Here is a 72089-nt window from a genome sequence, read left to right as displayed (position 1 = left end):
GTGGGGATGTCCGATACAAAGAGTTTGTATAAGACCTGGACCACGAGATGACTAGACTTTATATATAACGTCGTTGATACTAGAAACTCGCATCTCACCTAAATGACCATAGGTGACACGACCTCAATCCTCAGTGTTTTGTGAACTCCTGCCTTTGAGGGTGTTCCTTTGATTAGTATGGGTGAGAGTGGCCAGATTGCCAACTCAACATGCCTACCTTTTTGGGGACTTGTCTGACCTTGGAGCTGGAAACTAAATCCATAATATGGAATTAACTCTTTTCCCGAAGCACGGATAAGTAAAGAGATTGTTCCCTTAAAGAGCTGATTCCAGGGCTTGAACATAGTAGCCACAACTTCTCTTTGGAAGAGAAGACTCAATCATAGTAGAACTATGACTTATGTTCATTAGAGGGATCAGTGGTACTTAAGGAGACAGATGTAACTACAGGGGCATAACGGTTATTGGCCTAGCTATACTTACGAGCGATCTGTGAAGGGTTGTCGCATTGCTCATTGGTTAAGATGGACACATAATATATCTGTAGTGAGGAGAGTTTAGCTGTTGGTCTTTAGTGGAGTGCCTGGTAGTTAATGGATGGTGGATCCCATGACTAAAGAGTTTAGTCAGTTATTCACGTACTGTTGGAGCTTCGGATCTACAGGTTCATGAGGTCCCCTTGGTAGCTTGGATTCATGTTGAAGGATCAAGTTCTTGGTGTTGATTTGAAATGTTCAAATTGACAAGAGATATTTGATTATATGTGATATAATTGGTATGATGTATAAGATACATCTAATGGAAGATTGATGTAAATGAGATTTACATAAAGTACCATGGAATAGAAAAAGAACTATGGTTTATATGTTTCATGAGATGAAATAATCATTTATGTTTATAATAATATTAATTATTAGATAATTAAGACTTTCTTTTAAAATAACCAAAGTAGTGGGTGGTTATTGGATCATGGTAATCGTGAGTTTAAAAGGAAATCGGTTTCCTATTTTAAAAAAAAAAGGTTTTCACAAAAGTTTGAAAAGATTTTGAGTTTTCTCTCCGGCAAAAAGAAACTCACGAAAGTCGTCAAGTAAATACAGATTTACTAAATGATGGTTGGACGAGCTAAATGATCGTGCAGGTGCTAGCTAAATGATCGTGCAGTGTTTATTACACGATCGCATAGCTTTGGTAGACGATCACTAGCCCAAGGTAAACGATCGTATAGAATCGACCGAGCTAAACGACAGAGCTAAACGATTGCATAGCTTTTGCTAGACGATCGCATAGCTTTATCTAAACGATTAGGCATCAACCTATACGATAGGTCTTTGACTTCTCCCACTTGCCCAGTCGTGTATGCAATCGTTGTTTCCTCCGTTCGTCTGCCTCACACTAAGTCCGAACAGAGCCCACCCTTTGGATTCTCAGACCAAGAATACCAAGGTCACTTTGTTGGTGGTGTCAGACTCAACTCGACACCGTCGAGGTTTACCGAAGGCCGTTTGTGGTGTTGTGGAGGTTGTTCGCTGTTGTAAAGGAGTTCGTGACAGAGGAGATCGTTGAGGACGAGCGCGAAGTGTTCATGCGGTGTTGCGGTCGTGTAGATCGAGTGCTCGTGATTGCTGTTGTTTGCTCAAAGTGCACGTCGGAGCGTGGAAACGCTTCTGCCGTTGTTAGTACAGTTTTTCCCTCTGTATATTTGTTGTTTCATGCTGTAATTTCTCTGTAAATTGTATAACCACTTGTATTGAAGTCGACTGTAAATGCTTTGTTGATTCATTATTGTAATTTGGAATAGTCTTGCTTCCGCTGCTCATGGAAATCATCGTTTCCGATTCCCTTTAGCTTCGCAACCTTGTTGTCGTCCAAGCGATTGTTTAGCTTTTTCGCACTATCGTCTAGTGTGCGCTAAGCGATTGTTTACTAAACGATGGAGCTTCGCCTGGTGGTTCAAGACCCGATTCGCCTGTGAACCGCTTTGCTCGATGAAAAATGTAATAGATAGAATTATTCCATTTCAATTTTATGAAGGTTGATCCCAGTCCATTAATCTTTGGGTTATTACTTGAGATGTATGGTTATTTATATGTCATATGGTATGCATATATAGTAAATCCCACCTTAGGTTATGCATTGGTTATGCATCATCTCTTTATTGTAAATGTTATAATTTAGAGAAACATGATTTAATTACATAAGAGCATGCTCATGCATCATATAATATAAAAGTTATATTTATGCATGCATAAAAAGCATTGACATGCATCATCTTTATATTATAATTGTTATAGTATAAGGGTGTATGGAAAGCATGTTTGCTTGGTTATTACATTTATATAAACGTTATGTATAGTAATGATCGAACATTGCATGAAACATGACACATAGGTTTCTTTATAAGCATTATAAACACCTAGTTATGTGTAATGTGTTTTAGTTGTTTCTTTTTAAAGGTTAAATAGAAATTAGACCTAAAAGCAATAAGAAAGACATACGTGCTCACTTAAGTTTAATTCATGGTTTTAAATTGTTTAAAACTTGGATGACATAGACCTAAGATCACGGTTCTAATATGACTAGCAACCCTTAGGCTTTAATCTTTTAATCAGTTTAATAGGATTAAATTAACTAATAAAAGGTTAAAGTGTAGCAAATCTATCTATAAGGGACCTTTTTTCTAAGGCGGGTTCTGGCTAGGCTGAGGTATTTAAGTTGATAAAAACGTAACACCCCTACCTGGGACCTACCTAGAAAGGTGAATTAGATAGATTTAATGCACGTGTACAAGTTAAGGACAGTCCATTAAAATGTTTAAATGTGACTACTTGAACTTGATTATTTCATAGAAAAAAGTTGTTAATGAGTGGACTTAAAAAAAGGGACTTCGACTAAAATCAGTAGCCGGATTGTCCAGGTTAATGAACCCCTAGGAAGAACATTAAGTGGGAGGTACTTGGGGTATATGATGCTTCATTTAAACCTTTCACATTTCTCTTATATAGTCCACACCGTGAGATCTATCCTCTGCCTCGTGGCACCCTGGGAGTGTCCCCCTAAAGGATGGTGTTTGGGTAGGTCAATATCAAGGTGTATGGAGAAGGTGTTCATAGTAAGTAGGAGTGAGAAGTGCGACAGCATTTCCCTCGGTCTCCCTTGTTGGATTGAATAAAGTTTATGCACATTGCCTCAAGGCACCCTGGAAGTGTCCCCCTATAGGTTGGCAGTTTTGCGCGTTTCTTTATTTGATCTATTGAAAGAGGATAAGGTTACTTAGTCTCTTGTCCTAATCTGCTTCTTCCCTATGGTGGTTTAGCAAAATCTTATAAAAGTTTATTTGTTTTTCAGCAACAAGTTTTAAAATGGCCATAACCACTTTAGCATTGCTTAGCACTGAGAAACTAACTGGCGATAATTTTTCAACATGGAGACACATGATCACGACAATTTTAATCATCGAGGATCTCATGTTTGCTCTTACGGAGGCCTGTCCTCCTATTCCAGCTCCAAATGCCGCTCAAAATATTTGGAAGGCATACGAGCGATGGACACGAGCAAATGAGAAGGCCCGAGCCTATATCTTGGCAAGTCTTAATGACGTCTTGCCTATATCAAATACATTATAGTAATTATATCATACATAATTAGAATTAAATTAATTATATCACATATAATTAATTCCCTCAATTAATTTGAACAAATTAAATTAATCCAAAAACTTATTCTCATTTATTCCATTGAGCTACCGAGGGGACCTCATGGACCTATAGCTTGAAGCTCCAATTGTACATGAATAATTAATTAATTATTTACTATCTGTCAACTGTCGGGTACTCCACTAAAGATTGATAGTTGCACTCTTCACACTACAGGTATATTTCGGAGTCTATTAGATATAACTAGTCAACAGTACGATAACTCTTCACAAATTTCTCGTAAGTATAGTTGGACCAAAATTACCATTTTGCCTCTATAGTTACATCTAACTCCTTAAGTACCATTAATCCCTCTAATGAACAATAAATCAGAGTCTAAATATGACCAAACCCCTTTTGGACCAGGAGAGGGTGTGGCGTCACATTGTTTAAGTCCTGAAATTAGCCTTTAAGGGAGTAATTTATCTACTTACCCCGACATTGGGGAATGAGTAAATTTCTTCTTGTGTAGCTATGTTCCCAGGTCCCCAATCAGACGAATCCCCAAAATAGTAGGCTTATTGAGTCAACGTTCTGGCCACTCTCACCCATACAAATCAAAGGACCGCCTTCTCATGATGCGACAAACATCGGTACCCACATTAGGAGACTAGAGGTAGCATTTATCAGATGAACGAGTACCTGTTATAATGGTCTTGTCATATGGAGATACAACAAGACATCGAACTTTAGAGAAATTTACGAAAATACCCTGATCACAAAGTTGACTTATACTTATTAAGTTTGCAGTCAATCCTTCAATAAAGAACACATTTTCTAAGGAGGGAATCCCTAGGTAGGAAAGCTAGCCTTTTTCTAGGACTTTACCAATTGCTCCATCCTCAAAAGTAACATGATCAGACCCCAAGGTTGAATATTCTTAATAAATGATCTTTCACCTGTCATATGTCTTGAGCATCTACTATTAAAGTACCAATTTTCTTTAGACGAGGCTCGAAGAGAAGTAAAAACAACATGACATTTTGCATTAGAAGGATCCAAACTTCGTTTAACTCTCCACACCAATTTAGCTTTTTTATGCTGCCTCCCTAAAGAAAGGATCCAATAACGATTCCACCAAGGTGAGTAATTCTGACGTCTCAATAATTTGTAACAAAAAGGTCAGATATGACCTTCCTTCCCACAATGGTGACAAATCCACCACTTTTTAACAGGCTGATCATGAGCACACGGAGATCTCTTAGTTGATTCGTCTAGAGGACCATACATCATAGTCTCCTTAGCTGGAACAAATATTTTAAAGAGAGGATTCTCCTTTAAGAGCCTACTTTTTAGTCTTGCTAAAACCAATGCCTTGTTTGTTAGTAATATTTTTTCTAGAGGAAATAATTTTATTCATATTATTTATGCCATAATTGAGCATTCGAACTGACTTGAACATATTGTCAAGGTCTCCTTTGGTGACTTGTAGCTCTTCCTTAAGATCAGAAATAGTGCTGCAGGCGATGGTTATCATCAATAAGTTTCTCAATTCTTTCCTTTTAGATAGTTAAGACCTTAGAGTCTTCAATTCACATTTGATAGACTTCTTCATAAGGTAGCTTGTCTTGAGTGGAGGAAGATGAAACAAGGCCTTGAATTAGAATCATCAGAATTAATAATGACACAATCTTCAGGACAATCAATGGAGAGATTCCCTACAAGAGCACGAACTTCTTCGGCTGACTCATTGCTTGAGTCAGTTTCCTCATCAGATAAGGTAGTTGAGAATCTTTTTTTTTTTTTTTTTGTCTTTGGAGAAAATTAGGGCATTTTTCCTGAAAGTGATCAAACCCTTCATACTCCCGACATCTAAAGCTTCTTTCACGAGAACTTTGACCGCTACTACATCCTTTATCATTTTTGTTTCGTTTGTTCATCTGATTACCAGGCCTTGGAACATTATTAGTGATGGCGTTACTCATGTCTTTGACATGTGGGGGAGCATAAGGGCCTCGAGAGAAGGTACACTTGTCCCAAAGTCTAAGAGCCTTACCAAACTACTTTGCCAGAAGAGATATAGATTCCGCAAGATTATCATCAGAATCTTTGGGTTTACATGCTGAGCTATCATCATAGTAGAGGATTTTAGTGCAATTTCCTTGACCTTATTTTTTGTTTTGTCATTTAAGGTCATTTCAAATTTTTGTAGAGACCCAAGCAACTCATCAATTTTCATTGTACTGATATCTTGTGCTTCTTCGATAGCCGTAATCTTCATATCAAATCCTTTGGGGAGAAAGCAAAGAACTTTATGAACCAGTTTCTCTTTAGACAATTTTTCACCAAGAGAAAAGGATTCATTTGCAATATCAAGAAGACAAATATTAAACTAAAAAATGCTCTCATCATCACACATTTTTAGAGATTTAAATTTTGTTGTCAACAACTACAACCTTGACATCTTTACTTTCAACGTTCCCTTATGAGTCACAATAAGAATCTCCCATGCTTCTTTGGCAGTAACACATATGTTGACTAGCTTGAAAATATTTTGATAAACACTGTTGAAAAAGCATTTAGTGCTCATGAGTTTCCTAATGAGGCTAGATCTTCTTCTTCAGTCCAGTCCTTCTCAAGTTTTAGAGTAACAACACCATCTTTATATATCACAGTTGGGTGTGTCCACCCATTGAGAACAACCTTCCATGATTTGTTGTCTATAAATTGAAGAAAAGCAATCATATGAGCCTTCCAATAAGAGTAATTTGTCCCATCAAGGACTGGCCGTCGAGATGTAGATCCACCTTATTTGATCGACTCCATTAAGAACTCAATAAAGGCAGTCAACACACTCTGATACCAATTGAAATAAAAAAAGGATGAATCACAACGTTGTCATAAATTAGGAAAGATGTCACAAACAGAAACAACGACAATTGAGAGAGATAAGAGAAAGATAGAAAACACAAAAAATTGTTAACCCAGTTTGGTGCAATCACACCTACGTATGGGAGGTTCTGTGCCTAGGTGGAAAGAAATTCACTAGTATATAATTTAGTTCTACATCATGCACCTCAACTAAAATTACATAAAGCTAGCTTACACATAACTAAATTACTAGTGAGCTAGTTAGGCTCCCCCTAACCTCAATACGCTCTTTGATGAGTCTGTAGTATTAGGCTCCCCCTAAAACTATTGTCGCAGCAATGATCTCACCTTCTCTTCACTTTCAGATGAATAACCACTCACCTGATATCTTTAACAACTCTACCAATGTCTCAGAACCTGCTTATGAGATCGTCTGATTAATTTCACAAAGATAATTAACATACAACCTCATAGTTTCTTCACCAAACTTTTTAAACAAGAATGCTCTCAATTAAGAGAATTATACGACTGACCTAAAAACCCCAAAAAGCCAAATAAACATCACCCATTCGAAAGGCAGACAAACCATAACCAACTGCAACAAAGAAGGAAAAATCTTCCAATAAATCATCACCGATTAGGAAAAAATCTTACTAAAGATAGAGACAAAGAATCCAACATAAAAGAAAATATTATTTGTCAACCACAACCATAACAAAAAGTATTTCAACTCTTAAAATCCTAAGAGACTATTGAAAAATACAGTTTTAGTTAAAAAAATTGGCTTTAAAAAGCAACCATGGTAACTAAGTAAATAAATTTGGTTGATTAGTGAACGAAATGAAAATAACTAAATGAAAAACGAAGGATTCAAGTTAGTTTAAACACTAAGCAAAGTAAGGCATATAATTTATTCTCATCCCTAAAAGTTAGTTTCAACAACTAATAATGCACATAATTTATGAAAGGATTGGAATTTCCCGCAGCGAAAGCAATTGGATGCATTAATATCTAAATCTCGCTTTACAGAACACAAAAAATTCAGAGTGACGGAAACCATGGAAAAACATAAACCTAAACATGATTTCTACAATGAAAATTAGAGAGGAAGGGATTAAGAAATCATTCACCTTTGAAGACCAATTATTCACGTTCCTCTCTAATTCAAGTCATCTTCTCCCGATCTCACGAACTCAACGAACAGGAATGGACATCACCAAGGGGTCTTCCCCGTTATTCTCAGGGACGAGAATCGTGCAGAAGTATGGGCTTGCATTCAATCTTTGCGTGAGGGAAGGAGAAGAGAATTGAAAGAAAAAAATTCTCTCTGTAAACAACACATAGAGAAGGAGAAAAACCAGAGTGAGAGGGAGAGAACTTTCTCTCTCCTCATTTGTTATGTGAGAGAATGAGAGATTAAAGGGTAAGGGAGTTGTAACTCCACCCCTCCCCCCAATTAAATTTGAAATAATTAAATTCAAATTCTAAATTTAAAATTTAATATATATTTAAACTATATGTTATATCACATATAACATATAACCTATAGTTATTATTATATCACATATAATATAAACTGTAATTTATTGTTCTCTCAAATAACCTAAAGCATTAATATGAATCAAATTCATTTGAATTTTAACCTATAGGTTTTATATGAACCACATTCATATAAATAATAATTGAGTCATATTCAAATTATAACACATCTCAATAAAATAAATAAATTTAATATGAATCGTATTCATATTAATTTTAACATATAGTTCCTATATGAATCATATTCATATAATTAATATTTGAATCATATTCAAACATTTATTTCTCCTATATAAATTTAATATGAATCATATTCAAATATTTATTTCTCTCATAAAATTATATTTAAATTTAATATGAATCATATTCACATTAAATTTTAACATATAGTTTTTATATGAATCATATTCATATAAATAATATTTGAATCATATTCAAATATTTATTTCTCTCACAAAAATGTTCAACACACATTATATTATATAATGTACCAATATACACTATTTAATTGTATCTTATACAATCATTTCTCTTTAATTAATTTTATCAATTCAAATCATACCAAAATTAATTTGATTCCCATCAGTCCTCATTGAGCTAATGAGGGAATCTTATGGACCTATAGATTGAAGCTCCAATGATACGGGATTAATTGATTAAACTCTTTTAATCAAATTAATCAACATTCATTAATTGTCAGTCACTCCACTAAAAATCGACAACTAAACTCTTTGCATTATAGATATATTTCTGTGTCCATTGGATATAACCAATCAATAGTGCGTTGACCCTTCACAAATCGCTTATAAGTGCACCTAGGTCAAATTACTATTTTACCCCTGTAGTTACATCTAACTTCTTAAGTACCATTGATCCCTTTAATAAACAATTAATCATAGTCCAACTATGACCAAACTGATAGATAAAACTAACATGAAGCAGAAGAAATCAAAATCAATAAGTACTACAATTACACTTAATTTGAGTTTATAAAGCATGCTAAAGCAGGTTTTGCATAAAAGAGGGTTTCAAGTTTGAATACCTTTTATGACAGTTGAAAACTTCTTCTCCTCAACGAATTGAGCCTTCAAATTGATAGTAGACCATCACAATGATCTTCTCTACTAATTTTCAACTTGAACTAAGAGGTGGAATCTCATATTGAGCTCAATTTTGGAATAGGAAGCAAGAATGTTTATGGAGAACAAAACTGATAATTTTCCAGCTACATAAACTACCTCCATATCTAAAAATTTGAAGTTTTAAACAACAAATTCATACAAGCACTTAGTTCATCAGCTTGATGACAGTTCAACAACCACTAACAAAGTGGACTTAGGTGTTAATTAGAGGATTAATCCACCTCAAACTTGGAAAAGTTGGAAATTTCCACTAAATGAAATTTTCCAAATTTTCATTTTCTTTTCCAATTTTGTCTTTATTTAATTTTCACTAAAATTAAATTAAAATAAAAAATTCAGAATTGATTTTGAATTTTCAAAATTGAAATTGTTCTATTTATTTATTTAATTAATTAAATAATAATTTAATACCAAATATTAAATTAATTAAACACCAAATTTGTACATGAATCCTATTCATGTAAATAAATATTTAAATATTTTAAATTCTCCAATTTTGTTTAATTTTAACAAAAAAGTAAGTATTTTATTTATATCGAATATAATTAATCAAACCTTAAATTGAATTTGAAACCCTAATTTTGAATTTGAACAATTCAAATCTACTCAATTCATTATTTCAAGATATATTTTACGAGCTAGTAGAGGGACCTTATGGACCTACAAATCACGAGCTTCAATAATCTGAGATTAATTGGCTAAACTCTTTAGACTGAATTTAATCAATATTCCTTAACTACCAAGACACACCACTATAGCTTGATAGTTGCACTTTCCTCACTGTAGATATATTTCTGTCTATTTTAACTATAATCAGTAAGTCAATATTTCACAGGTCGTTCGTATTTACAACTTGGTCAAAATTACCGTTTTACCCCTATAAATACATATTGCTCCTTAAGTTGTCACTGATCCTCTATTAATCAATTTGGTTTATAGTCCAACTTATAAACCATATCTATTTTGATCATGAGAAGGCGGGGCCCCATTGTTCAATCAGTGCTTAAGAGAACAACCTATCTGCTAACCATAAGTCGGGTAGGAGTGAATTCCATCTTGCAGAACTATGTCCCCAGCTATCTATCTAGTCTTATCCCCAAAATGGGAGACTTATTGAGCATTGTTGATGGACTACTCTCACCTATGCAGATCAAAGGATAATCCCAAACAGACAGGAGTTCATAGTTAGCTCAGGATTAAGATCGAGTTACTCTAGGTCATTGAATTTGAAATAGTAAGTTTTAATAGTAAACGGTCGCTATAAAGAAAAGTGACTATTTCGAGGTCCGATTTTATGAAAACCCATTACATAGGATGCCCTACTCACATGTCTTCACATGAATGATTTTGGGATCATATCATTTGTATCAATATACAAAATAGGCCACATCTAATAGTGGCACCAGGATGAGATACCCAATCTCATCCATATACTTATAGACTATTTTGGCTATATACTAAAACCTAATCCTCTTTTATATTTCCGCATAAAGTTAAAGTATTCATATTATAATTATTGATTCGTTTATTGGATTTTTTTTATAATAGAATGCAATATCAATAACAATTTATTGAAAAAAAAAATACTCAATAATACTTTTATTGATAAATAGAATATGTAACAATATTTACGAACTGCGAGTTTAGAACATTCCCAACACAAACCCTTATTGGGCCAGGAGAGGGTGAGACGCCTCATTATTCAAGTCCCGGAATCAGCCCTTAAGGGAGCAATTTATCTTCTTACCCTAACTATAGGGAATGAATGAATTCCTTCTTGTGTAGCTATGTTCCCAGCTCCCTAATCAGACGAATCCCCAAAAATGGTAGGCTTTATTGAGTCAGTGAATCTGGTCACTCTCATCCATAAAAATTAAAGGATCATTCTTATAGGATTAAGATCAAGTCACCTATGGTTATCCTGGTGAAATGTAAGTCTTTTCTAGCAACGGCGTTATAAAGAGAGACTTAACATTTCGTGGTTTGGTCTTTATACAAACTCTTTTGTATAAGATACCCTTGCTCACATGTCTCCACAAGAATGATCAAGATTAGATCATTTGTGGTACTTTACAACAATTATAACAACTACAAAGCGGGTCATATCAATTGTTTTACCATGATAAGACACCCAATCTTATCCATATACTATAGATCATTTAGGTTATCATTTAAACATGATCCACCTATATGCCTCCACATACATGTTTAAGTTACATCAGATAACCTTGGATCTTAGGTTAATGAATTATTGCACAAGTAATATAAAATTAATAAACCATTGATTCAGCTAACATAAAAGCACGAGACTTTAGGACATACACCACAATAATCTCCCACTTGCACTAAAGTCGGGGAAATATGAACCAGTGAGACATGTATTCTAGGGCATACACTAACCCTACATGCTTTCTCACTTGCCCTAGCACACTAGAGACATGTCTCATAGTCCTAGACAGTCTAGGAGATCCTCTCACACTTTAGCTTAGAGAATCCTTTTATATAATACAAACAGTTATGCCAATAAGAACCATCTGTTCACCAACGAGATGTACTCACATTCCATATTATTTCTTCCACTAAGTATTTTCATATGGTCTCCAACCTAATCCTTGAATCACAATATCACATAAAGTGAATAGATTAGATTATATCTAAAACAATTTTCAAATATGTCAAGATACCTTGAACATAGGAAAATTATTTCTTCCCAAGAAAAACACTACCTCTCAGTCCAATGAAACCATCCAAGATAAAACATGGATTTCTCTAAATCCAATATGAAACAGTGTAACTCGTAAAAATCAAATCTTAAACTATATATACTAAAGTTTCATTATTCATAAGTTTTAATTTTTAACACTCAATGGTCATACCATCGAATTCCCCGATTAAACCAAGAAACTGTGTATTAAATGTTAATGAAGTCTCATATAAAATTGATATCCTTTCAACATTTGAGGTGTCTTAGGAAATATTTTCCTTAGACATATCAACGTTATTATAGATTGGTACATTGCCATTCCATCTTTAGCAATCACATCGAACATTAAACAACTACTTGTAAATGTAAGATGCATGAGACAAATTAAACACCATGTCCTAAACATCTGTATGTAGACTTTTAATTCACAAAATTACTTCAAATTAACTATTTGAAATTGGTTGAACAGTCAAAACTTGTATATTGATTTTTAATTCATTCATAATGAGCAAATATTAATATAGAACAAATAAATATCCACGTTTCATTTTCTTGTTGCCAGTAGGTTTTTGGTGTCGTTTAATTCTCGAAAAGGACCACTAATCAAAAGAAATATTTGTATATATCGAATTACTCCTATCACTACAAAGACGTAGTAACAGCGGTAAGTTCGAGTCGATCCACAGGGAAGCGCAATTTGTTTTGTTAAGCCAATTTTCTAACTAGAGTGGTAGATGAGATTTTGGTTTAGAAAAGATAAATGCGTCGAATTAAAATAAAAGGGTAAATGTAATCTAGCATAAGGATTTGTCTAATTTCTAGAGCAAGAGAGAGTTTTTTATACAATTTCTATCATGGAAATAAATAATTAAACAAACATTCCATTCTATGCATGCAAGACTACTAAATCGATTCGACTTAAGTAATCTCTACAAAGCCCGACAATCAATTAAATCAAAATCAATCAAGCGTCCTAATTATTGATTAAGGTCGGAAAGACCATACCCTAATTAAACTATATACTCTTAATTTTAACGGGTTCTTAGCGATCATATTGAATTAAAAATCATATGCATTAAGAATGAGGATTCAATCACGTCAATTAAATGTCAAGAAAAGCCATATTCAATTAACCAAATTATTCTTCGAATCTAGATTGAACATGCATTACCAAGATTCAAGGTCAACCTATAAATCTAAGCATTCACATCTAATCTTTTGTTATCGGGGTAAATTCAAGCATAAACGAATACAAGGAAATGCACGAGCTCGAATTTAACTAGCAGAGACATGCAATTATGATAGGATCGTCAGTCTAACACACAAATACAAATCTAATTACACCAAGATTCAAAGAAAATATAGAAATGAAGAACATCACATTTAATCATAGAAATCTCTAGGAATTAAACATAGGGCTCTTGTTCAAAGAAATTAGACAGAAATTACCGCTTAATTCATAGACAAATCCAAGATAAACATCTGAACCATTGATTACAACCCAAAATAATAAGAAAAACTAACCTAAAGGTACTAGACATTGAAGGGAAAAGAAGAAGAATGAAGATCAACCTCGACCTCCATCAATTCGGCCTAAAAATTCAGCATATTTTGACCTAAAGACGAAGAGAGGTATTTATAAAAATCGACGCACGCTAGGAACAACGTTGCAACGCTCGACAAATCAGACCACGAGTGTTAAGGAAGCATTGTAACGATGGCATTGTGTAAACTTCATAGAGTCTCAATGATAGGGGTAGCGTTGCAACGCTACCCTACACACCAACATTTTGTCTTTTGGCATCAGGCGAGAGTTGGACTTAGACATAGGATGAGCGTTGTGACGCTGAAGTAGGGGCATTTTGGTCTTTTTTATTTCTTTGAAGCCCGAATGCTCAAATCACCTTCAAATTGCTTCAAATTAACCTCATTCTTCACTAAATCGCCAATTATATCTCATGGTTACTCAGAAACTACAAAATAAGACAATAAACACATAAAATCCAACAAAGAGCTCAAATTAAGCAAGGAAATATAACTCTTTTTTAGAGTTATCACTTGTCTGTACAAGAATATCGTCATCGCTTAAAGTCATTGATTATGATACTATATTAAAAAATTTTCTTGAAATTGTATACGCGTTTTGAACTCATTTTCATAAAAGAAGGTATTCATTTTTACACATCTCATATGTAATAACGAATGCACTAAAACTCTGTTGTAAAACTAGGTAGAAAATTGACTCATAGTCTATTTTCACCCAACAATTCTAAGAGTCTTATTTTAAAGATCTATATCTCCAAATACTACACTTTCAAGCTTTCTTTTCCTAGACCTACATATCCTATGATGTAACCCCATCAATGAAAGTCTACAAAAAGCTTATTGAGATTAAGTATAGTACTTCATCCCATAACTATGACTTTAAGAACTTTTGTCAACTTCTTTCAATACTGTCATCTAGTATGACGACTTTGATTTCCAGTAAGTCATAACGTAGGTTGAGTCACCGCATGACTCTCCCACTACAGAAATTGACGTTCAAATGAAACAAATAGTCAACAACACTTGTTAACTATTACGTGGTGTTACTTGAAATAAATTCATCAACACAGTCTGCACCCTTCAACTTTCCAAATAAATCAATATTTGTTACACAAACACATCATTTTACTTTGGAAAGTCCAAAGGAATATTTAGTTACTTTCAGTAAGGATTTTTTTTACACAAGTGTCTCAACTTACCCAAAACTTGAAATTTCATAAACAAGTTTTATAACATTTCCATGATACAACAATGACTCACAAACATGTTGACAGAAATTGTCTATGGTAATATAGATACCCTAGTTTATTGTATTTTTTCCATTATGTTTCTCAACATTATATTGTATATATTTGTTCTCACTGGAATTTTAGTCTAAGTGGGAGATTGTTAGGAATGTCCTAGAACTCGCAGTTCGTGTTAAACATTCTATTTATCAATAATAATGACTTGTTGATTTTGCATCTTATTATGAAAATCCAATAAACATATCATTGGCTATAGTCTGAATACTGTAACTTTATGTAGTGACATAAATAGTATATAGCCTAAATGGTCTAATAAGTATATGGATGAAATTAAGTATCTCATCCTGGTAACACTACTAGATGCGACCCACTCTATAGTTGTTACAAGAAGTTGTAAAGTGCTACAAATGATGTGATCCACAAATCGTTCATGCTGAGACATGTGAGTGGGGGCATCCTATGCAATGAGTTTGCATATAAACTGGACCACGAAAATAGTCACTTTTCTTTGTAATGACTATTTACTGTTAAAACTGACTATTTCATTTATCAAATAACCTAGGTTAACTCGATCTTAATCCTGAGCTAGCTATGAACTCTTGTTTGTTCAGGAATATCCTTTGATCTACAAACAGTGAGAGTAGTCCAAAAGCACTGTTCAATAAGCCTCCCATTTTGGGGATAAGACCGGATGAATAGCTGGGGACATAGCCTTGCAAGATGGAATTTAATCCTACATGATTTAGGGTTAGCAAATAGGTTATTCTCTTAAGTACTGGTTCTAGGTCTTGAACAATCGGGACCTCGCCTTCTCATGATAGAGAAAAGATTTGATTCGTAGGGTAAATCAAAATTGTTCATTAGAAGGTTAGTAGGAACTTAAGGAACAAGATGTATTCACAGGGCTAAAACTGTTATTTTGACCTAGTGTGATAACGAACAACCTGTGAAGGAACAACTTACTGATTATGGTTATAAAGCGGACATAATATATCTACAGTGAGAGGAGTTTAACTATGGGCTATAGTGGAGTATCCCATTAGGTTAGATCAGTTTAATGAGTTTAGCCGATTAATCTCGAATCGTTGGAGCCCATGATCTATAGGTTCGTGAGGTCCCCCTACTAGCTCGTAAATGGTTAAGCTTTAGAGTAGCTTAAGAAATTAATTTGAAACGTTCAAATTAAAATTAAATGGAATACGAGAATATATATTTAAATATGATTTAAATATATGAAGATGGTTTTATGAAAAAATCAATTTAATATTTGATATTAAATTAATTTTAGAAAAATTTGATTTTTCAAATTTTTAAATCAAAATTGAATTTTGAAATTGGTTTTGGTTTTAAATAAAATTGGAAAATAGGATTAAATGCACAAATGGAAATAAGAGATTTTCCATTATCATCTTCTTCATGCTCACACAGAGCCCATTTTCTCTACTTCATTAACTCTAAGCATGAGCTGCAAGCCATACACATTCCTTCTATACATGTTCATCTACAATAAATAAAGAAGAATGGAGTGATTTGAAGGCATGCATTCTACATAAATTTTAGAGAAAATTTCGGCTGGAAGAAAGAGTTCTTCGGTAGTGTGTTGCTCTGAGCTTTTCTCTGTAATTCCATTGCTTCAAGCTGTTCTTGAGTCCCACAATTCGATCTAAAGCTCCAAAAGAATAGTGGGAAAGATCTTGAGGTGATTCACGGTGATCTTTAGAGAAGATTGTTGCTATTTGATCAAGATCTTGAAGAGTTCTACAAAGGTATGATCTAAAACCCATTTATTTAGATGAATATGCTTTAGTTTCTGCCAAAATTAGTGAATTTGAATGCTTATGGATTCTTGATACTTTCGCTGCATGTTATTACACTCTAACAGAAATAACGTTCAAAACAATGCAATCTATATTGCATTACCTTAATGAAGTCAGACATCAGAGTAATTTAAGAACATTATGACTCAGTTCAACAGAGAACTTAAAATGTACTAAATTGAATAAGGCCATATTTCTCCCGCAGCAAAATGTCACACAAATTATACTGAATGCTTCAAGTGAGATCTCATCTCATATTTGTCAATTAGACTTAGTACATCAAATATCCGGTACTAATTATGATCAGATCATAATGTCACAATACATTTGACTAAGTGATTTAAACTTTAGTCTAATTTCTTTTGAACATTTCAAATAAAATAAGACATAAGTTAAATTGGAACATGATACATTTATTCATAAATACCCATCAATTGTATTAATGAATTATCTATGAAATTAGACTTATGCTTTCTAACATAGGTGTAAAACCCGAACCCTAATTACTTTAAGTAAGAGTAAGTAATGTGATGTCTTCTAATAAGCTAAATGAAGCTATGTCTTAGGAAGGATAGAAGATGGAAGCAAGAAGAAATAAGCTTTTGGGTAGCTAAGTGTAAAAGTAGGACAAAACTCGGCTAGACTAAGGAAGGTCATGTTTGATGATGGAATGCATAATAAGCATATGGATGAAACCATGCCATATAATGTGGTGTAGTGCTGAAGTAATATTGTGAGTGAAGTTAGCAAAAGAAAATTTGCTAAATCCTAGCCCTTCATCACCAATAGTGGGCAAGGAGGGTTCATGCTAGATTTTGAGCAGTGATATAAGCAATAAGGTCGAATTCATTGGGTCGGTTTGGACAAACTACTTAGGCTATTTGTGTAATTCCAGCGGCATTCGAAAGCTCTGTGTGTCTATTTTCTGTGGCGGTGCTGCTGAAGAAAAAACTCACTAGAATAAGGCCGGAAGGGCAAAATAAAGACGAAGGGTTTGTTTCTCAGGTGAATCTAGGCCATCAGTGAAGAATTGAAGCTCCAGGACGAATTACGAAGCTTTTTGAGCTAAAACTTTGAGGTAATATTTAACTTAGTTATAAACAACTTTGTAGAATGAAACTTTTTAAGATAAGGCTTGGAAATTGAGTTATATATTTTTGAAATTTGAGCTGGAAATTGTTGAACAAGTAGACAACTGCTTGAATTAAGGCCAATGATGAAAGTTTAAATCTCCAGATCAAACGGCGAAGAATTTTGAGCTGAAATCTTAAGATAATGTTGCTAACTTAATTATAAACAAGTTTGTAGAAGGAAATTTCTTGAAAAGAGTTTTGTATTTCGAGTTATGAATTGTTGAAGTTGAAATAGAGAATCTATGCATAAGCAGACAGCTACTTGGGAAGAACAAGCAAACAGCTCACCGTAGAGAGCGAGAGCGAGATAGAAGCATGAGGATCTCGCTCGAGATGATAATCTCGCTAATTTTTGTGCTAAATCTCGCTCAAGAAGGAAATCTTGTTGGAAACTTGGGCTGAATCTCGTTGTGAGGAAGCAAAGCTTGCTAGAAGAGGTAAGTCTCGCTAGGTTGAAGTTTTGTTAGGGAAAAGCTTGATCTCGTTCATGAGGATCTAGCTCATGAAAATCTCGCTCATGAGGATGAATTCACTCATGATGATTATCTCGCTAGTAATGTTGTTTTATTGATGAAAGTTCCATTTGTAAGCAAGCTATCTGAGGTATTATGCTAAGAATTCTAAGGAAGTTAACCATAAATTATGTCCTTTCAGGCCAAGAAGAGCTAGGAAAGGCATATAAACCGTTAAAAGCCCTGACAAACTAAATCGTTAAGAGCCCCGACGAACTATGAGTGACTATGTGATGATTTAATGTTTTAATGATTTAGAAACCATGATTTCTTTGAAGTTATTTCTCATGCTAAGTGTTTATATGGAGTGCCAAGCAACATATGTTTGAAGTTATTTCTCATGCTAAGTAAAGCATGTTTTCCATGGAAATTGACATGATTTAAGTATGTTATCTTATCCAAATACTTTCAGCATGTTTTAGTAACTCCATTTTCATGATGAACTGGTATGATGATTTGAGCACTAAGCCTTAGTTTTCAACTAAATGTTTATGACTAGTTATACGACGAGTATTGAAGGACAATGAGAAGATATCCTAAGGATACTGAAGAACAATGAGAAGGTGTCCTAGTTAAGTACCTAAGGTATAACGGTACTCAGTTATAAGCACGTGTACGTAAGTAATACGACGTCGAGGGATTGAGCAAAGTTATTCTCATGCTAAATTTTTATGTGATTCCAAGCAACTTATTTCTATGATTGAAAGCATGACCAACGCATGATGTTTACTAATGTATGAGTTTTCCAAGTATGTTTTCCATGTCTAACGCATGCTAATGGTTTTTACAAGCTAGTTCAACATGATTTAAGCCAACTTATTTTACAAAGTATGAAGCATGCATTAGGATTAAAGCTAAGGTTGAATAAAGCTTGATGTACTATGTTTTAAATACCTAAGGTTGTCAAAGTACATGCGTTGGTATTCTTAAACATAATGAAAAGAGATACTGAAGGTAGGGAAGGTATCCTAAAGAGTTTTCTATGCTATATTTGAGAATTTTTCTTTTAATACTCTTCGAGAACTTGATAGCTTAAGTGAGCCGGATACTGAAGGTAAGGAAGGTACCTGAATAAATGTACCTAAGGTGTTGACGGTACATAGAAAACTCCACGTGCACGTAGGCAGGTCTGAATGAGAGGCCGAAGTATGGGTCTCTTGGCTGATAACAGACGTTGGGAGCTAGAGCGATGTATGCTCGTTCTCAACTAGGGAATAATGACGTTTAATGGTGTTTAAGAGTAGTTATCATGTTTATGTTTAGAGGAAGTTGCTTGAGATACCCATCGGTATATTTAAAGAGATCGACATAAGGGTCTCTCCTAGTCGTAGTTCAGTATAAAAAGATCAAAGTAGGGGTCTCATCTGGCCATTGCTTGGCATTGGGAATTAGAGTGATGAATGTTTATTCTCAACTAAGATTCAGGTTTCAGATACAATGGTTTTAAAGGTTTTATGTACACGTTTGCTTGCCATATTTTAGTTCCAGTAATATGTTTTCAAGCTTTCAGTTTAAGCATGAGATTTATGTTTTTATTAAGTCACTCACTGGGCTTCTAGCTCATGTTTTCAAATGTTTTCCTTTCAGGTAGCGGTCAGTTCCTAAAATACTTTTCTGCTGCTGCTCTGCCACTCAAAGAAACAGGTTAAAGGAAGCGTAATTGAAGACCTGTATTAGTTAATACACATGTGTCAGTCTAGTGACTAGTATCCTAGATGGGGCTCACTAAGTTGTAATATTCATGTATGAACAATGCTGCTAAACCCTGTAATATAAATGTGTTAAGTTCTGAGTTAATATGTTAGTATATTGATGATATGTATGTATTCAGGGTTTGAGAAAAATTTAACAGGTTAGATAGGTAGTAAGTGCCAGCAAAAGAGTTGGTAACTGAAGCAGTCACCATTCCATCCAGGTTAAGAGGTAATCTGGAGCGGGGTGTGACAATAGGACCACTTGGGTCAAAGAAAGAAAATCGAATATTGGCTAGATAACCTTATCTAATAAGGTTTAATGACACACCTGCATGAGAAGCAAGGTTTTTGACAAGTAATAATAATTTAACTCTAACTCTTAGAGAATTATCCGTAATTGTCATTTCTAAAAACCAAAGTCATGTATCCTTCCGGAGAATAAAATTTGTCTTTATTTTCAGATTCATTAATCTTTACATTCTCATGGTTGAGTAGTAAATGTGTTAACCTTTAATACACAAAAATGTGTATATTTAATGTTGAACATATTTTCAAAACAACTTTTGAAAACATGTTTAATTATCAAAACTATTCAAATGTTATGAAATATTTTAGTAATTTTCCTTGGAGAAATTGAATGTCACTTATGATGATAAAAGTACCATATTCAACATAAATAAATATCATTACATTTTAATGCACAAAAATGCATTTAATTAAAGTTGAACATGTTTTCAGAAACGACTTTTGAAAAAACATGTCTTATCATTAACTATTCATACACTATGAAATATTTAGTAATAAAGCTTGGAGAAGTGAAATTTCTCTTATGGTGATAAAAGCACCATATTCAACAAAATTAACATTTAATGCCTCCAACAACTTTAAATGAGATGAGCATCATGTTGTCAATTAGTAGAACTATTTCACTTATATAAGTATTCGCTAAGATTTACAATCTGATTGTAATGAAGAAAAATTCTGATAGTGAATCATTATTCAGCTATCAAGGCGTGAATTTGTATACCATAAATTTAGTAAATTGGATTTACTTGTTCTCATTTTTCTTCTTTTCGAGACATTTCCAAAAACCCTCAACAACTGACATCCCAAACTAATTAGGAAATTTTTTCCTCATTAGCTCTAGTCATTATAATTTTCTTGGAACCCTGATGATACTTAACTTTATAGATCATTTAGCTTCCCATGACTCCAACATACAATATGTTTTATCATATTTTTATCTAGACACATCATATGTTATGTAGATAATTACAATAAGCTACTGCTGCAAAGTTTATTCATGAACACTTCATGAAATGACAACAATTCTTTTGAAAATATTTCCCAAATTAAAAGAAAAAGTACACTGCTCTTATGTGTTGAGAAAAATTTCAATGTAATATATTCATCAAAATCTTTGACTTATACCGCTAATTAAAACTTATAGAAATAGACATAACTTTGAATTATATAAAACATGTTAATCGATTATATGCAATCTATTATCCATTCTAATTCAACAAATAAATTTAAAGATGAACCCATGAATTTAAATATGAATCTCATTCATATAAATGCAAAATTTCTATTGTTATGATAATCCAGTGAGTCAGAATAAAAGCCATCGTAGGGCAATCAGTCATTCTTTCACTAGATTGAGACATTCTTAACCAAATGTTATGCCAAAATAACTCTTTATTCCTATAACATCTAGTTACCAAATTTTGATCAAGAAACCATTAACTTACTTAACAGTTTCTTGTAAGTGTAACCCTTCATATTAGATTCTAGAGTTATGTCTCAATTAGTCAATCATAGAGAAAAATCGATTGGGGAAAAAAACTAGAGCAATCCTATCCATTTCTAGAGTTTGGGTAAAATTTCATGCAAACACCATCCGTAGGGAGACACAAGCAAAGGTGTCTCAAGGCCGAGCATGAATGTTTACTGCAAACTAATGAAGGAGACCGTGGGATGTGTTGACACGCATCCCTCTCCCACTTACTATAAACACTCTCTCCATTCACCTGACCAATACAAACACCATCCTTAGGGGGACATAAGTAAAGATGTCTCAAGGCCGAACATAGATCTCACGGTGTGAACTATTTGGGGAGAAACGTGAAAAGAAAATAGAAGTAAATACATCGTTTTTCTCCCACTGAGTGTTTTACAAAAGAAGGTTCATAACTTAGGCAATTAGGCTAATAAATTTATCTAAGTGAATTGTTAACTTGCCCTAATATAACAATTATATTAGATAGTTTAACAATGTTGATTCTTGTTTATTAAACACTTTAATAAACCTAAATCATTCATTGCATGCTTATAACATTATTGTCTAATTCACCTTCCAGGTTAATTCCTAGGTAGGAGTGTTCCATTTCCATTAGCTTAAATACCCCAGCCTTAGACAGAACCTTCCTCAGACAAAAGTCCCTTATAGACAATTATGTAATAAATCTTTTATTTCCTCAAATTTAATCCTATTAAAAGGGAATTAAAAGATTAATCATATTAGAAATAAATATTAACATAGGTCTAGGTGAAATTAATTTTAAAATATTTAAAATTAATTTTAACCTATGTTTGCATGCAACTCTTAATTATAGATTTTAATTCTAATTTCATTTAACTTATAACTATTATAAAGTTTAATGAAACAATTAAAACTTAAGCCATGCATCTAATGACATACACAAAAATATAACAATTATATCTCTAAGATAATGTCATGCTTCATGCATTTTCATTTTCATTAAACAAACATAATATAACTCAAATTAAGACATTAATGGAAATCATATAGTAAACATACATTACTTTAATATAACTCCTATACTAAAGTTAATACATGCATATTATATAAACATGCCATCATATATTATAACTATTATAAACATAATGCATGAACATGTTTTTCATTAATAAAATATAACTCTTATATTAATTAATGAAACCATGTAAATATGCATTTAAATATAACTCTTATTAAAATGTATTTTAAATACATGATTATGCTTAACTTAATCATGCAACTATATATATAACTTTTATATTAAAATGATGCATGATTTTATGTTTGTCCTATGGTGGGATTTATAATATATGACATACAATATGACATATAAATAATTAAAATCACACATCATATATATAATTAAATAAAACAACAATATCGGACCAAAATTGGCATCCTAAACATTAATTAAATTAATATAACACTTATATTAATTTATTGATGAAAATACCAATAAATAATTAATTATAACAAATCTTATATTAAAATTAATACATGCATATTATATAGACATGTCATCATATATTATAACTATTATAAACATGATGCATGAACATGTTTTTTTATTAATGAAACAATATAAAAATGCATTTAAATATAACTCTTATATTAAAATGCATGAGCATGCATAACTTAATCATGCAACTATATAATATAACTTTTATATTAAAATGATGCATGATTTTATGTTTGTCCTATGGTGGGATTTATACTATATGGCATAGCATATGACATATAAATAATTTAAACTATACGTCATATGTATAATTAAATAAAATAACAATATTGGACCGAAATTGATATATTAAACATTAATTAAATTAATATAACAGTTATATTAATTTAATTAATGTTTAATATATCAATTTCGGTCCAATATTGTTGTTATTAATTTCTGGGAGGCTCAAACCCACAATCTAGTGGTATATTGACACATGTGCTGACCATCTGGAGCGTTGCAACATTTTGATACTAGCATTGCAATACTGTAAGGCAAAAGGCCTACTTTGCTTCCCCCGTTCATCTGATGTACTCCGTTCTTGCTCCAAAATATCATCGTTTTGAAGCCAGAACTCCATCACGAATGATACGAAAGATTACAAACTCGATTACATAAAATTAAACGCCCAAAACACCAGGCAATTACAACTTTAAACATTTTTAAAGTAGTAAAATCTAGGCCAATTTCGAAACCATCTAATATGAAAAAAATCCATACATTCATAATGCATTATGCACCCACCAAAACTCTGAACTAAAGTTTCAAAAACGAAATTTAGAGATTCGAGATGACTCTGATACCAATTGAAGGGATTGGAATTTCCCGCAGCATAAGCAATTAGATGCATTAATCTCTAAATTTTGTTTTACAGAACGCAGAACATTCAGAGTGATCGAAACCATGAAAAACATAAACCTAAGCATGCTTTCTACAGTGCCAATTAGAGAGGAAATGATTAAGAAATCACTCACCTTTGAAGACCAGTTCTTCACATTCCTCTCCAATTTGGAGTCGTCTTCTTTCGATCTCACAAACTCGATATCCATGAACTCAACGAATAGGAATGAACATCACCAAGGGGTCTTCTCCGTTATTCTCAAGGACGAGAACTGTGTAGAGGTGTAGGCTTGCACTCAATCTTGACGTGAGGGAAGGAGAAGAGAATTGAAAGAAAAAAAAAATTATTCTCTGTAAACAACACAGAGTGAAGGAGAAGGACCAGATAGAGTGAGAGAGAGAAATTTTCTCTCTCCTCATTTGGTACGTGAGAGAATGAGAATTTAAACTATATGTTATATCACATATAACATATAACTTATAGTTAATATTATATCACATATAACATAAACTATAGTTTATTGTTCTCCAAATAATCTAAGGTATTAAAATGAATCAAATTTATTTTAATTTTAACATATAGTATTTATATGAATCACATTCATATAAATAATAATTGAATCATATTCAAACTATAACACTTCTCAATAAAATATATAAATTTAATATGAATCATATTCATATTAATTTTGACATATAGTTCCTATATGAATCATATTCATACAATTAATATTTGAATCATATTCAAACATTTGTTTCTCTTATATAACTATATAAATTTAATATGAATCATATTCACATTCAATTATAACATATAGTTTTTATATGAATCATATTTATATAATTAATATTTGAATCATATTCAAATATTTATTTCTCTCATAAAATTATATTTAAATTTAATATGAATCATATTCACATTAACTTTTAACATGTAGTTTTTATATGAATCATATTCATATAATTAATATTTGAATCATATTTAAATATTTATTTCTCTCATAAAAATATATCAACATACATTATATTATATAATGTATCAATATACACTATTTAACTGTATCTTGTACAGTCAATTCTCTTTAATTAATTTGAACAGTTCAAATCACATAAAAATTAATTTGATTTCTATCAGTCCTCATTGAGCTAACGAGGGGACCTTATGGACCTATAGATTGAAGCTCCAATGATACGAGATTAATTGATTAACTCTTTTAATCAAATTAATTAAAATTCATTAACGGTTGGTCACTCCACTAAAGACCGACAGTTGAACTCTTCACACTACAGATATGTTTTTGTGTCCATTGGATATAACCAATTAATAGTACGTTGACCATTCACAAATCGCACATAAGTACAGTTGGGTCAAATTACCGTCTTGCCCCTATAGTTATATCTAACTCCTTAAGTACCATTAATCATTCTAATGAACAATTAGTCATAGTCTAACTATTACCAAACTCCTCTCGGACCAAGAGAGTATGAGGCGCCTCATTGTTCAAGCCTTGGGATCAGTTCTTAAGGGAGCAATTTATCTTCTTATCCTAACTATAGGAAAGGAGTGAATTCCTTCTTATGTTGTCCCAACTTCCCAATCAAACGAATCCTCAAAATGGTATACATATTGAGTTGGTGAATTTAGCCACTCTCGCTCATACAAATCAAAGGATCACCTTCATAAGTAGGAGTTGAGTTAAACTTCCCAATCAAACGAATCCTCAAAATGGTATACATATTGAGTTGGTGAATTTAGCCACTCTCGCTCATACAAATCAAAGGATCACCTTCATAAGTAGGAGTTCATAACTCACTCAGGATTAATGTCAAGTCACCTATGGTCGTCTTGGAGAAATGTAAGTCTCTTCTAACAACAACGTTATAAAGATAGACTTAACATTTCGTGGTTCAATCTCTATATAAACTCTTTTGTATAAGATACCTCCACTCACATGTCTCCACAAGAATGATCAGGATCAGATCATTTATAGTACTTTACAACAATTGTAACAACTACAAAGTGGGCCCTATCAGTAGTGTTACCAAGATAAGACACCCAACCTTATCCATATACTATAGACAATTTTGGTTATCACTTAAACATGATCTACCTGTATGTCTCCACATACATGTTTAAGTTATATCAGATAACCTTGAATCTTAGGTTAATGGATTATTGCAGAAGTAATATAAAATCAATCAACCATTGATTCAACTAACATAAAACCACGAGGCATTAGAGCAAACACCCTAACAATTTCTTCCCATCTCAATGTGTGATTGTGTGATTGTGTCATTGTATATGATACCCTCGCCCAAGTGTCTCTACATAAATGATTTGAATCAAATCATTTGTTTGTCACAACGTGGGCCTTATAATAATGTTACCAGAATAAGACAATCACCTTTATTCATACTGTTCAAACTACATACGGTTCAATATTATATTAATAATCTTGAATTTTACACAAATGTGGCACATAATATAGAATAATAAATTATTTTATTCATAAATGAGAAAATGTCATTATAAAACAATGAGGATTTAAGATACAAATCCTAACAATATAGTCCAAGAGAAGCTGGTTGTCCACGTGTGACAACCTTTTAGACAATAGAAGAAGCCTATGGTACCCACAAGGAGAGGCCAGTGGACACCCCATGAAGGAAGCTAATCCTCAACCTAATGTAATGAAAGGATCAACACAAAACATTAAAAAACTCTTTGCTAAGTTAACAAAAAGGTCAAATAAAGCCTAAAAATGATACCATGTATACTTCCTGAATGAAAGCTAAGGATGTCTTATCCCTTGTCTTAAAGATCATCAAGTTGTCAACAAAACATAAATATGTAAGTCTAAGCTAGTCACACTGATCATGAAAAAGCTAAAACTCTGAGGAGGGGAGTTCAACATGTGATAGAACACCTTCATCACCATAATAAACAAAGAGACATAGGGGATCCCCTAATTATGTCAAGTTTTGGTTGGAAAACAACCCTCCAAAGAGCCATTCATAGGGATCGAGAACACTGAGGTAATGGAAACCTAAACTCTATCAACAAACAGACAAGATGTACCAATTACAGGGAGAATACCAAAGACGAAGTCCTAAATGAGATAATCATAGGTTTTTTTTGCAAAGTCAACATTCAGCATCCATTGTCAACCTTCAGTATTTATCGTACTTTCCCTTTATTTGGATGATAACCTAATTCATCAATTTCTAATACAACATCATAATTTTGTAAAACTTAATCGATGAATAAGACATGGAGCTCCTCTCAACTAATTTAACAACTTGTTCACATAACAAATGCAAGTAAATTTGTCCAATTAACTAACTAATGAATGCCCACTTGTCCACTTGATATCAAAATATCTACAATATAATACTTCTTCCTTATGTACTAAAGCGACTGATTATGGTTGATAAAGCACGAGAGCCACACTCTTAGCCTATTAGGAAGAAGTTTTCAATTGTGCACATGTACATCACATTACAATATGATATTGGCAAAAGTTACCAAGGCCTAAAACATTCATATTTTTCAGAACCAAAGCAACAAATATCACATTCACATTAGGAAGCAGAATGTAAGTATTTAAGAAAGTGAGCATTGCTGCATGTAAATCATGTCCTATGAGCATTACTCCTCGTTAAGAACAAAACCTTATGTAATGAATTTATTACACAAGTTTTTAAACACCTTCATGATTAAATACATTTAAAAACTAATAAATATGAAAAAGTAACAACAATTTCTTAGAAGTTGAAGATTGACTTTCTTACCTCACCTTTGATAAACTAACGAAAGAAAATAATAATATTAATTAATACCAAAAACACATGGTTTTGACTATATTGACTTCAACTTTCAAAGTCAAAATCATCAAGCAAAGGTAAGCTTCATGCAGCTCTAAAGTCAAGTAATCATCTTTCACAATAAAAGTAACAATCATATCCACAGACCCATACCCATCTTGGAAAAAAAACCCAACTTTTTGTAGATTCTAATTCTTATAAGAATCGAATCAACTCATCTCTTACACGACAAATTGCACCATTGTCACTCAGTACATGTGTCGCATCGTGTCGTGTCCTGTCCTGTCGCTTCAGACAACTCATTGACTGCCCATTCCCGAGGTTTCAACTGTAAACGGTGGTAAATTCCGGCGGCCCACAAAGCTTAACTTCAACTACAACCACCGCATACGACGGCGGAACAAACCGGCAACGGCCTAATCGAGCAACGGGTTCAAAAATTTCACTTCCCTTCGTTGAATAAGAAAAGAAAAAGAATTAATTGTTTTTTCAATAAAATTTAAGATCCACACACCTCGATAACGATGTTTCATCAACTTCGATTTAATTACCATATTGTCCTCCATTCCTCTCACTGGCTAGCACAATAAATTTAATTCCAACCCAAAACTCAATCGAAAGGAAAATTGCGCCCAAACCCCCCAAGGGGTAGCGGAAGCCGTTTTGCTGTTGATTTTGATCGATTAAGCCGATTTTGTTGATGGGTTCTTGTCATTCGTCTCCTAAACGGCGGCAGAGTAGAGGCGGCGCTTATTCTGCCTCTGCAGCGCCGGCTGAGGCTCCGATGGCTTCTACAACAGAGTCATTTTCTTCTTCTTCTTCTTCGTTTTTGTACTCGACAACCAGTAAGCCGCGTTGGTGGAAGAAGAATTCGACTAAAACTTTTGGGGTTGGGGTTTGTTCAGAGAAGGTCCATGAATTTGAGGTTCCGGGGAGGATTTGTTCAAATGGGTCATCGAGAATTGCTTGTTTGTATACGCAGCAGGGGAAGAAAGGGGTTAATCAAGACGCCATGATTGTGCAGGAGGTTAGTACATAATTGTTGTTCATATTGTTACATCACTTTGTTCTTTGTTCTTCGTTTTAAGTTCATTGATAATGCCCCTTTAAGCTTACACTACATCATATGAAAGTAGCTGTTTGAGGGACGATGTGGAGATCCTACTGATTTTCTGGATAATCTTAGGGATTTTTCTTGTAATTGTTCTTTCTTTTTGGTATGTCAATTGACATGGTTTTTTATGCTCTTTTTAACTTATGGGAAGGGTTCTTGTTCTTTCTTCTTAGTGTCTTTCTGTTTGAGGATTGATATTCAGCTTCTGACATGGAAAAAGAACATTGTCATTCCTAAAGAAGAAAGAATTGCTATCTCAACAGTCCATATTTTGTGTACTGTTCATGTACTGACTGTTCTGTGTCTAGTAGAGCATTTGTGGACTGAAGGTTCATGGCAGTTACAAGCACATTTTTTGGATCAGGTAGGAACCAATAGATTGCTACTCCTTTTAGTGGTTTAAAGATGTAAAAGTAGATGAGTTTAGGATGCTTTTGGGATGGTGCAAAGTACTTAAGAAAAAGTTCATGGGTTTTGGTTATATAGTTAAAAATAAAATTTAAAAATTGAAACAAAACCTTAAAAGTGGAAGATTGGTAGAAGAAGTACCTCACTTAGAAGTAGAACTTATCCAAAACTCAGTAGTATGGTGACGGAATATTCTTTAGTCCCTAGGATACTTACTGAAAATCCTATACTCCTTGGAGGTTAATAGTTTTATCTTCTCTACCTTATGAACATACCTGCAGTAACTTTTATGTTTCAGATTTACAACCCAATAAGCAGTCTTAGAGGTAATTTAGGTTCACAAAAGGTCCAAAAAAAGTTGTATGTTGGTTCCAATAATTGTGCCTTACGTCAATGTCAGGTCATGTTTTACTATTTATATTAGACATGAATAGCGAGTGAGTGTTCATGTTCTTGGCAGGACATTTCATAAGTTGTGAGATTGCCATATTACTCATGAATGTTCCTCCCAGGAGCTTCTGAAAATTGTATCAAAGCTAAGCTGTACAAATCAGTTCATCAGGTGTTAAGTTACATTGTTGACATGACAGGAAACTTCAGGAGCTGTTTAGCAGCTTGTTTTACAAAACATTCCTAAAAATCTACTTTAAAAAACTTTGATTGCTAGAATTTTTTCAATAGGGTAACTGCTTGTTTCGTGCTTTAGTAGATTAGGTATTCTAAGTGATAAGCCTGTTTAAGTTACCAAAGATCTTTGTTTCTCAAACTCTCGCTTGACAACAAATCATACCTTTCTCGGCCTTTTGGCTAAGATCAAGTGTAGCTTGACAACAAATCACATACATACATAATAAACATAAGGTGATTTATATCTCAAACGAAGTGTCCTCTCATTATTCGTACTCTTAAAATAGAAAATAGAATTCAAGAACTCCTAAACACTTCTTAGCTGCCAAGTTAGTTTTACTTATTAGATACTATGGGTTATAGTGGCCAAAACTTTTCTTCATGTATGGAAGGTTTTGCCTTCTCTGTTTGGAGCAGACAAGCATTGAGGAACCCATAAATCGGTTCCTAACATTTGGTGAACTTCATTTTTTGATTGATCAGCTATTATAGCTATGCTATTTATCATATTATTTTCCTACTTGGTGCATTTGAAACCCTGCCATGGCTTGTATTTTGTTGTTAATTTTTGTCCAAGCTATTATGTATTCCTTATTTGTGAATAAGTGAATTACGTGCATCAGTACCTGAATGTTTTCTTTTAACAGTCACTAGTGGCGCGGGTCTTTTACTTTTCACTGCCCTTTGGATTAACTTGGTTCAAATACTTCTTACAGAACTTCAGTTCGAAAAAAGATACAGTATTTTGTGGGGTATTTGATGGTCATGGTCCTTTTGGACACATGGTTGCGAAAAAAGTTCGTGATACCCTCCCTCTAATCCTGTGTACACAATGGACATCTAAATCAAATGAAGATCAAAGCAACCTCTTTCAGACGAGACATTCCCGAAGTTCAAATTCTGAAGATTCTGTTGCTCTAGATGGAGATGAAGATTCTTACAAGTCATTTGAGGCCGAAGAAAATGAAAAATTTCCCAAGATGTTTCTACCCCTCAAAGTATCTTTACTGAAGTCCTTCAAATTAATGGATAAAGAGTTGAAACTGCATCCTAAACTTGATTGTTTTTGCAGTGGATCGACGGCTGTGACTCTAATAAAGCAGGTAATATTGCATCATGCAATGATATATATATATTTTGTGTATTTGTATACATAAATGTTTCTGTCAGAGCCATTTTATTAAAAGTTAAAAAGATCAAATCTCATTAATTTATTCTTCTCCTGATTGTTTTCCAAATTGACAAAATGAGTATGCTCTAAGAATAGGTAGTAATGACATATAAATTGGTGGAAGTTGCTTTAGAAATGGTGGACACAATGTTAAATGAGTGCACTTTGGAAATGGGTGGGAGAGACAGTTACACTGGTTGCATGGCAGCAACTGCATAAATGATGGCGATTATTAGCTTTCTACGTTTTCTTCAAAGATTTAGAACTATGTGTAGGTTTGTATTTAGGAGCTAAGTGAGGTGGAGGCGCCTCGCATCACTTGCATCAAGGTGCCGTCAATAAGCCATGCATTATTGCATACACATATCTCAATTATTTTTTTAATTAGAAAAACTGAAAAAGAAACAATACTATCATTAGGAGGAGGTTACAAAGGATGGAGATGAGGTGTTGCCTTTCCAAACCTTGGGAATTACAATAGTAATAATAATAATAATAAATAAATAAATAAATAAAACTTCCCAGTTAGCATAGTTATGGCAGAAAGTATAATCTGAAGTCTTTTGAGATGGAATACTAGGCAGAAACTTTAACTAGATCCCAGGAAGCCTTTAATGTAGTCTCCTCCCATTGGAAGGTCCTCTTGTTTCTTTTGAACCACAGTGTCCAGAGTCATTACCACACTTGTCAAGGCAACTTTTACAGTGCTAAGCTGACACCACTCAGAAGCTGAAAAACAACCTCCGAACTGCTCTTCGGAAAACATCAATTAATTCTGAAAACAGTAAAGGGGGTATTTCCAGCAGGACCTAGCAAAAACGCATGTGAAAAAGAATGTGTCTTTGATCATCCACATTCTTCTTACACAAGATGCACCAATTAGGAATTAGGGCATAAACAGGCGTGGTCCTCAAGTGGATTTCAACTTTGTGATATTGGCTTTCCAGATAGACTTAGTGTACAAGGGGTTTATATACTCTCTGCTACCCATCAATTTAGGGACAAGGTCCCTACCCTTTGAACAGTCTGACAAACGTTATGCAATAGTGTATCCTCTTGAATTAGCTACCCTGTAAAATCTTGGAGAATGGATAAGCTGATTGAAGAGCCGAAGAGGTATGTTAGCCATTTATCAACTTTTTTACAGCAGCTAGAGATGTGTCTTCATGGCCTTTGAATCTACTGTAACCTTCTGGGGTTGGGATCCAATCCTTAACTTCTATTTTGTAGTTGCTAGCTATGAATATATCGTATCCTTTCGGAGTTGGAATCCAGTCTTTAGCCTCAATCTGGTACTTGCTAGCCTATGATATTCCTCCAAAGAGCATTGGTTTTTCCTAATGAAACTGCCAGCCCCATTTTGCAAGGAGCGCCATGTTTTTTTTGCTTCTAGACCCCTTGCTCCAACCTCTCTGGAAATAGGTTGAGAGGTCACTTTCCAGTTAATTACATTCGGCCCCTCTTCATGCTTGTTATCATTCCAAAAGATCTCCCTGAACAGCTTCTCCAACCTCTTATAGTGGGTTAAATTGGGATGCTTTTATATTTTCTTAATTCTCTTATTATTATTATTATTCTCTCTCTCCCTTACAGGAGTTTCCATCTTTGAGCAGTAGTTTCTTTTCTTTAGTTCCAAAAAAATCAAAGGTTTGGTTTCTTGCTAGAAAAAACAAGGAAAATAACTTTTTTGGTCCTAGAGTTTTGAATATGGTTTCCATTTGGTCTTGTTACACTTTTACCCTTGAGTTTTGAGTTTATTTCCATTTTGTGGTCCCTCATCTCAAAATATTACATATTTACCTTTAAATTTTGAGTTCAGTTTCAATTTGATCCCAAGTTTCAAAAGTTTACACTTATACCTCCAAGTTTTCTCTAATGGCTTGCCTTTAGCTCTTTGTGTTATTTTACATTAATTAATTATAATAATTAAATTAGTTTTCATTATTTTTTTAATCACTACTAAAATTAATTAAAAAAATCCACATCATAATTTTTTAAAATTGATTAATTGAAAGTTAACACCAAAGATAAAAAGCAACCATTAGTACAAAAGTAAGGGTAAAAGTGTAAAATAAATAAATCTATGGTCCAAATGGAAACTAATTTCAAAACTCAAGGTTAAAAATGTAACATGTTGAAACTTAGGGACTAAATGGAAAAAAAGATTTTTTTTAAATCATCAATTGACCCAAAAGCTTAAGTTGATGGGTGAAGGCAAATTTAATATTATATCATCTAACAACTATCTTTTTTTTTTCCAAAATAAGAAAGAATTTGTACTGTGCTTTAGGAACTTCGGGCTAGAAGGATAGAGATTTGTGGTGGGACGTGATTGTTACAGAGATTTTGAGTTGTCTAGAGAAGGAATCAGACAATCACACTTATGAATGGATCTCTCTAGAGGATTGTTTGTCCCTACTGAAAGAAAATACTCTAAATTTTGAACTATTGGTGCTGTAGGTCTTTAACCATTAAATCTCTGTTTTAGAGTCCCATCCACACATTTGTGAAGTAAAATTTTCTGATGTTTGGAGTTTAAGTACTCTTGACAAGGTGCAAATCGAACCCAGTTCGTTGGAATTCAAATCCACTCTAAATGAAGTAAAATTTTCTGATATGGATCATTTATTTCTTGGATGTCCTTTCTCACCATATCACCTAAGCTCTTATATGTTTTAAACTGGAATGCGTTTTCTTCAATTGCTTTCATTGTTATTGTTTGCTTAATTTTACCAATCACCTCTTCTCAAGGCCAAAGTTAAAGTTATCTAGCTTAGTGGAATGAGGTACATCGTGATACTCGGCAGGAAAGAAACAGTAGGTTTGTTTTGGTTACTGAAAGGGATTTGCTAACTAATTGGGAGTATGTATATCGTTCTCATCACCTTTTTTTTCTTCCCTAAGAGGTCCCTTTGATTTGTACCCAATAGAGGATGTTTTGTTTTGTTTAGCTCCTTCAGGTCTGGTGTAAGCTATTCCTGTTCATTTCATGTATGATTGGAATTTGAAACTGTTTTTTATAAGAAAAATCTTATTTTAGACCAATTATATTACATGTAATGAACTTATAATTTAAGAGTAACATAGATTATTTTTTAGAGAACTTCAAATAATATACCCGGAAAGTTAATTCTCAATATATAGCATTGAGTATAAATAAGTATCTCTCCTTATTTCCAAGTTAAAAGAAATATATATACTGCACTGTCCATAATATACCATTTTATCTCATTATATGTAGCTAAACTGAACGTGAAAAATAACGTATTTTAGGGTCAGAACCTTGTACTTGGAAATGTTGGTGACTCGAGAGCAGTGCTGGCTACGATAGATGAAGATAACTCTTTGATTCCAGTTCAATTAACAGTGGACTTGAAACCTGACCTTCCTGGTAAATTCATCTACAAGTAGGAGATATACTAACATTTTTAATTTGGTCATTATTTTTCAAAAGTTCCATTTGAGTTCTTCGGTTCTTAATAAGTTCTAAATATAGCCTTTACCTAATATAAAACCTTTAAAGAAAAGGTGGCATTAGTAGCCTATTTTTATGTTGTTCATACTTGGGGGTCCAATTGCAAGTAGGTGGAATGGACTATTATAGTCCACCCCATGTTTGGGGTTGGGGTGGCCCAACCATTTTAACCTAGTGTTTTGTATAGTAAATACTATCGTAATGCCCTCTTTGCTACAATTTTCTATGTTTTCCACTCAACCTCTTTGTTACAGTTCTCATTCTTATTTGTTTGATCTTCTCTCTCCTGCAACCTCTCTCTTTGTAACTTCCTCTCGATTCCACTTCTCCACATTAGGGTTTCTTAGACAATTTTGATCTTGCATGCTTCACCTTCTTTGGGGTTTCGTCTTCTCCGTTTTTCTTCTACTCATTTGTGGACTCTAAGTGGGTTATTAAAGTTTGTGGGTTGTAATAGTATGTGTTTGAGATGGATACTATTTTAGTCTAGGTTATAATAGTTTGTGTTTGGAGTGTAGGTTATTATAATTTGGGTTATAATAGTTCGTGTTTTAAAGTGCAGGTTATTTTAGTTTGTGTTTAGGTTTTTATCTACTATTTTTTTATAATACAAGTAATTGTACCTATGTACTATTTTGAAAATATAAATAAGACCATATGTTTCACCAATTTATACCAAATGTGTTGGATTTTAAGTTATGTTAATATCCGTCCATTTTGGTCATTTTGGGATGTACCAATATTGGTGAACATGCATAAAATACATTAGATAAGTTATAATTCATATCATTCACCACCAAAGCTCCATTTTTTTTGGAGATACAAAAAAAAAAAAAAAAAAAAGAAGAAAAAGAAAAATCAACTCCATAATGTTGCAAACTTGCACAAAATACATATACTTAGGAGCATAATTAGGAACGATTATTGCAAAGTATATGTCACTGCCAGGATGACACAAAAAATATTGTAAACTGAAAGACATGATTCAAACAAACTAATTATGATCCATTATCTAAAAATAGTTGAAGAAAAAGATTGATCAGGTGTGATCGTGGAAGAAGACCTCGGAATACTCCAATTTGAAGGCCGATGGGAGAGACAAGAAGCTCTTTATACCTTGCACATTATGGAATATGATATTCATAAGCTTCATCCTTTGTCGGTTTTGTAATTTAGAAGTATCTTAGATTTGGCTCACAACTTTGCATGTAGTTCAACCTTTGTTTTATGCTTCTCTTTTGATCATTCTACAATCGACTTCACTTGGCTATTTTGGATGTCCACCACATCTCTAAGTACCTCTTCCACTTTAGAGTGTTATGCAGATTGCTTCCTCTTACTCCCTCTTGACGCATTTCCTCGAGTGTTTCGATTAGTGGGTGTTTCTTGCATCTCATCTTGTGACATGTCCACTCTGTGATTAGAAATTGATGGTATTGGGATGCCATGGTCCTGTGACGTACTGTTGGGAACACCATCATCCATATGCTCGGACACATTTGACCCAATGTCCCCAGGGGCCTCTGACATTGCCCCTATAGCTTGGTCCTTGCCGAAGACATAGACCCATTCATCAAAGTGTGGGAATAACTTGTGTAGAAGTCCCTTTGCTGTAACATGACTCTGTATGAAGAGGAAAGTGAATGTTATGTAACGCAAAACAATGTTAATACAACATGATTACAAAATTTTACCTTTAACCATCCATCGAATGTCTCCTTATTTGCTGTGATGCATTGAAATTCTTCATTCCACCTGAATTTGCTACAAGTTGGTCCTTTCATTTTTGCTATTGCTTGATAAGGTTTTTTCAGGTTTCGAACCCTGCAATCTATGGTGGGGTTCCTGGGATATTATGGTCAGGTATCTTTTCCACCATCATATGTTGTAGTTGCGCAAAATAGTCAAGTCGAAACTTCCCATTATCCGATGTCCATCCACCAATTTGGACCAAGGACACTAAGCATTCAACTAGCTTCGCTTCCTCTTCCTTCGTTCAAGTGTGCTTTGGGGCTCTAGTGAAAGTTGATATTATGCTATATACATATATGTAATACAATTAAGGTAGAACGAACAAAAATATAATTGTTATGTAATTGTTGAAGTTAATTACACAATATAGTAAACATAATTATACTACCAAAGTTCGAAATCAAGTCATTCTTACAGACAGACGTTCTTTGATCAAATTAGACTGACTTGATTTTGAACTTTGTCAATATAATTTTGTTTACTATATTGTGTAATTTACTTCAACAACTACATAACATTTTAATTTTAGTACGTTATATCTTATTTGTATTACAATGTACATATGCATATAGCAAAATGTCAAGTTTCGATAGAGCCCTAAAGCACACATGGGCGAAGGAGGAGGAAGCAAAGCTAGTCAAATGCTTAGTGTGTCCTTCGTCCAAGTTGTTGAATGGAGATTGGATAATGGGACATTTCGACCTAGCTACTTGGTACAACTACGACGTATGATGGCGAAGGAGATACTCGACTGTAATATCCTAAGAACCTCCACCGTAGATTGTATGGTTCAAAACCTGAAAAAAGGTTATCAAGCGATAGTATAAATGCGAGGATCAACTTGTAGCGAATTCGAGTGGAATGAAGAATTTCATTCTACCATAGTAGAGAAGGAGACATTCAATGGATGAGTAAAGATAAAATTTTGTAATCATATTGTACTAACATTGTTTTGCGTTACATAACATCCACTTTCCTTTTCATGTCCTACAACAAATGGGCTTCTACACAAGTTATTGCCACACTTTAATAAATTGGCCTACGTCTTCGGAAAAGGCCTGGCTAGGGGTAGGGTTAGAGGTCCCTGGGAACATCAGGTCAAGTTGCTAGAGCATACGAATGATGGTGTTTCCATTAGTGCATCACAGGACCATGACATCCCAATACTGCCGATTTCTAATCATGGAGTGGACATGCAAGGAACACCTATAAGTCACACTCAAGAGAAAGCGCACCAAGAGGGAATAAGAGGAAACAATGGCAAAGGTTCTAGGGATGCGATGGGCATCCAAAATAGCCAATAATGTCGATTGCAGAATGGCCAAAAGAGAAACCTGCAATAGAGGTTGAATTACGTGATGAAGTTGTGAGCCAACTCTAAGATATTCTTGAATTGCAGGACCGAAAGAGGGTGAAGCTTATGAATATCATGTTCCGTAATGGCTTCTTGCTGTTCTTGTGGCCTTGAAATTGGAGTATTGTGAGGTCCTTCTTCGCGATCATGCTTGATTAATCTTTTTCTTCAACTGCTTTTCGATAATGAACCATAATTAGTTTGTTTGAATCATGTATTCAAGTTTACAATAGTTTTTGTGTGCCATCTTGGTGGTGGTGGCCTATACTTGCAAGTTGTAACAGTCACTCCTAAGTATGTGTATTTTATGCACATTATGGAGTTGAACTTGTGGTTGTTTTTTATTTTTGTATCACCAAAAATGGAGTTTGGTAATGAATGATATGAACTGTAGCCTAACCTAATGTGTTTTTTTTGCATACAATATTGGTACATCCCAAAATGGATGCGTATTAATTTAACTTACAATCCAACACATTTTGTATGAAGTGGTGGATAAATGGTTTTATTTATATTTTTAAATATGATATTTCAGACACAATCAACACAAAATACGATAAAAAATTATGGAAAAAATCAACACAAGCTAGAATAAGTAGTACTTAAAATACAGACTATTATAATCTTGATCATAACAACTTGCACCCTAAACACAGACTATGTAACCCAGACTATAATAGTCTGCTTCCCAAACACGGACTATAATAACCTACTAAGCACTCTAAACGCCGCCTTAGATTTTCAAAATTTTCCAGCAAGATTTCCCTTAATATTATTTTTCCCCCTCTGACTATTATTATGAATTATTAATAATAACGTTTTAAACTTATGTCAAAGTTTATAGGGTAGACGTTAGAGACAAAAAAACTATTCACAAAACTATATTTCAGTCGTTAACATATTATTCAAGTTATCTGAAACGGAGTAGGCAGCATAGACATAACTCCACTCTTCTTTTTGTGATCAGGTGAAGCTGCTAGGATCCAGCAGTGCAAAGGAAGGGTATTCGCTTTGCAGGATGAGCCCGAAGTTGCACGAGTATGGTTGCCAAATAATGATTCACCTGGTTTGGCAATGGCGAGAGCTTTTGGAGACTTTTGTCTGAAGGATTTCGGTCTTATTTCTGTTCCCGATGTTTATTATCGTCACCTTAGCGCAAGAGATCAGTTTGTAATTCTTGCCACTGATGGGGTATCTTTTCCTTCTTTAATCATATATCTGATCAAGCTTTAAAGAATCTTCTAATTTTTCGTATTTGTAGTTTTCTATTTGTATGGAAGAAGGGTGCGTTTTCTTCTCGCTAGGTAAGTTCCCCAGGATATCGATATCCTCGGCATCGAGCTAGTTAGATGTTTCATTAGCGTGTTCCTTCTGGTATCTTTAAACCAGAATGAAGATTTCAGTTGGAAGTAACAGGCTTTCCGGCGAAAACGTGTTTAATCAAATCACCCTACATGACACAGGTCTGGGATGTTCTTTCGAATAAAGAAGCAATCGAAATTGTCGCATCAGCCCCTTCTCGCGAAACAGCAGCCAGAGCTCTTGTCGACTGTGCCGTTCGTGCATGGAGGCTGAAATATCCTACATCCAAAAATGATGATTGTGCTGTTGTATGTCTTTTTCTTGAGTATGAGCCTGAAGTAGAAGAAAACACGGAAACTTGCACAAAACCAGTGGAAGAAGTTTTGGCCACACCAAGCGATGACGCAAAAGACATCGAAGTTGATTCAGATGATTGTAGAACGACTGTTGTTGAGCAGTCAGGCACTGTACAAAGCTCTATTGAGATTGTACCTGTCTCCGACTCAACGGATGAGAAGGCTGTAGCTGGTGGCCGAAACCCGTCGAAGAGAAGCTTAGCTGAGTGCATTTCAAATGAAGAGGAGGAATGGTCTGCCTTGGAGGGTATTACCAGAGTGAATAGTCTGCTAAGCCTTCCAAGGTTCCTATCAGGTGACAAAAGATCCGGCAGTTGGAGGAAGTGGCTATGAAGTTTCTCTTTCTCAATTCATTTTTATTGTTGTCAGTTTGGAGGCAGAAAGTTCATATTTCTTGTGGATATAAATATCTTCATTTTCAGTGCTCTGATCTTGCAAATAAAAATAAATTTGTATTTGGTAATTATTTTACTTATATTTGGAGTGTTGTTTATAATCTCAATTATATTAAGCATAAAAAAAATCACTTCATTATATATGTTAAGAGTTAAGAGATATGGTTTGATCTTTCAAATCTTATTTATGTCATGTCTTGTTATTAGTGAATGGTAGATAATTAAGTTAAGAAAAACAAAGAAATGGATCTTTACTCCCTTGGATGTAGAATATGAAGAAAGTGAAGAGAGTGATTGAGGGTTGAGCCATAGCTCGAGTTGATAGAACGACAAAGGTCGAGGCCTATTAGGGTTTTCACGATTTGTGGTCAAACTGAAATTTTGATTTTGGATATATACCATACTGAGCTAAACTGCAAATATTCGATTTTCAATTTTAGATAATATATATAATGCAAATGGGTCAATTTGGTTTTGGATTCAATTTTCAAATATAAAACCAAATGTAACCAACCAAAGCAAAAAATTCATTTTTCTTATAATTTTAAATCGAAACGAGTTGGCATTTAAGTAAAAAAAAAAAAATTAGTTTGGTTTAGTTTGGTTGATTTTAGTGTTCACCCCTAGAGGCTATATATAACGATTGAAGTAGAGAAATGAAAGATCAATTACTAAAGCTCGAATGGCTTTAAGGCTCCCATAGAGGACGTTAAGAATTATATCTTTAGAATTATAGAATTGAAGTTTGAAGTTTAATTATGCTTAGACATCTCACTACTCTTTTAACTATGATGCTTCTATGACTTTGGTCCTTGTCAAAATGTTAATGTTAATGTTCAGGTTCCATTCTAGAGGAACTACGAAAACTACGCTCAACGTGACTTCTCTAATTTTAATATTTAGTTTCTTAAATCACTTTCTACACTTTATGAGTCTTTTTGCATTGATTTTATATAAAAATAAACATGCATTTTGACCATATATTCTTTTTTTTTTTTTTAGTATAAAATAACATACGATAACCATCACATGTGCAATCTTAATTGAGCCAACGATCTTCTAACAAAATCGAACTAGGTATAAATTCTATGGAATTACTTCAAATTTTTTATTGATGAATTATTAATTTAGGATTTGAATAATCTTAATTTAAAAAGTATAAAGTTTTAATTGGATAAAAGTACTAATTTAGGAATTTCATTAACTTGACTTATAAAGTAAATTTTAATTGATAAAAAGAATAATTTAGGATTTTAATTAACTCTCCCTACCAACTTAAGAGGTATCCACACACAATATTGTAAGATTTAAAAATGAGAGTTCTTTTGGTTGTTTTGCATTAGACAATATTCATTGCATACTTATATATTAACTTTTTTTTCTAACATACTATATGAAATTTTATTTGATAAATTTTATCTTTAGATGTGACACCTTGAACCTAAGTTTGAAGAAACTAACACATCAAATAACACTATTGTAACAACTAAAAACCCACCCTATTCAATTGTTATAAATACCAATAAATTTTCAAATTTGAATATATTAAACCTTTTGGGGCACTTATTAATTATTGCATGAATTCATGCCTATTGGTAGAAAAATTAAAATAATAGGGTAGTTTTAAAAACTATTTATAAAAGTATTCTACTTTTCAAACTATTTAGGAATATATATATATATATATATATATATTAAATAGGTCGAGGGTTCAAAATTCGACCTAGAGGTCCTTCTTTGTTTTTCTTTTTTAAAAAATTTTCATTTTATAAAAATAATTTCTAAAAATATTTTATTATTTTATTATTTTATTTAAACTCTAAAAAGAATACATTAAAAAAAATAATATCTCATAAAAATAAAAAAGTGTAAATTAAAATATCTCATTTATATAAAAATAATTACAAAAATTAATGTATCCCACAAGGCGGACGTCGTCGATTTCGAGCTGGTTGTTGTTGTTGACTTCGAATTTGAGGTTGCTCTGGTTCTTCTTGATGTTGCTTTGATTCTTCTTGATGTTGCTCTGGTACTTCTGCTGACGCTTCATGATATTAATATTCATTATGCTCTCCACGACCCCGACCATGTCCATGCACTTATGAAGACGAAGGACCAGCCTCTGAGTCATAATATCCTGAACCAAATGTTAGCATCATCATCATCGGACTAAAATAATCAGTTTGACTCTGCGTCTGCATCACAAGGGGTAACCCTTCCACATTATGGGCAACCTCATCAAACTCATCTTCTTCCCGTACGGGTCCTTTACGTCTAGGAGTTGGTGAAGGAACAATAGGTATATCGTACATATAATGTATCTCCTCCATATAGCTTTGGTTGTCACTACATATAGCAAGAACCTAGTTCCGATCATTCGCAACATCACGGAGTCCATTGTTGTTCGATCTCTGTGAATTATAAAATAATTAGATAATATTTAAAATAAATTTAAATTAAAAATAATTAGATAATATTCATTTATTTACCAGATGACCCACAACTGCTACCCAACGAATAACGTAGCACTTTGTGATATTATTATACCAATGAATGTAGTCTTGAGTGACATCCCTGTCAAACTGTTCAATAGAAACCCCCACTGCAATAAACCTTGCACGATAGTGCCATCGCACTACCAAATGTGCAACTTTTTCGGATCAATTTACAGTCCTTAAGTCGATATCATGCAGTAGGGGTTCATTATTACAAGGCGATGAGACATCCTGCTGAAAATCGGATTGTCTCATCACCCTGTCAGGAAGATGCCACTCACTAATGTGAAAACATATGAGAGGACTCATCGTCTGCCATTTGTTTTGACCATTCGTACAGAAATTGGGCAAAGTATGCATAATAATTTTGTAAGGCTTCCAAATAACTTGGACAAAATATTATATTGGAGAATATTGAAGACAAATACAATAAAAATGTGTATAAAATAATCAAATAGGTTCAATGTAATGTACCTGATCAAGTTGAAGTAGATCAAACATGTATCTGTACTGGCTTACTATATGTGTGGCTGTCCTAGTCACATAAAATTTGTCTCTCCACCTAAATTTTTAAATTGATAATTTAGAATCTAAATTAACTAGATCAGTGATATAAAAATTAAATTGAATTAAAACAACATACCGAGAACCGTAGGCTCGTCCAGCTAACTGAGCGTCATTAACATGTTGTAGTTGTGGAGCCATTATTGGAAATCGCTCCCAAGCCCATAGTTACAAAAGTATGAGAGGCCTAGCTATCTCTCGATCCTCAGGTCTTGTTGCTTTGCATAGTTATCTATACAACCATACCAAACATACTCCACCCCACGAATACCGCCCACATCATATAGGTTAGCTAATAGTGATAGGAACATCAAGTAAACAAAATGACTTGATTTTTTGGAAAACAGACTTCCACCCACATTTGTAGTATATATGCTCGCGCATATCTTATGACGATTTTCTCGTCTGCATCATCTGTGAGCTCATGGAATTGTGTTCCTAACCATATCAAACTTAACCTCGATCCTTTAATTTTTCGATAGGTGGGGTCACACCGAGATACAGTTGACAAACTTGTGACCAGTCATCGTACATCACTCCGGTGACCGGCTCACCGTCAATAGGTAACCCCAACAACACTTCTATGTTTTGTAGAGTGATAGTGCACTTTCCAACAAATATATGAAATGTATGCATCTCAGGTCTCCATCTCTTGACCAAGGCTGTGATTAGATGCCAGCCCAACTGAATAAATCCTAATCTGGCAACCCCATAGAATACAGATGTGCGTAGTAGAGGTAGTATTCGAGGGTGGAGTGGGATAGTGCGTTAGAGTACTGCCTCTCGACGCCCGCAAGATATTTCTCCAATAGTACGATCTCGTCATACAACAGATGATCGATGAATGGACTGGTCGTACAAAACATCGAGATCAACAAGTCTTGGATTTAAAGCCATGATCTGAAAGAAAAAAAAATTATTTCTCAATTAAAAAAATATTTATTTCTCCATTAGAAGAATAATGTACAACTTAATTAACTTAATTAAAAGAATAATGTACAACTTAATTAAAAAAATAATGTACAACTTTATAAATTATAATAGAAAAATTTGAATATACAATAAAAGTATCTACACTTAATTAAATATACATGATAAAAGAAATATTTATTTCTCAATTAAAAGAATAATGTATGACCCTATAGATTACAATAAAAAATTTAATATACAATAAATTATTATAAAAAAACTGAATATACAATAAAATGAATATATAATAAAAAAAATATTTATTTTTCAATCCCAAACTATCTGGAGTCCGTCTTAGTAATGAAGGTCACTTCGTTCGATTATGGCCTGACTGATTACAAAATCCACATCGTTGTCGAGTGGCTGGTTCTGTCCAATCCATCTCGTTGTGATAACGTGAACTTTTCGGTCTACTAGGTTTTCTCAACAACAATGGATCAGGATGTAAGATGGGCATATTAGGGTGCGTGATCCAGTAATCTTCATGCGATACAAGTTGAAATTGAGGAGAGTAACATTCAGCATACGTTGACAATTTATAGTAGTCCTCAATAAAGTCTTTGTAGTTCATGTTAAAATGTGAGCAAACGGCCATAAAATGCGAGCATAGAATGCTGAATGTTTGCCACTTGTTACATGAACAGTACCGCTCAGGCTTGTTTAGCCTCAATATTTAAACGTTTCCCTCTTTGGCATTGAGACTATGACATCCGGTCTTCACATGAAACACACCTTCATATCGATCGTATGATTGTACTTCATGTTTACTAGATCTTGCAGCTCATTTGTTTATTTTCTCGTGTGCGTACCTAGATTTTTACTCCACTTAGTATTATAAAATATGCTTGAAATAAATTGTTAGTAGCATATATATATATAATAATAATAATAATAATAATAATAATAAAAAAAAATAAATAATAATAATAATATAATAATAATAATAATATTACCGGTGCATTTATCTTGACGTTCCAATGCATCCCTTATTTGTTCTCTTCTTTTCTCGAAATAATTCACGCATTTAAAGAATGTTATCTAAGTAAGAGCATTTATAGGCAACATTCGAGCTCCTTAGAGGACTCCATTTATGCACTCTGATAGATTTGTCGTCATCCACCCATATCTGAATCCTCCATCATGTGCTTGAGTCCATTGCTCTAAACTAATGTTGTCAAAAAAACTCAGACAGCTCAGATTTATTTCTTTAATATCTTCAATTGCTTTATTGAACTTTCGAATTTGAAACTGACACCCGACACGATAAACATAATTTTTTAATGAATTAAATCTATACTTTTTATTAAAGTTGCTGACGATATGTCGTAAGCAGAAACGATGGTGACATTTTAGTCCCGTCCAACCATTTGCTGGATTGTTCACTGTTGTGATTATACCAGCATGTCGATCTGAAATTAAACACACCTCTTCGTGTGTTACAATTTCTCTCAGGTGTTTCAGGAACCATCCCCATGAGTCTGCAGACTCTTCATCAGCAACGACAAATGAAAGTAAAAGAAGATGGCCGTTCAAGTCAACTGATGTAGCAATCAACAATTTTCCTCTATATTTGTTGTACAAGTGTGTACCATCTATTTGAATTATCGGCCGACATTTATTAAAAGCTTCTATACAATGACCAAATGCCCAAAATACAGAAGTTAGGATAACATGGCCTTCAGTAAGCGTTTCTTTCACTCTCCACTCTACACGTATTTCGGGATTGGTCTGCTTAACCACATATAACCACCTGGGTAACAATTTGTAAGACTCATCCCAATTACCGAACACTTTAGCCAACACTTTTCTTTTGCCCTCCCATACCCTATGGTAAGGAACATGATATCCAAACTTTGACTTGATGTCGGACTGCAGTTGTGCCACACTAATAGATGGTTTTTCTTTTACGGTATCACAAAACTCTAGTGCAATCATTGATGAATTCAATTGCACATGACTTTAACTTAGTTCTGAATAAAAACATGTATGCTGCTCATCATACTTAATGATCTCGAACAAGCCATGCAATTTTTTCTTTATTGCACGAAGTCTCCACTTGCAACCTTCCTCCCACTTTTTACACCGACACACCGAATTGTCCAAATCGTCGGCGTTGATTCAACAACCTCATATGGTGTGTGACATTTTATTGCAAAACATTTGACCGCGTGTTGTAGCATTTCTCTGTCTTGACAAATCATCCTTTTATACAATTGAGTATTGTCAACGTCCACAGGGCTACAATTGGGTCATGTTCTCGAATGCTATCCAGTACATTCATATCCAAATCGTTGAATGTATCTGAAAGTAACTCATGTTCACGACCATCGAAATCCAACTCTTCAAATTCATTATCCGTTTTAGTTCTGAAGTCTCTATACAGGTTGTTAGCTGCTATATCTTCATTATCACATGGTGATGCAACTGACTCCGGATCAGGATCAATACATTCAGTTGGATCTTCAAACTGGCTAAATGATGTATTCAAGTTTATATCCACCCCTATCCTATTTACATTTACATACAAATGCACTAAATTCGGCAGTGGCATTGCGATTGAGAACATCAAGTTCATAGCTTGTGCATTCGAAATAGAAAATGACATAAACGTTATTGATCCTGATGGTTCTAGGTTAGGATGTCTATATATTATTTCTAACGGATTTGTTTCCATATCTACACTAAGTAACATCCTAACCATTTCAATGAATTGTTCAAATACAATTCCACTGTTCACATTTATGCTAAAACTCCCACTTGGTGGTTGGTCATAGTCAACCCCATCAATACCATCAATCATATTACCATTTGTAAACAATATAAATCCCAAGCATTTGTCCGTCATTTTCTAAAAAAAACAGACAAATAATATATTACTAATTGTTCTACTAATTTTGTATTAAACTAAAAATATTAAACTTTTTAATTTATAAACATCATTTTTTTAAGTTTTATAAACATCAACTTTTTAAACATAACAATAAATTAAACTTTTTATAATTATTTTTAAACATAACAACAAATTAAACTTTTCAAATTACAATGAGGTAAACTTTTTATAACTATTTTTTCAAATTTTATACAAAATAAAAAATTAAATTAAATTAAACTTTTTCAAACTATTTTAAACTATATTTTCAAAGTTAATACTAGAAAACTCAAATATCATAAGAAAATCAACTATTTTAAACTATAGTTTATTTAAGTATATTTCTTACAATAAACTATACTTAAATATAAACAAAAAAAAAAAAAACAAAATATAAATAAGATAAACATGTTGGTATAACATCCCAACCATAAGATTAACACTAATAACACCTACTAAGATGAACACTAATAGAGAAAGAACTACTAACATCAATATGTAAATATTATTGAATTCAACATGATAGATCTACTAAATATAATAAAACTAGAAATAAATAAATAGTAAACTCACAAATTTAACTTACCTTTTTTGTTCTTTGTTTACCAAACAACAACAAAAACTATAAAAAAAAAATATAATAGTATGAGAATAGGAACATAATGTATAGTTCTTTTAAAAAAAAATGAAATTTTGTATAGTAAAAGGTACAAACCTCACAATCTAATGGACGAATGTGGGAGAAGAAGAAGATTTGCAGAAGGAAGTGAGCATGAGAGAATGAAGCAGTGTGAGGAGAAGAGGGAATGAAAGCAGTGTGAGAATGGTCGAAAACAGGGAAAAAGCAATGTGAAAATGAGAGGTAGAACGAAGGCAGTGAGGAGAAAATGAGAGACGGTGAGTTATAAGCTAAATGGTCGAGTTTTCAAAACTCGACCTCACGGGTTGGGAAAGCAATGTGGGATGGGACGAGATGCTGACGCGCTGCAGAGATTCGGATTCGTTTTAATAGGAGGTAGACGATTCAAATCACTCTGACGCGCGCTGCAGAGATTTAGATTTTTAGCTATGCGATCGTGTAGTGAGGAAAGAGAGCTCTCGAGAGGCCATCGCAGCGTGCCCTCATCGTGTACTTCCACTATGCGATCGTGTGGCATTTAGTATACGATCGTATAGTAAAAGGTGTCGCGATCGTATAGGTTTTGAGAAGGCAATCGTCTAATTGTAATAGTTAAGCGATCGTATAGAAGTTTGTGGGCGATCGTGTAGTGAGGAAAGAGAGTTCTCGAGACTAGGAGTTTGGAAGACGCTGTCGCGGAGAGGTCATCGCAGCGTGCCACTAATCGTCTACTTCCACTAAGCGATCGTGTAGTAAAGCTCAACGATCGTGTAGCATTTGGTATACGATCGAATAGTAAAAGGTATGCGATCGTATAGGTTCTGAGAAGGCGATCGTTTAATAGTGATAGTTAAGCGATCGTGTAGGAGTTTGTGGTCGATCACAGAGGATTTAGTAAGCGATCGTTTAGTCATACTGAGCGATCGTGGAGAGATTGTAAACAATCGTTTATCTTCTAATAAAGAAGTTGTTCATCGTTCACTTGTTCTTTCCGGAAGTTTGCACCTATTGTTACGTTAATAAAGAATTACTAAACAATCGGATAGTAATTTTACTAAACGATTGTGTGCGATCGTGTATATAATTACTAAACGATTATTTAATTTTCTTTAGGTCGAGGGTTTATTCTATAATTTTCCAGAGGTTGAGGGTTGAACCCTCGACCTCTTTCAAATTTTCTCATCTTCCCTTACAGATTTTCTTTAGTTTTCGACAGGTCGAGGGTTGAACCCTCGTCCTCTTCTCATTTTCCTTTAGGTCGAGGGTCAAACTCTCGATCTCTTCTTTAATTTTCGACAAGTTGAGAGTTGAACCCTCGTCCTTTTCTCAGGTCGAGGGTTAAACGCTCGATCTCTTCTTTCATTTTCGACAGATACCCTCGACAAAATATTTTAAACTAAATCCCCACCTCGAAATCTCCAAAACAACCCTAGATTTCTAAATAGTTTCAAAACCACTATATTTCCCTAAATGGTTTTCCTAATCACAATCGTCCTCTTCTCAATTTTCTTTAGACCGAGGGTTAAACCCTCGATCTCTTCTTTAATTTTTAACAGGTCGAGGGTTGAACCCTCGTCCTCCTCTCAGGTCGAGGGTCAAACTCTCGATCTCTTCTTTAATTTTCAACAGGTCGAGGGTTGAACCCTCGACAAAATATTTTAAACTAAATCCCCGCCTCGAAATCTCCAAAACAACCATAGATTTCTAAATAGTTTCAAAACCACTATATTTCTCTAAATAGTTTTCCTAATCACAATATTAAAAAAAAAACTCTCTATTAGTATATATATTTTTTAAAATTTATTTCTTGCAACTAGAAACTAAAGTCCCTTCCCTTGATGTGATAACACCAAAATGATAGAAGCAATAAAAAAAAATGCAAGTAAAGAGAGATATAGAGATTGCACTATTGTACATGTTTTTCCATTCTAAGATGAGGCTATTTTATGTTCTATACTTCTATATGAAGACCATCAATAAATTTCACTAAAATTGAGGAAGATTAAAAATGGATTCACATGACTCTCAAAAGTATTGTATTCCCTTAAAAAAAAAAAAAAAAACTTTTAAACACTCTCATAAAACATATCCCTTCAACCATCAATTCACATTTCCTTAAACTATCTTCTCAAAGAAGATTTAAAATATCGATGTTGATAAAGTCTTAATTCTATGGAACCATCAATAAAATGTTGATCATGTCGATGGATTTTGAAATTTTTTTTATAAAGAATAAAAATTAACAAAAGTGTAAATACTTTAAATAAAAAAATTGTTGAAAATATTTATAAATATAACAAAATGTCTCTGTATATCAGTGATAGAAAGTGATAGACACTGATAGACAATAATATCTTGCTATATTTGTAAATAAGTTGACTCATTTTTCTATATTTGAAAACGACCCTTAACAAAAAGGTTTATATAATAAATAAATATTTTATATTAATTCATACTAGCGACATATTGTCGCTTATTTGCTATGTTTGTCATGTATTTCTTACAATATAGTGAGAATTGTCAATTTTTTCTTCATGTTGTCATGTTGGACTAGATATGTCAACAAAAAAAAAAAAAATTAAATAAGAATCTAGTAAAACAATATTAGTATTAGTGTGAAAAAAATAAAATAAAGGAGGTAATATAAGCATGCAGCAAGAGCCAGGAAGTGCTACTTATAAATTATAATTACTGACAAAATAAACAAACTGTAGAAGAAGCTGAATGATTGAATGTGAAGTTTGGAAGTTCAGAAATGTCAAATCCAAAGAATTGATTTGAAAAGAAAAGAAAGCCATATTGAAGTGAAGAAATAACTCAGCTTTTTAAAGCTTGCACTCCACATTTTTATAGGGTAAGAGATGAACATATAGGGTGTGTGCACTATACATTGCCAAAGGCATTGCCTAATTAAGCTTTTTCTGTTATATATATATATATTCCTTCTTCTAAATCAAAAGAAATTGTTGCTAGCAAAAGATGAGACATTTTTTTGAGCTAAAGTATATATATTCCTTCTTCTAAATCAAAAGAAATTGTTGCTAGCAAAAGATGAGACATTTTTTTGAGCTAAAGTGTCGAAGAATTTTATGGTATGAACATCTAGATTACTTTGTTTATTTTAAAGAAATAACGTAGACCGTGGATGATATTTTGAGACGTCCGAATTTCTTAAGATGTAGGTAAGAGACATCTAAATTAATTTTGTATGTCTTTTGAATCTTGAATTTTTAAGATTCTCATGTCTTAGAGTACAACATCTAATGACATTCTTATCCATTTTTTTCTTTAAACCAACACCATTATTAAAATGTTTACGTATTATTCATAATATCTTAGGTATTTGAAAAATTGGGTAATCTAGATGAAATAAATAAATAAAAAGCAAAATAAAACGAAAACAAACATACAAACTCTTATATTTCGAGTGTTAGTTCTTAAATCACCCATTGACCCAAAATACATAACCTCCCTGAAACATATGCTTTGATTCTATCTTAAGTCACCGACTGACCCAAAAACTTAAATTGATAGGTAAAGGTAAGTTTAATTATATCATCTAACATATAGTAAAATTTAATTATAGTTGTGATAGACATTGTTATTAATGTCTATCAGTGTCTAACAGTGACAGAAACTGATACAAGTCTATCACTGATAAACGCTGATAGAAGTCTATTAGTATTTATCAATAATAGAAATTGATAGAAGTTTATTATTGATAGAAACTGATAGAAGTCTATTAGTATCTATCAGTAATAAAAACTGATAGAAGTCTATTATTATACTATCAGTGATAGAAACTGATACAAGTTTATCATTAGTAGAGGTTGATATAAGTTTATTAGTGTCTATCGGTGTTTTTTTTTTTTTTGCTATTTCTGTAAATAGTTTGACATTTTTCCTATCTATGAAAATTTCTCTCTATCTATATATACACTAAAAGATTTTGTTCGGATCTCCACCCAACTATATTGTTGACGACTAAAAGAAAATGTTGGTAACACCGATAGACATAAGCTCTTTTAAAATCTATACATTTTTATACTCTTTTATATTCTTTTGTTATTTATTTATATTATATATTATTATTATGTTATATTTTCTCCATATCCGTGTTCCGTTGTGCTCCCCAATTTTACAACACGTTATCAACACAAGCTCCTATCATTTTTCCCGCTAAAAGTAGGTACTAAATGTATGTCAGTTTTTCTTTCTTTGTTATAATTAATAAATTAAATGTTATTTTACGTATTTGATATATATTAAATTTCTAATATAAATACAATATTTTGTAATAGTGTTATAATGAAAAATATTATAAAATTAGAATTTGTAGCAGTTGATATTAATGGTAATAATTATTTGTCATGAGTGCTTGTGCTTGATGCCGAAAAACACCGAGATGCCATAAAACTGTGATCATCAGAAAAAAAAAAATTGTCCTAAAGCTCTTCGTAAATGGATGTACTTGAGGTTCCAAAATGTTAAATCAATATGTTAGTGAAGACATTTTTCTACATTTCGGATATGCTCCTGTAGTAGCAATATCGAAAGAAATAATTTAAAAGTATTTTGCATTCATTTGATGTCTTCTCGTGGCTCAATGAAATAACGAGTTATTGATTAAAAAAAAAATATGAATCTCAGCCAACTAGAGCAACAATATTCTTTGAAATAAATGTTGTAAATTTTGATAATCGTGGATGAAAAATCATGAATCTCGACCAATTGGAACAACATTCCCTGAAGTGAATACTGTGAATTTTAATAATTGTGGTCGAGACTGAAGTCATGGTCGAGGTCGTGACCGTGAAAAAGGAAGAAATAATAATTATTTTATTTCAAAAGAACTACACAAAATGATGATCACAAAGGAAAAGCTCTACAAGATAAGAGTTCAAAAAGTGTTGAAAATAAATGCTTATAATGTGGAATGACTAGGCATTGGTCATTGACCTTCGTACGTAAACACACTTAATTGATCTCTATCAAGCCTCCTTGAAGAAAAAAGGGAAAAATGTGAAAACAAATTTTGCATACCAGGATAATGAGATATTTTCCTCATCTAACGTAACGGATTTGGATGTGACACATTTTTTTCAAATCTCCTAAAGAGAAAATTGACACAATTGAAGGCATAACAAGCGTTTCTTTTGATTTTGAAAATATTTAGTATTAATGTTGTCCGTTTTTTATTTTTATGTTTTTTCCTTGGTTAATGCTAAATTTTGTATATTCCAAGTCTTTTTTTTTTATTGTAATTATTTTCTTTTCATGAAAAAACCTGGATCATTTTTATATGTTGAGTGATTAAAAAATAAGCAATGAAGATCCAATATCAGGTTCTGCAAACCTAATTGAAGGATTTGGAAAAGCAAATATTATTTGCCTAGAGGAACAAAATAAATTTACAATTGACAATGCATTGTGTCAATCAAAGAGAAATCTACTTAGTTTTAAAGATAAACGTTGCAATGGTTATCATCTCGAGACTGGTAGAAAAAATAATATGAAGTGTTTTTATATCATATCTATTGTCTCATATGAAAAATGTATACTAGAAGAGTTGCATGCGCAACAATGAACCTAAAGTTCATGAATTCAGACATATTTACAATTTGGTATGATAAATTAGGTCATCAAGGATCTAGAATGATGAGAAGAATTATTGAGAATTCAAATGAGCACCCATTGAAGAGCCAGAAGATTTTTCAATCTAATGAATTATCATGTGATACTTACTCTCAAGACAAAATTAATCATTAGACCATTACTAGTCAAAGTGGGGATTGAATCACCTACATTTTTACAATGAATTCATGGTAATATATATGGACCTATTAACCCACCAAGAGGACCATTTAGATATTTTATGGTATTAATAGATGCATCCAGCAGATGGTTACACATGTGCTTATTATCAAGTCGAAAGCTTTTGATAATTATTGTATGTCAATTGGGATAAGGGTTGAACATCCCATAGCTCATGTTCATTCATAAATGATTTAGCATAATCATTCATAAAACGTTTGCAGTTAATTGCTAGACCATTTCTTATGAGAGCTAAACTTCCTACATTTGTATGGGGACATGATATTTTGTATGCAGTGTCACTTGTACGCATTAGGCCAGTATCTTATCATAAGTACTCACTTAGCTTATGGCCATGAGCCAAATATTTCCCATATGAGAATTTATAGATGTGTAGTATATATTCTAATTGCTCCACTATAATGTACTAAGATGGGTCCCCAAAGGAGGTTATGAATATATATTGGATATGATTCCTCATCAATGAGTAAATATCTTGAACCCCTGATGGAGCATCTATTTATTGAACGATTTGTTGATTGTCATTTTAATGAGAAAATTTTTTCAACATTAGGGGAGGAATGAAGAAGTTGGAAAAAGAAATTATATGGAATGCATCGTTATTATCTCATTTAGATCTCCATATAGATCAATGTGAACTTGAAGTTAAGAAGATAATTCATTTACAAAATGTAGCAAATCAATTACCAGATACATTTATAGATGTAAAAAATGTAACTAAATCATATATATCATCTGCAAATGTTCCATCGAAAATTGATATTCTAACACAGCAAGTTGTCATTAATGAGTCTAGAACACGCCAGAAATGTGGTAGACCAGTGGGTTCTAGAGTAAAAATCCTCAAAAAAAAAACATAATTAATAGTCAAGAAGACATGGTTGAGGATGTAAATATCCATGAAGAAATTCATGACATGACTAGGAAGGTGAAATACCTAAAGATCATAATGAGATTTCAATAAACTATGTTATGACAGGAAAAGGATGGAGCCGGACTCATGAAGTTATTGACAACATTTCTGCGTATAATATTGCTCTTGATATTATGTTTGAAAATGAGGATTCTGAATCAAAATCTGTTGAAGAATGTCGACATAGAAAATATTGGTTTCAGTGGAAAGAAGCAATCGAGGCAGAATTAAACTCACTTTAAAAACATTAGGTTTTTGGACTAATAGTTTGAACACTAGAAGTCAAACTTGTAGGATACAAATGGATATTTGTAAGAAAATGAAATGAAAATAACGAGGTCACAAGATATAAAGCAAGACTAGTTACACAAGGTTCTTCATAAAGACCTGATATGGATTACGAGGAGATGTATTCTCTGGTGATGGATGCAATTACATTAAGATATTTAATTAATCTGGCTCTTTATGAAAGTCTGAACATGCATCTTATGGATGTAGTCACAACATACTTATATGGATCTCTTGATAATGATATTTATATGATAATCCTAGAAGGATTTAAGATACCTAAAACATATTAATCAAATTCTCGGGAATTATATTCAATAAAGTTACAGAGATCATTATATAGATTGAAACAATTAGGATGAATGAGGTACAATCGTCTGAGGGGGTATTTGTTGAAAAATGGATATCAAAATAATCCAATATGTCCGTGTATTTTTATAAAAAATCACAGTCAGGTTTTGTTATTATAATTGTATATATTGATGATTTAAATATAATTGGAATTCCTGAAGAGCTTTTAAAGGCAATAGAATATCTCAAGAAAGAATTTGAGACGAAAGATCTCGGAAAAACAAATTTTTGCGTTGGTTTGCAAATTGAGCATTTAGCAGTTGGGATATTTATTCATCAGTCAACATACAGGAAAAATTTTGAAAAGATTTTATATGGACAAAGCACATCTATTGAACATTCCAATGGAAGTTCATTCATTAGATGTGAGGAAAGATATATTTCGACCTCGAGATGATAATGAAGAACTACATGGTACTGAAGTACTATATCTTAGTGTAATTGGTGCACTTATGTATTTTACTAATAATACAAGACCAGATATTGCATTTTCAGTAAATTTATTAGCTAAATATAGTTCTTCTTCAACAAAAAGACATTGGAACGAAATTAAGCATATACTCCATTATCTCTGAGGAACGATCGACATGGTTTTGTTTTATTCAAATAAATCAAATTTTTATCTAGTTGGTTATGCAAATTCTTGATATTTATCTGATCCACACAAAGCTAGATCTCCAACAGGTTATCTGTTCACGTGTAGGGGAACTACTATATCATGGTGATCGGTGAAATAGACCATAACAATCACTTCCTCAAATCATGCTGAAATTCTTGAAAATCATTAGGCTAGTTGAGAATGTGTATGGCTAAGATCAATAACTCAACATGTTTGTGAAACATTTGATTTGTCTTCTAGTAAAAATCTTCTAATATTATACGAAGACAACACAACAGACATATCTCAAATCAAAGGAGGATATATTGAAGGAGATAGAACAAAATATATTTCACCAGAGTTTTTCTACATTCATGATCTTGAAGAAAATGATGACATCATTGTACAATGAATTTGTTCGAAGGATAATCTGGTAGATTTATTTATAAAGTCATTACCTACAACAACCTTTGAAAAATTGGTGCATAACATTGGAATGCGGTGACTCGGAGATCTCAAGTGATATTTCCATAAGATGGAACAAATATATTATATTCTTTTAGAATTATTAGATTATATGAAATATGTACTCTTTTCCTCCACTAAGATTTTTTCCCATTGGGTTTTTTCCTAGTAAGACTTAATGAGGCATATTTCATATATATATATATATAATGGCATATAAGGGGGAGTATTATAAATATTATAGAAGATAGATGTCCATCCCAAAAAGGACCATGTATCCTTAAACATGTTACCCCATGTGTTACAAATTTATATATGGTTAGTGTCCTAAAAGCTTGCCAATTCTTTTATAAATAGTGGTAATTTATGCATTTTGTAGGATGGTGAAGATTGATGAGAAATCCAAACTCTTGGAGAAAAATTTAGAGAAAATTTCATGATTTCACGATTTTCTTATTTTCTTTATTTTATTTACGTTATTTATTTTATATCTATGTATTTTTTATATTATTTTACGTTCTTTTGTTATTTATTTATATTATATATTATATATTATTATTATTATTATTATATTATATTTTATCCATATTCGTGTTCCATTGTGCTCCCCAATTTAACAACATATTGGTCATTTAGGAAGTTTGGATTTAGAAAAACTATGTTGGGCCTTGGGGATTTCTCGATCGAGCTAGAGGTTTGAAGACGCTCGACTGAGGTTACGAGGGAGGGGAACATTGAGTATGTGCATTTTGTCCGTTTTGTACTTGCCTGCTTAGCTTTCTTAGTCAACATCTCCAGTTTGGTTCACCAATATGCCAAATCTAAACTTGGCATACCTACATACATACCATTCTCTAACTTATACTTAATCCATGATCCAAACATCCTCTAAAAATTTAAAGAGTTGTTTGAGAAGTTGAAATGTAATCAAGATTATTAAAATCTAAAGGGTGTTGGAATAAGTAAGGAATCAAGGGCGAAATGAAAATGGGATTATGAAGCATGAAAATGGTGAGAAAGAGGGTTAAGTTGAAAACCGTGGGCATGGAATGAGTTTGGTATTACAGATTGAGCCCAAAACACTCAATCCAAACATGGACTTTGGATTAAATAATATTACAAACCCATTCAATCACGGGCCCCAAAATAGTCTCTAAGTGTTTGAAAGAAAAAAAATATATAACTATAAGAGTTGTTTTCAAATAAAGAAAAATGAACCAACTTATTTAAATATGTCAATTCTAAACTTGGAAAACCGACATACATACGATTCTCTAACTTATAATTAATCCATGCTCCAAACATCCTCTAAAAAATTTAAGGGGTTGTTTGAAAGGTTGAAATGTAATTAGGATTATTAGGAATCTAAAGAGTGTTGAAATAAATAAATAATCGAGGGCAAAACGAAAATGGGATCGTGAAGCATGAAGCATGAAAATGGCGAGAACGAGGGTTAAGTTGAAAATGGTGGGTGAAAGGAATGAATCCAATGACTCAAAAATTTTCAACAAATTACAAAGGTTAGTTTTACATCTCATGTAACTGGCTAAAATAAGATATAAATATCAGATGAGATCAAATTTTCATATGCATGCAAAAACTAAACTATAAAAGTTGTAAAACCCGTATCTATGATTCTTAAAAAGCTTCTTCCCGTGGATGTAAGCTCTATCTTAGCCGAACCACGAACATTTGTGTTTTTCCTTCTTCTTCCCTTCATTTTTTACTTGTGTGCTTTATGAATTCATCCTTGCAAATAAACAATGAACATTGTTATGCAAGAAACGTTCAAGAGAATAAGAACAAGAGAAAAACATAAAGAAATAGGTGTAAGAGGAGAAAAAGAATTTTTTACCAAAATGAAGCTCTATCCTCAAATTTGATTTGAAGAATGAAGCATCAACCCTACACGTGTGAGCTAATAAGTTTATCAACATGGTTTGGCAAGTTCTTCACCAACATTCTTCACTTAGGCCTTTTCTACATCAGACTTCATTGTTCATTTTGGGTCTACAAATAGCAAAACAACCCAACAAAACTGGTATCATAGCAGAAAGATCATCCAACAAGCTTTCTTGGAGCATCAAGATAATCAAGAAGACAAATCTTGGTAAGTTCAAGTGAGTTTTAGATTATAGATGGCAATAACAAGGTTTGAGATAGAGAAATTTGATGGAAGGGTGATTTTGGCTTATGGAAAGCCAAAATTAGGGCTATTCTTGAACAACAGGAAGCTCACAAGGCCCTATTGGATCCATCCATTCTACATACTACGATTACAACTTAAGAAAAAGAAGACATGGAACTAGCAGCCTATAGAACATTGGTTCTCAACCTTAGTGATAGCATCTTAAGGCAAGTATTTGACCAAGACACTGCCTATAAGATGTGGACAAAGCTGAAAGGTCTCTTTGCCACAAAAGATCTCCCAAACAAGATGTTTCTACGGAAAAAATTCTTCACATTCAAGATGAATTCTGCCAAAACTCTCATAGATAATCAGGATGAGTTTAAGAAGATAGTTTCTGAGTTCAAGAGCCTCGGTGAGTAGATAGGTGATGAAAATGAAGCCTATGTCCTATTAAATTCACTACTCGAAGCCTATAAGGAGGTGAAAATTTCTTTAAATATGGCAGAGAGTCAATTGCTACTGACGCCATTATTTCAATATTAAGGACTAGAGAATTAGAGCTTCAAGTCACCAAGAAGGAACAACCAAATGCAGAGGGATTGTTTATAAAAGGCAAAAACAAATAGAATCAGTCTAAAAGGGGCAAACAACAACCTAGTGAAGAACATAAACCTAAAACTAAACCGAGGTGCAACTACTGCAAGAAGAAGGTACATCTCATGAGAGATTGCTATAGTTCAAAAAGGAAGAATCAAGAAAAATAAAAAGACCAGAAAGGGCAACCTGAATCTTCTGTGAGTGAAGGCTCATATTTCTACTATGATGCTTTATCCTTTACAAGTAATAAAACCAACCATGTAAGCCCTTTAGGGAAACATGATTGGGTACTAGACTCTGGTTGTACCTATCATATGACAAATTTCAGACCCTGATTCAACACCTACAAGGATTTAGATGAAGAATTTGTGTACATGGGCAACAATGAAGCTTGTAAAATCAAGGGAATAGGTTCAATGTCCTAAAGCTAAAAGATGGATCAATCAAGCTTCTTAGAAATGTTAGACATGTGCCTTTACTCAAAAAGAACCATGTGCCTTTACTCAAAAAGAACCTTATATCTCTAGGTATTTTAGACTTAATAGGGTGTGAATGCAGTGGAAAGAATGGGATCCTAGAAGTTATAAAGGATTCTAAGGTGGTCTTGCTTAGTGAGAAGGTCAATGACCTCTGTATTGTTAGAAGAGTGGAAATGATAAAGGGAGCCTATGCTACTTTTATAATAGCCTTGATAGAAGCAGACTTATGACACAAAAGATTGTCACACATCAATACTAAAGAGATGCAAGCTCTGTCTAAACAAGGAATTATGCCCAAAGATATCAGTGAACACTCTTCCTTTTATGAACACTGCATAATAGGGAAAGCTACTAAGCAAAGCTTCATAAAATCTCAGCATACCACCAAATGCATACTTGACTATGTTCATTCTTACTTGCGGGGACCATCCCCAACTCCAAGCCTAAGTGGCTCAAGGTATTTTCTAGCCCTAACTGATGATTTTTCTAGGAAAAGTTGGATACATTTTTTAAAAACTAAGGATTAGGTATTTAGGAAGTTCACGGAGTGGAACATTTTGATAGAAACTCAGACATCTAAAAAGCTAAAGTACTTTAGGATAGATAATGAGCTTGAATTTTGTAATGAGGATTTTGATAGATTTTTTATAGTTGAGAATGGTATAACAAGGCATAGAATTGTGAGATATACACCTAAAAAAAATGAGGTTGCTGAGTGGTTAAATAGAACAATAATGGAAAGAGTTAGGTGTCTAATATCTGATGTAATTCTAGATGGAAAATCTGTTGGGGATGATGCCCTAAAGTCTCGTGTCTTGTAGTTTATAAACAGTTTGTACGAACGCTTGTGCTGTATAATATATGATAGTTTCTTCACTACATGACTTTGCACATTGGATGTTTTATTTGCTTTACCACAAACCAATAAACTAAAATCCCTGGTTGTCATTATGTAACTTAAGCATGTATGTGGTGACATACAAGTGGATCATGTCTTAAGTGATAACCAAAATGGTCTGTAGTATATGGATATAGGAGAGAACCTTATCCTGGTAACGCTATGAATGTAACCCACTTTGGGGAATGGTTACAAGTGTTGTGACTTGCCACAGATGGTATGATCCTGATCATTCATATGGGGACATGCGAGTGGGGGCGTCTTATACAAAGAGTTTGTATAAGACCTGACCACAAAGTGTTAACATCTTGTTATATAACGTCGTTCATGACAGAGACTTTACTTCACTAGGATGACCATAGGTAACATGACCTCAATCTTGAGTGAGTTAGGAACTCCTACCATTGAGGGCGGTTCTTTGATTTGCATGGGTGCGAGTGGCCAGGTTACCGACTCAAACCTACCACTTTGGGGATTTGTCTGATTCGGGAGCTGGGAACTCAGCTACACAAGATGGAATTCACTCCTTCCCTGAAGTAGGGGTAAGTAGATAGATTGCTCCCTTAAGGGCTGATCCCGAGGCTTGAACGATGTGACACCACACACCTTCTCATAGTCCGAGAGGTGTTCATATATAGCAGGACTATGTTGTATTGTTCATTAGAGGGATCAGTGGTACTTAAGGAGTAAGATATAACTACATGGGCAACACGATAAATTGGCCTAGCTGTACTTACGAGCATCTATGAAGGGTTATCGTACTGATGATTGGTTATATCCGATGGACACAGAAATATATCTATGGTAACAAGAGATCAACTGTCGGTCTTTAGTGGAATGCCTAGCAGTTAACAGATGGTGGATCTCGTGGTTAAAGAATTTAGTCAGCTATTCACATACTGTTGGAGCTTCGAGCCATAGGTCCATAAGATCCTCTTGGTAGCTTGGATACAAGTTGAGAATAAGTTTTTGGGTCAATTTGAAATGTTCAAATTGACAAGAGGAAGTTCGATTATATATGATATAATTGAACTGGTTAATTATATATGATATGATTGACTAAATGTATGAGATACATTAATTTGGAGGAAATTGGATATAAATATGATTTATATCAAGTAGAGGAGAAAACACTATGGTTGATATACGATATCAAACTATAGGTTATGAATATAATATGATTATAGTTATTATTTTATTAATTTGACAGTTATGAGATAATTGCCTGACATTTTCTCCATAACCATGCGTTAGTGGGAAATTCAATTCAGTTTTCGTAACTAAAGAATAAAATGAAAATGGTTTTCATTTTGCATTCACGTGATTAATTTGTTAGCATCCTACCACTTAGTGAATTGAGAGCCTATAAGATAGCAGCTCACATCTTACTAAACGATCACTCACCCGCACGCCCGCTTCTCTAAACGATCGTTCATAGTTTACTAAACGATCATTTAGTGCCCAAACTTTTCTAAACGATCGTATAGATGATCGCCTAGCTTTTCCTACACAATCGTGTACCTCGCCAAAACGATCAAGCACCCTGACTATACGATAGTTGTTCCCTTCTCCCACTTGCTTGATCTTTGTGCACGATATTCTTTTCTCCTCACCAAATCCAAATAGAGCCCACACTTTCGATTCTCACTCTGAGAATACTAAGGGCTATGAGTGGTGGTGTCGTCCCCATTTCCTACTGTTCGTGCGAAGCCGTTCGTGGTAGACGACCAGGGTGTTGTTGAATGATTATCTGACGTTCTAGCGAGAGCGCAAAGAGTCTGTTTGTGTGAGAGCGAGATTTGTTCTGAAGAAAGTCTTCAACTGGTAAGCCCTTGTTCTCTTGTTTATTTATCTGAAAGCATGCCAGTAATTGAGTTGTTTAATGCATATCTGTATATGTGAATGTAAATGTGGAAATTCTGTCACAATGATTTGGAAAGATCCACTTCCGCTCATAGGTACTCTTGTATAAAAGTTCCTTCAAAATTTTGGGCAAAAACTACTGCTTACACTGTCTGCACCCTAAATAGTTGCCCACATACTTCTCTAGAGTTTGTTTTACCCTTGAAGAGAAATGGTTCAACCACCCTCTTAACCTAGATAACCTAAGAGTACTTGGATGTATGGGTTTTGTGCACCAAAAAAAGGGAAACTCAAGGAAAAATCTATTAAGTGCATATTTGTTGGCTTCACTGAGGGAATCAAAGGTTTAGAATGTGGCATCCTGTTGAGAAAAGATTCATTATCGGTAGGTACATCACTTTCAGAGAGGAAGAGATGTTTATGCAAAAGTAAAAGAAACCAGAGGATAAAACTGACTCCTCCACCACTGGATTTGAGGTGTTGTTGCCCACTAAGCAACCAACAGAACTTAACCTATCTAGAGATTCAGAAGAAGAAGAAGAGGTAGAAATAGGGGAACATGTTGAAGCTATTAATACTCAGCTTGATTTAAGTCAATATGCCTTAGTTAGGGACAGGAAAAGGAGAATAATTACTCTTCCAACCAGGTATACTGAAATGAATTACATGAACTTAGTGCTTAATGTTGTAGTAGCTCATACTGATAAAAAACCAACAACATTTGAAAAGGCCACAAGTGGTTCTAATGCAAGGAGTTGGATTGAAGCCATGAATGGGGAAATGCATTCACTAAGTGTGAATAATACCTAGTCTCTAACACCTCTTCCTAAAGGATATAAGTCAATAGCTTCTAAATGGATTTTCAAACTCAAAGAAGAACTATCTTGTGATAAAAACCTAGGTATAAGGAAAAGTTAGTTGCAAAGAGCTTTACACAGAGAGAAGGTATAGATTACTCAAAAAAAATTTCTCCGGTGGTAAAAAAACCTCAATAAGACTTCTCCTATCTTTGGTTGCTTAAGATAATTTGGAATTGGATCAATTAGATGTAAAAACTGTTTTCTTACATGAACACCTATAAGAGAGAATCTATATGATGCAACCAAAAGGGTTTGAAGTTAAAGGAAAAGAAAATCTCTACTACCTACTCAATAAGTCTATCTGTGGACTTAAGCAGTCACCAAGGTGCTGGTACAGAAGATTCAATGAGTATATCCCTAACATTGGATTTAAAAGAAGTTCCTATGACATATGTGTGTATGTGAACACTTCTTCCTATAAGGATAAAGTGTATGTACTGATATATGTTGATGATATCATACCATATAGTCATGCCTAACAAGAATTCAAAATTTTCAAATTCATAAGTAGCTAAACAATTAGCTTTATTTTTCACTTTAAAATCTTCACTAGTTTCTCCTAATTTTAATAAAACATTCCTTATTTGAGGCGCTTGATAATGGTTTAGTTATTTCTTTAACATTTTCTATTCGACTTTCCCATTGTGTTTGTGATAATGGTTTGAAAGTCAAGTTGGATATGTGATCTAACAAAAGTTTCCACCGTTTTGTAGACGAAGAAAATAAAGAATAAATACGTTGCATAACTCCAAAAAATGTCATAACTCTATGACATGAGCTAGCCATATTAGAAAGTACTAAATTGAGATTATGACAACCACAGGTGTATAAAGTGTTCTAGGATTTATTTCCAGTAATCTTTTTTGTAGACATTGTTGTTTTCCTTTCATAGTAGATCCATTGTCATATCATTGTCCTCTTATATTCGATATATCAAGTTTAAGATCCTTAATAATGTTATGAGCACATCAAATAGTAGTATCTTCAAATTTTAAAAATTCTAATTTTTTTTTATTTGGACGTGTTGAAATATCAACACACCTTAATATAGGACATATTTTTTCTTGATGACTTATATCAGGCGTACAATCTAATATAATTGAAAAATATTTTGCTTATTTAATTTTTTTCCATAATTATATTTTTTATTTCAAGTCCTAATAGTTGTATGAGTTCATTTTGTATATTATGTTCAAGATAATGATAATGAATTTCTTTATTTTGAACACAACGAACACGTTATTGCATTACTGGATCAAATTCGGCAATCATTTCAATTAAGTTTAAAATTTTCCATTATTTTCTTGATAATTATTTTCATTACTTCATATCCATATTCATATTTTCTAGTAAACATATTGATATTTTAAGTATGTAAATATAAACAAATCTTAGACCCATACTAATCACAGGACCGTTCGTAAAGACCGACAGCTGAACTCTCCTTACCACAGATCTATTATGCGTCCATCTTAACCAATCAGCAGTTCGACAACCCTTCACAGATCGCTTATAAGTACAGCTGAACCAATAATCGTTATGCCCCTGTAGTTATATCTGTCTCCTTAACTACCATTGATCCCTCTAACGAACATAGGTCATAGTCCTACTATGACTGAGTTTTCTCTTCCAAAGAGAAGTTGTGGCCACTATGTTCAAGCCCCGTAATTAGCCTTTAAGGGAGCAATCTATCTACTTATCCCCGCTTTAGGAAAGGAGTGAATTCCATTTTGTGGATTGAATTTCCAACTCTCAGATCAGACAAGTCCCGAAAAAGGTAGGCATGTTGAGTTGGCAATCTGGCCACTGTTACCCATACTAATCAAAGGACCGCACTCAAAGGCAGAAGTTCCCAAAACACTCAGGATTAAGGTCATGTCACCTATGGTCGTTTAGGTGAGATGCAAGTCTCTAGTATCAACGGCGTTATATACAGGGTTTAATCATCTCGTGGTTTAAGTCTTATACAAACTCTTATTATAGGAACCCCCGCTTGTACGTCTCCACATGAATAGTCAGGATCAACCATCTATAGTCGTATCCGCAGTGTCACCAGGATCAGGTATCCCACCTTAATCCTTATACTACAGACCTATTTAGGTTATCACTTAAGGCATGATCCACTTGTATATCACATATACATGCTTTTGTTCACATAAGATAACCAAGTAGCTTTGTTTATTAGATATGAGTAAATGCCAGAATTAAATAACACTTATTTTATTCATTAAACGATGTGTATCTTTACAAAACAACGAGACTCCGGGAGAATTAGGACACCAATCCTAACAGTAACTACAAGGGCATAACGGTTATTGACCGAGCTATACTTACAAGCGATCTGTGAAGGGTTATCGTACTGTTGATTGGTTGATATGGACACATAATATATCTCTGGTAAGGAGAGTTCAACTGTCGATCTTTAGTGAAGTGTCTGGCAGTTAACAGATGGTGGATCCCATGACTAAAGAGTTTAGTTATCACCTATCGTTGGAGCTTCGAGCTATAGATCCATAAGGTCCTCTTGGTAGCTTAATGGATTCAAGTTGAGGATCAGTTCTTGGTGTTGATTTGAAATGTTCAAATTGACAAGAGATAATTCAATTATATATGATATGATCGGCATGATGTATGAGATTCATCAAATGGATGTAAATGAGATTTACATTAAGTACCATAAAATAGAAAAGGAGCTATGGTTTATATATTTCATGAGATGAAATATTAAAACTATAGATTATTATTGGATAATTATCTCTTTTTCTCTAATAACCAATTGAGTGGGAGATTATTGGTAGTTTCATGGTAACCTTTAAAATAAAAGGAAAAATATTTTCCTAAATTTGGTAGTTGATGATTGAGAGTTTCTATTTTTGAAAAGTTCTCACAGTGGCTGTCAAGTAAACGAGATTTACTAAAGAACAATTGAAGAGAGACTAGATGATCGTGGTGTGTTTCTATACAATAGTCACTCAGCTAACCGATTAACTAAACGATCGTTCAACTTTTTTTAAACGATCGCATAACATTTGTTAAACAATTGGGCATCATCTTTACGATAACTTGTCATCTCCCACTTACTCAATCGTTTACATGATTGTTCCTCCGATTTCGTCCTCTAACCAAGTCAACACAGAGCCCACACTTCTAGATTCTCACACCGAGAATACCAAGGTAGCCATTGTGGTGGTGTTGTACTCAACTCGACATTGTCGAGATTACTTGGAGGCCATTCGTTGAGTTCGTGGTGTTCGTGTGGAGTTCGCTGTGTTTGTGATCTTGAAGATCACTGTGTTCGAGTTCTTTGTTGATCGTGTTGTGTTGCGGTCAAAGTGTTCGAGCGTTCGTGGTTTCCGTCTCGTTGTGAACGAGCATTCGTGATCAAGGGTGTTGGAGATGAGTCTTCAAAGGTATGTTAATTCTATCCTGCATAGCCTGTATGTTTCCGTTTCTTGACTGTAATTGTTAATGTTCATATACGAATGAAATTTGGAATGATCAGGATCAGATCATTTATAGCATTTTACAACACTTGTAACACCTACAAAGCGGGCCGTATTCGTAGTGTCACCAGGATAAGGTACCCAGCCTTATCCATCTAGTACAAACCATTTAGGTTATTATTTAAACAAGATCCATATGTATGTCTCTACATACTAGTTTAAATTACATAAGATAACCTAAGATTTTTAGTTTATTGGATTGAGTGTATGCTCATAAAATAGCAATTATTTTATTAATAACAACTTGTTTATAAAGAGTTTACAATCTACGAGAATATAAGAGATTTAGGACACCAATCCCAACAATCTTTTACTTGTCTTAATGCTTAGGGAGCCTAATGTACAATACAAATAAAGTAAAAGTATACAATAAAGTAGGGCATACACTATACCCCAGTTACATCTCCCAATTGGTCTAGACAATATGTCACATATCCCGTAGATCCAAACTTTTTAGATGACCCTCAAACACTTTAGCCGTGAGAGCCTTTGTAAATGGATCAACAACGTTGTGCTCCAAAGCAATCTTCATGACAGTCATGTCACCTTGATGCACAATCTCCCAAATCAAATGATATTTTTGCTCTATGTGCTTGTCTCTTTGGTGACTCCTAGATTCCTTAAAATTTGTCACAGCACCACTGTTATCACAATAAAGTGTGATGGGCAAAGATATATTTGGAACAACTTCGAAATCAGTAAGGAACTTCTTAAGCCAAACAACCTCTTTAGCAGCTTCACAAGCAGCTAGTATTCGACTTCCACAGTGGAGTCTACAATGCATCATTGCTTGATGCTTTGCCATACTATAGCTCCTCTATTAAGAGTAAACACTGACCCTGATATGGATTTTCGAGAATCCCAATCAGTTTAAAAGTCGGAGTCTGTGTATCCTGTAAGGATCAGATCTTTATCTTCATACACAAGCATATAGTCCCTCGTTCTTCGAAGATACTTGAGGATCATTTTGATCGCCGTCCAGTGATCTAATCCTGGTTTGGACTGATATCGACTGATAATCCCTACTGCATAACACATGTCAGGTTTGGTACATAACATTGCATACATAAGGCTGTCAACAGCCGATGCATAGGGAATTCATCTCATTTCCTCAACCTTTTGAGGAGTCTTAGGGCACTGTTTCTTAGACAATATAATTCCATGCCAGGTAATAAACCCTTCTTATAATTGTGCATTAGATATCTGATAAACGTCTTGTCAACATACAATGCCTGAGACAAGGCCAACCTTTTGTTTTTACGATCTCTAATAATCTGATAATCTAGATCTCTAGAACAAAATCTTTCATTTGGAATTAGGCGACCAACCATTTTTTTACATCAATAAAAAACCTACATCATTCCTAATGAGTAGGATATCGTCCACATACAGAACGAGAAAAGCTACTGAGTTGTTGATGATTTTCTTATAAACACAAGACTCATCAACATTCTGATCAAAGCCATAAGATTTTATCACAGTATCAAATCTTGTATTCCAAGATCTTTATATGCGTGTTTTAGTCGATAAATAGACCAATTAAGCTTGCAAACTTTTTGCTCTTGATCTTGTTCAATGAATCCTTCTGGTTGATTCATGTAGATGTTCTCTTCAAGATTACCATTCAAAAAGGTAGTCTTGACGTCCATTTGCCATATTTTATAGCCATAATATGTGGCTATGGACAAGAGAGTCCTGATAGACTTTAACATGACAACATGTGAGAGCTTTTTCATAGTTCACTCCTTCAACCTGGGTATAACCCTTTGTCACTAGTCTAGCTTTAAAGGTCTGTACCTTTCCATCTACACATCTTTTCCTCTTGTAGATCCATTTACAACTTATAGGTTTTACCCTATTAGGTTAATCTATAAGCTCCCATATAGAATTGAAGTACATGGACTCGATTCCTTAATTCATGGCTTTAATCCATTCATCTTTGTCAACATCTTCCATTACTTGTTTATAAGACAATGGATCCTCAATCCCATCATCAGTTATGATGTTTTGGGCTTTTGTTAAACTCATGTAGCGTACAGATGAGTTTATAACCCTCCCACATCGTCGAGGCAATCTCAACTCTTGAGATGGATGACTAGATGAACTAACATCAGCAACTCTTGTTGATGTTGAAGGAAATCAGACATGAGGATTTCCATGAGTAGCGGAATGATCGTTCCAAATTTCATTCGATATTGAACATACACAATTACAGTACAAAAAACGGAAACTAACAAGTCATGTACAATACAAAATTACAGCATGCTTATAGGTGAGATAAAGGGATAAAATATCATACCTTTGAAGAATCATTCCTCAAACTCCCTCGATCATGAACACTCATTCAGGCTCCAAGATACCAATACACAAACGCTCGAACACAACGACCACAACACAACACGATCAACAACAACCATCACACGAACACCGCAAACATAAAACGAACGGCCTCCAAAACCTTGAACTCAGTCGAGTTAAATGACGACACCACCACAATGGTTACCTTGGTATTCTCGGTGTGAGAATCCAGAAGTGTGGGCTCTGTGTGGACTTGGTTAGAGGAAGAGACTGGAGGAACAATAATCGTGTAGACGATTGAGCAAGTGGGAGATGAGAAGTATCAATCGTATAGACGAATGCTCAATCTTGTAGAGGAAGGAAACTTATCGTATAGATAATGTCCTGTGATCGTTTAGCTACAACTAGCTGAGTAAACTATCGTTTAGTCTTTGAATCAGCTATCATTTAGTGAAACAATTCCACTTGATAGAAATTCGTGAGTACTTTTCGAATTGAGTAACTCTCCTAAATTTAGGAAAATATTTTTTCTTTTATCTCACGGTTACTATGAAACCACCAATAATCTCCCATTTAATTGGTTATTATAGAAAAAGAGATAATTATCCAATAAATAATATTATTATAAATATATATGATAACCAACTTACCATATTATATTTATAACCTATAATTTTAATATTTCATCTCATGAAACATATAAACCATATTTCTTTTTCTATTTTATGGTACTTAATGTAAATCTCATTTATATTAATCCTCCACTTGATGTATCTCATACATCAAATCGATTATATCATATATAATCGAATTTTCTCTTGTCAATTTGAACATTTCAAATCAACACCAAGAAATGATTCTCAACTTGAATCCATTGAGCTACCAAGGGGACCTTATAGACTTGTAGCTTGAAGCTCCAACGGTACATGAATAACTGACTAAACTCTTTAGTCACGGGATCCACCATCCATTAACTGCCGAGCACTCCACTAAAGTCCGACAGCTGTATTCTCTTTACTACAGATATATTTTGTGTCCATATCAACCAATCAACAGTGTGATAACCCTTCACGGATCGCTCAAAATTACAGCTAGGCCAATATATCGTGATGCCCCTGTAGTTTCATCTAACTTCTTAAGTACCACTGATCCCTCTAATGAACATAAGTCATAGTCCTACTATGATTGAGTCCTCTTTTCCAAAGAGAAGTTGTGGTCACTGTGTTCAAGACTTGGAATCAGACCTTAAGGGAGCAATTTATCTACTTACCCCTCCTTGGGGAAGAAGTGAATTCTATCTTGTGTAACTGAGTTCCCAGCTCCCAAATCAAACAAATCCCCAAAAAGGTAAGCTTGTTGAGTTAGCAATCTAGCTATTCTCACCCATACCAATCAAAGGACCATCTTCAAAGGCAGGAGTTCCCAAAACACTTAGGATTAAGGTCATGTCACCTATGGTCGTTTAGGTGAGAAGTAAGTATCCAGTATCAATGGCGTTATATAAAGAGATGAATCATCTCGTAGTTCGGTCTTATACAAACTCCTTGTATAGGACACCCCCGCTCGCACATCTCCACATGAATAGTCAAGATCAACCATCTGTAGTAGTTCACAATACTTGCAAACCTCTACTAAGTGGGCTGTATCTGTAGTATCCCTCCTTAATCCTTATACTACAAACCTTTTTAGGTTATCACTTACGCCATGATCCACTTGTATATCTCATATACATGCTTAAGTTTATACAATAATCATGGAGCTTTTTTTATTGGATATAAGTAAATGAAAAATAAAATAACTCTTTTATTTTATTCATAATAATGTGTATAGTTTACAAACTACGAGATTCTGGAGAATTAGGCATCCAGTCCCAAAAATCTCCCACTTGTCCTAATGCCTCGGGAGACTAATGTACAATACATGAAAAATACAAGTACAATATATAAAAAACTAGGGCATACTCTATACCCTAATATCATCTACCACTTGCCCTAGACAAGATGTCGCATGTCCGTAGACCCAAACTCTCCAGATGACTCTCAAATACTTTAACCATTAGAGCCTTTGTAAACGGATCAGCAACGTTGTGATCCGACGCGATCTTTGTGACTATCACATCACCACGATGCATAATCTCTTTGACCAAGTGATATTTTTGTTTGATTTATTTGCCTCTACGATGACTACGAGGTTCCTTCAAATTTTCCACAGCCCTGCTGTTATCACAATAAAGAGTGATCGACAAATCCATATTTGAAACAACTTCCAAATCTGTAAGGAATTTTCTCAGCTAAACAACCTTGTTAGCTGCTTCACAAGCAGCTACTTATTCGGCTTTCATAGTGGAGTCTACGATGCATCCTTTCTTAATGTTTCACCACACTACAGCCCCTCTATTCAGAGTGAACACTGACCCCGATGTCGATTTATGAGAATCTCTATCAGTCTGAAAGTTAGAGTCTGTGTATCATGTAAGGATCAAATCCTTTTCTCCATACACGAGCATGCAGTCCCTCGTTCTCCAAAGATATTGAGGATCATTTTGATCGCTGTCCAGTGATCTAATCCTAGATTGGACTGATAACGACTGACAATCCCCACTGCATAGCAAATGTCGGGTCTGGTACACAATATTGCATACATTAAACTTCCAACAGTTAAAGCATAGGGAATCCGTCTCATCTCCTCAACCTCTTGAGGTGTCTTAAGACATTGATCCTTAGACAATACGATTCCATGCCTGAAGGGTACCAAACCCCTATTGGAATCCTGTATCCTGTACGTGATGAACATTTGATCGATGTATGATGCCTGAGACAAGGCTAACCTCTTATTCTTACGATCCCGAATGATTTAAATCCTTAGAACATACTGCGCCTCACCCAAATCTTTCATTTGGAACTACGCGGCTAGCCACTTCTGATATCATCCACATAAAGTACCATGAAAGCTATTGAGTTGTTGATGATCTTCTTGTAAACACAAGGCTTATCAATGTTCTGATCAAAGCCAAACGATTTGACCGCACTTTCAAATCTAATGTTCCACGATCTAGACGCTTGTTTCAGCCCATAAATGGACCTATTAAGCTTGCAAACTCTTTGCACTTGATCTAGAAATACAAACCCCTCTGGTTGAGCCATGTAGATGGTCTCCTCAAGATTACCATTAAGAAAGGCAGTCTTGACGTCCATTTGTCATATCTCATAATCATAAAATGTGGCTATGGACAGGAGTATCCTGATAGACTTAAGCATGACAAATGATGAGAAAGTTTCCTCATAGTCCACTCCCTTGACCTGGGTATAACCCTTTTCCACTAGTCTAGCCTTAAAGTTTTGCACTTTTCCATCTACTCCTCGTTTTTGCTTGTAGATCCACTTACACCCTATAGGTTTGACCCCATCAGGATTATCCAGAAGCTCCCAAACGTTATTGAAGTACATAGACTCCATCTTCTGGTTCATGGCTTTAATCCACCTATCTTTGTCAACATCCTCCATTGCTTGCTTAAAAAACAATGAATCCTTGACCCCATCATTAGAAATGACATTCTAAGCTTCAATTAAACCCATGTAGCGATCCGATGGGTTCATAACCCTCTTACTACGTCGAGGCAGTCTCAACTCTTGAGCTGGTTGACTAGATGTACCGACCTCAACAACACTTGTTGATCTGTCAGTCTGTTCAACAACTCTTGTTGAACCTCAAGATTCTCAGAATCACTAGAAATC

General features: G+C 33.8%; 1 protein-coding gene and 1 pseudogene across 1 annotated transcript; one reads left to right on the top strand and one right to left on the bottom strand.

Moving 5' to 3' along the window:
* The first annotated feature begins 27957 nt into the window (after positions 1 to 27957).
* On the top strand, positions 27958 to 39828 carry LOC120091260 (putative protein phosphatase 2C 6). The gene is made up of 5 exons (XM_039049212.2): positions 27958 to 28833; positions 30672 to 31058; positions 34400 to 34517; positions 38675 to 38898; positions 39171 to 39828. Exons 1-5 carry the CDS (start codon positions 28507 to 28509, stop codon positions 39696 to 39698), a joined length of 1584 nt encoding a protein of 527 aa, XP_038905140.1. The 5' UTR covers positions 27958 to 28506; the 3' UTR covers positions 39699 to 39828.
* A 1842-nt stretch (positions 39829 to 41670) lies between these two features.
* On the bottom strand, positions 41671 to 42756 carry LOC150032387 (uncharacterized; annotated as a pseudogene).
* Between the last annotated feature and the right edge of the window lie 29333 nt (positions 42757 to 72089).

This window comes from Benincasa hispida, chromosome 11 (genome assembly GCF_027475165.1).
Source record: "Benincasa hispida cultivar pf3 chromosome 11, pf3_genome.v1.1, whole genome shotgun sequence".
Classification (NCBI taxonomy): Eukaryota; Viridiplantae; Streptophyta; class Magnoliopsida; order Cucurbitales; family Cucurbitaceae; genus Benincasa; species Benincasa hispida.
Note: the sequence above shows the minus strand (reverse complement) of the source record. Positions and strands in the feature narration are given on the sequence as shown.

What these genes read in the sequence shown, in the direction of transcription:
- LOC120091260 (XM_039049212.2), top strand. Translation starts at nt 28,507, where the DNA reads ATGGGTTCTTGTCATTCGTCTCCTAAACGGCGGCAGAGTAGAGGCGGC. An exon ending in CTGTGACTCTAATAAAGCAG is followed by an intron (nt 31,059 to 34,399) that starts GTAATATTGCAT and finishes AACGTATTTTAG; the next exon opens with GGTCAGAACCTTGTACTTGG. An exon ending in TAATTCTTGCCACTGATGGG is followed by an intron (nt 38,899 to 39,170) that starts GTATCTTTTCCT and finishes TACATGACACAG; the next exon opens with GTCTGGGATGTTCTTTCGAA.